This window comes from Primulina eburnea, chromosome 9 (assembly GCF_022965805.1).
Source record: "Primulina eburnea isolate SZY01 chromosome 9, ASM2296580v1, whole genome shotgun sequence".
NCBI lineage: Eukaryota > Viridiplantae > Streptophyta > Magnoliopsida > Lamiales > Gesneriaceae > Primulina > Primulina eburnea.
In genome coordinates this window covers 1,127,719-1,199,807 of record NC_133109.1, presented here as the reverse complement: position 1 = coordinate 1,199,807, position 72,089 = coordinate 1,127,719, and the positions used below count along the sequence as shown (strand labels likewise).

At 33.8% G+C, this 72,089-nt stretch overlaps 7 protein-coding genes and 1 pseudogene across 8 annotated transcripts; 5 read left to right on the top strand and 3 right to left on the bottom strand.

The window, feature by feature from the left end:
• Positions 1-8,417: 8,417 nt before the first annotated feature.
• LOC140842145 (probable polygalacturonase) lies at positions 8,418-10,439 on the top strand (annotated as a pseudogene).
• A 2,415-nt stretch (positions 10,440-12,854) lies between these two features.
• Positions 12,855-15,432, bottom strand: LOC140841029 (small ribosomal subunit protein eS10z-like). Its single transcript, XM_073208189.1, has 5 exons — positions 15,334-15,432; positions 15,183-15,231; positions 14,790-15,069; positions 13,918-14,053; positions 12,855-13,113 (listed from the first exon to the last, which is right to left on the bottom strand). The coding sequence occupies exons 1-5, from the start codon at positions 15,334-15,336 to the stop codon at positions 13,048-13,050; spliced, it is 534 nt and encodes a 177-aa protein (XP_073064290.1). The 5' UTR covers positions 15,337-15,432; the 3' UTR covers positions 12,855-13,047.
• A 1,640-nt stretch (positions 15,433-17,072) lies between these two features.
• Positions 17,073-20,214, top strand: LOC140841027 (receptor-like protein EIX2). The gene is given in 3 exon segments (XM_073208188.1): positions 17,073-17,415; positions 17,462-18,926; positions 18,929-20,214. Coding segments are annotated over 3 exon segments (2,961 nt in total). The 5' UTR covers positions 17,073-17,131; the 3' UTR covers positions 20,141-20,214.
• A 2,781-nt stretch (positions 20,215-22,995) lies between these two features.
• Positions 22,996-29,201, bottom strand: LOC140841026 (dnaJ protein ERDJ2A-like). 2 transcript variants are annotated; one of them, XM_073208186.1, is made up of 12 exons: positions 29,077-29,201; positions 28,962-29,001; positions 27,968-28,192; positions 27,779-27,874; positions 27,232-27,352; positions 27,024-27,130; positions 26,719-26,936; positions 26,321-26,498; positions 26,083-26,202; positions 24,441-24,527; positions 24,212-24,322; positions 22,996-24,009 (listed from the first exon to the last, which is right to left on the bottom strand). In XM_073208186.1, exons 3-12 carry the CDS (start codon positions 28,151-28,153, stop codon positions 23,179-23,181), a joined length of 2,055 nt encoding a protein of 684 aa, XP_073064287.1. In that variant the 5' UTR covers positions 28,154-28,192; positions 28,962-29,001; positions 29,077-29,201; the 3' UTR covers positions 22,996-23,178. The 2 variants fall into 2 exon arrangements, with proteins under 2 accessions (XP_073064287.1, XP_073064288.1); XM_073208187.1 differs by lacking the exon at positions 28,962-29,001 and having other exon boundaries at positions 29,023-29,178.
• Positions 29,202-33,526: 4,325 nt separating this feature from the next.
• LOC140842107 (protein FAR1-RELATED SEQUENCE 5-like) lies at positions 33,527-37,564 on the bottom strand. Its single transcript, XM_073209919.1, has 3 exons — positions 37,219-37,564; positions 33,964-35,653; positions 33,527-33,581 (listed from the first exon to the last, which is right to left on the bottom strand). Exons 1-3 carry the CDS (start codon positions 37,562-37,564, stop codon positions 33,527-33,529), a joined length of 2,091 nt encoding a protein of 696 aa, XP_073066020.1.
• Positions 37,565-55,544: 17,980 nt separating this feature from the next.
• LOC140842143 (WRKY transcription factor 22-like) lies at positions 55,545-57,536 on the top strand. The gene is made up of 3 exons (XM_073209953.1): positions 55,545-56,053; positions 56,141-56,254; positions 56,859-57,536. Exons 1-3 carry the CDS (start codon positions 55,668-55,670, stop codon positions 57,271-57,273), a joined length of 915 nt encoding a protein of 304 aa, XP_073066054.1. The 5' UTR covers positions 55,545-55,667; the 3' UTR covers positions 57,274-57,536.
• A 1,586-nt stretch (positions 57,537-59,122) lies between these two features.
• On the top strand, positions 59,123-61,519 carry LOC140841025 (uncharacterized). Its single transcript, XM_073208185.1, has 4 exons — positions 59,123-59,531; positions 59,681-59,795; positions 60,384-60,502; positions 61,244-61,519. The coding sequence occupies exons 1-4, from the start codon at positions 59,308-59,310 to the stop codon at positions 61,293-61,295; spliced, it is 510 nt and encodes a 169-aa protein (XP_073064286.1). The 5' UTR covers positions 59,123-59,307; the 3' UTR covers positions 61,296-61,519.
• A 3,331-nt stretch (positions 61,520-64,850) lies between these two features.
• On the top strand, positions 64,851-66,484 carry LOC140841024 (baicalein 7-O-glucuronosyltransferase-like). Its single transcript, XM_073208184.1, has one exon. The coding sequence runs from the start codon at positions 64,947-64,949 to the stop codon at positions 66,318-66,320; it is 1,374 nt and encodes a 457-aa protein (XP_073064285.1). The 5' UTR covers positions 64,851-64,946; the 3' UTR covers positions 66,321-66,484.
• The last annotated feature ends 5,605 nt before the right edge of the window (positions 66,485-72,089 follow it).

Below are 72,089 nucleotides of genomic sequence, written 5' to 3'. Positions count from 1 at the left end.
CATGGTATGCTTCCCTTGTAACCATGCCTTTCAATACTTAGGCAAGAATCTAGTAAGAATTTCGAAAATAGGGAATGTTTATGCCTTAATCTTCTAGGTTTAGCATAAAATCTCCAATCTTTGGCTCAATCTTGCATGATATCAAATATCTAGGCACCATCATATTTAAGCAAATTAATATAGGGGGATTTTCGAATTTATCTAGTAATATTCATGCTTTAATTCTCCAAAAATTATATGATATCTAAATCTTCTTCCCAAATTTCGAATTTAAGCATGCCTCCAGTAAAATATTGTTGACTTGGTCAAAAAAATATATCTAACAATTAATCTCCAAGGTGCACAACTTATTATCTTATTTACACAAAAATCAACCCTACAATTTCCTTACAATTGCTAATTTTATCTTTGAAGAAAATTTCGGTTCTCACATTAAGAGTTCTATTGTTGAAGATTCTAAAAGCTCTTCTTACAGCAGAGTAACCAAGAAATATTTCAGCATCTGATTTTGAGTCAAACGTCGTCAAATGGTTTTTGCCATTATTTAGTACAAAACATTTGCAAGCAAACACATGAAAATAAGATACGTTAGGCTTCTTCCCTTTCCATATTTCATTCGGAGTCTGGTTGTGTCTCTTGTTGACTATAGATCTGTTTTGCGTGTAACAAGCAGTATTGATAGCTTCAGCCCAGAAGCGCTGAGAAATGTATGCATCTGCTAGCATTGTTCTAGCTGCTTCTTTTAGAGTTCTATTTCTCCTCTCAGCTACTCCGTTTTGTTGAGGAGTTCTGGCAGCTGAATATTCATGATGAATCCCCTGCTCATTCAAATATAATTCAAGATACTTGTTAGTGAACTCAGTGCCCCGATCACTTCTGATTTTGATGATGGTAGTAGATTTTTCATTTTGAATCCTTTTCAGAAGCTTGATCAAGAGACTACTGGTTTGATCTTTTCCTGCGAGAAAGATTACCCAAGTGAATCTAGAAAAATCATCAATAACAACAAGAGTATATTTCATTCCCCCTAAGCTCATGATGGGGATAGGACCAAATAGATCCATATGCAGTAGTTCCAGACATCTTGAAGTTGATTTGCTATCTTTGGTCTTGAAACTGGATCTTATCTGTTTCCCGAGCTGACAAGCAGAACAAACATGATTTTTAACGAAATTAAAGTCAGGTAATCCATCAACTATATTCTGCTTCTTGAGATAATTGATTGACTTGAAATTCAGATGATTCAATTTCTTGTGCCATAGCCAGTGTTTATTGCTAAGAGAAGCAACTAAGCATATAGGAGTATTGACATGATTTGAGTTCCAAGAGACTCTGTAAGTATTGCCTTCTCTCTTTCCGGTTAACACAGTAGTTTCAGCAGAATCTCTAACTATACATGAATGCTTCTGAAAAGCTACAGAATAACCATTATCATATAGTTGACTAATGCTGATTAGATTGTAACAAAGATTGTCAACTAATAACACATCATTAATAGTTATGTTACCATGGATAATCTTACCCTTACCCATGGTTTTACCTTTTGAGTTGTCTCCAAAAGTTATCTTTGGTCCAGTACAGCTCACTATCTCGGAAAGTAGGTTTCTTTGTCCAGTCATGTGTTTGGAACATCCATTGTCCAGATACCATGTAGAGTTACTGATTTCTGCTTCCTTCTGCTGTTCCTGCAAACACAAATTTTAGTAACTGGTACCCAAATCTATTTGGGTCCAAGCCTTATCAGTCCTTTGGGAACCCACATTTGTACAATTCTTGGTGACTTTGTACTTCGGGTATCCAAAGATGTGTGTGCAACAGAAGGTCTGTTATTTCTAACAGTATGCATACCAAAATGTTGTTCTTCCCTTCTGTTTCTGCTTTCCAGTCTGTATCTCTTCTGAACAGGTTTAGAGTTGTAGTACTGGTAGTTTTTAACCTTCATAGGACGTTGTCTTCCAAAGTTGAATTCTTTTCTGAATCTAGAACTCTGGTCAACTTTTTCCTTAGGTTTAACGTAACCCAGACCATAGTGCATTCTTCTGTTCGTCAGATTTACATTCCTTTCAACTGAAGCAGTAGGTACTTCTGGTTCCTGTACCACACTGGATTTCACAAAGTGAATGTATTTCCCTTTGCACATATCCAGTGTTGGCTTAGTATTCGTTTCAGAAGTGCCTTCATTATTACAAAAACCGAGACCACTCCTATCTCCTGACTGTTTTTGTAATTCTTGCATCTTTTCCAATGAAACAGAAGACTTGTTCCAAGCATTTACTAGTAGCGACAACTTCTGGTTTTCAGAAAGCACCTTCTGGTAATCTGCTTTGGCTCTTTCATTCTCAGTTATTACTTTACTCATCTTAACTTGTAAATCATTGCAGCTGTCTACTTGCAAGCAAGTTAACTTACTGTTCTGATTCTTTAAGTTCTGATTTTCAATCTTAACTTCTTCAAATGATTGAGAAAGTCTGGAATACTCTTTTACCATTTCATGCAGTGCATCAATCAAGTCATTTCGTGTAAATTCATTAGAGTCAAAATCAAATACCTCTCCAGATGTCGAGGTTGAGTCATTGTCTGCCATTAGACATTTGACTTCTTCTGCATCACTATCACTGGAATGACTTTCTGAGTCAGATGACTCAGAACTAGAGTCCGCCCACTTAGATTTGCTTTCTTCGGCAATCATCGCTTTTCGATCTCTTCTGAACTTTTTGTCATTCCTCTTGTGATCCTTTCTATTTTGGTCATCCTTCTTTGGTTTAGGACAATCAGCAATGAAGTGACCTATCTTTCCACAGTTGAAGCATCCCATATCACCAGTTGGTGAATCTTTCTTGAAGTTGCGATTGGGACCCTGATAGGTTCGATGGTTTTTCTTCATGAACCTGGAGAATTTCTTTACAAATAAGGACATAACATCACTACTGATTTGTTCAGGAGTCTTCTCCATTGTATTATCAATGATCACAGTCGGTAATGCCTGAGGTACAACTGCAGCAGCAGTAGAAGAGGTAGAGGCAGTAGCAGTAAAAGCAGTAGCAGTAGCAGCAAGAGCCTTGGTGGGTAGGCTTGAAGGCTCTTCTCCAGTTCTCACTTCCAATTCAAACTCGTAGGCCTTCAGATATGCAAATAAGTCGCGCAGTTCCAACTTGTTTAAGTCTTTGGATACTCTCATAGCCATTGTTTTAACATCCCATTCTCTGGGTAAGGCTCTCATCACCTTGAGGGCTATTTCTCTGTTGCTATGCTCTTTACCCAGAGCAGCTAGCTCATTGACCAAGCTACTGAATCTTTCATCAAACTCATTTAGAGTTTCACCAGCTCTCATTTTCAGATTTTCAAACTTCTGCAGTGCTACAGACAGTTTGTTTTCTTTCGTTTGCTCATTTCCTTCACATATTTGGATGAGCTTCTTCCAAATATCCTTTGCAGTAGAACACATTTTGATCTTGCTGAAGGTGTTCTTGTCGAGAGTTTTATACAATATGTCCTTCGCCACATTATCAAGATTGGCTTTCTTCTTATCTTCACTGGTCTATTCACTTCTTGATTTCTCGACCATCTGTGGTGCACCGTCAGTAACAGCAACAGCTGTGTTAGGCTTTAATATTTTCAGTGGACCATCTGTGATGACATACCACATGTCATCATCTTGTGCTGCAAGATGAGCTTGCATCCTTATTTTCCAGTCGTCAAAATCTTCCTTAGAGAACATAGGGATTTTGCTGAAGTGTGCCATTTGTTGTAGTTTTTCACAAACAAGAATAACCTGCTCTGATACCAATTGTTGAGGATCGAAGTTGAGTTTAGAGGGGGGGTGTATAAACTCTACTCGTTTTTCGTTCTGATGAGGTACTAAAATCCTGTTAAGGATAGTAGTTGATCTTGTGCGAATACTTTCACCTGATTACAATAAAAACGTGCGGAAACAATCTGATGAAGTAGTTGAAAAACAATAAAGCAGTAGGCAGCAGTTGTTTATGGAAGTTCGAAGATAAACTCTTCTACGTCTCCCCTTCTTCTGTTTCCAGAAGGTATAACTAAAAGATTTTGGATTTTACAGTACAACTCTTGTTCACACCCACTTCAGAAGGACTTACACCTCAGCCTACTGAAACTCTTAGTTTCTCAACTCACAAAAATGCGAAACACAAAGTTCTGAAAAGACTCTTTTCAGATTACAGACTCTTCTTGATAAAGTATAAGTGATGTAAAGATCGTGACGAGTGTAAGAATTAGTAGCACAAGATGATCTTTTAAAAGATCAGATACAAGCTATGAAGCGTGTGCTACTTTTCTTTGTGTTGAACTTTTTAAATGCTCAAGGAATTTTTGATATTCGTCTGATAAGAGAGTAGTTTTGTTCCTTGAAAACGATATTATGCGAAGTGTCGTGTCGAACAAGGATTTGATCCAAGTATATATAATCGACTGAGTTCAACGTTCACAAACAGAGAAGTCTTCAGATAACTGATACAATCAGCTTTATTACCGAAACAAGTTCATGCAGAAAAGCTATAAAACAATCAGTCTTGTTTTATACTTAATTGGGTAATATGCATTAAATGACTCCGTGTAGTATTTAATGCTGCAATTAATACTAGTACTAGGAACTCTTTAACGGTAACAATTAAGATAGCAGCGTTAGAAAACGTTCTCTACTGGTTTTGTATTGTTATCCCTTTTCTACTGGTTTAGTTTTACTAGAACAGCAGCTACTGATAAGTTATTCTGTTGTTCTGGTCTGCTGGTCTACTGGTTTTAGTTATCATCGCCACAATAAAATTCATGTCTAACAAGACGCTTTTACCGGTCGTATTTTGTGAGACAGATCTTTTATTTGGGTACTCCATAAAAAAATATTACTTTTTGAGCAGGTCTCTTGTGAGACGGTCTCACGAATCTTTATCTGTGACACAAGTCAACTCTATCGATATTCACAATAAAAAGTAATACTCTTACGCTGCGTTTGGTTGGGGGATTAGGTGGCTTTATGAAATTTTAACCTACATAATCTCATGTTTGATATGATTTTTATTTAACCAAGTCAATCCCTCCTATAAATAATTATGTTATATGAACTGAAATAAAATAATAACTCATCACTCTTAGGATTATTTACACAACTCTTAATTCAACCTATTTTTTCAACTTTACCCTTCTTCTATATCCAAACTAGGGATGGTCATAAAACTCGAAAAACCGAAAAAACCGACCGAACCGAATAATTCGGTTTAAATGGTTCGGTTTTATCGGTTTTTCGGTCGGTTATGATTTTAAAATTTATGAAATTCGATTTTTTGGTTCGGTTATCGTTTTAATCTCTCAAAAAAACCGAATAACCGAACCGACCATATTATTGTTAAGTATATGGTTTTTATGTATAATGGGGCATATTATTGTTAAGTATAAGACTTTTTATATATAATGAGCCTATTAAGATTTAGAAACTTTGTATTATTGACCATCAATTTTCAATTCGATCGTTTTTTCTTCTTTCTCACCACTCACAAGTCGACGTTTTCTTTTCTTTTATGTATTTATTTCTTTAATTTTTTCGTAAGATGATTGGTGTCCTATTCGAGCTGATGGACACCTTGTTATCATTCATATTACTGAATATTTCATTGGATTCATGCATTTTCCGTGTTTACATGGTTAATTAGTTATATATTGTTATTATATTCGTATGACATGTTTGTACACAACACAATTTACACACACGCACACGCACACACACACACACACAGATATATATATATATATAAAATATTAAGTCTCATAAATTAAATGTTTGAAAAATACTATGATTTAGATTTTAAAGACATAAAGTGGCGTATAATTTTATTTCTTAACAAATTTTAGCTAACCGTATATAACCGGCCGTATAAACCGAACCGTATTACAAAAACCGATCCGAACCGTAATAAAATGGTTTGGTTTTGTATTAGAGGTATTCAAAACCGAAAATCGAAAAAACCGAACCGTTGTAGAGTAAAACCGGACCAAACCGACCGTTGCCCACCCCTAATCCAAACTCATCAACACTTCCCGCCACCAACCGCCGCCGCCGCAGTCGCCCGCCGACTGCCAGCCGATCTCCAAAATTGCCGCCGTCGCCCCCGCCGAAGTGGAGGGCAATTTTGTCAATTTATCAAAATATTCTTAATTATCTCATTCTTAACAATCATACCAAACATAATATTATTTTATCATTATCTACTTCACTCATTCTTTTTATCATTTATCTCTTAATCATTTCATAATTTTATCCTCCAACCAAAAGCTACCCTTAGCATAAAGAGTGAGTCTCATGTGAGACCGTCTCACGGATCTTATTCTGTGAGACGGATCAACTCTACCCATATTCACAATAAAAAGTAATACTCTTAGCATAAAAAGTAATACTTTTTCATGGATGACCCAAATAAGAGATCCGTCTCACAAATACGACCCGTGAGACCGTCTCACACAAGTTTTTGCCTAGCATAAAAAGTAATGATTTTTCATTGATGACCCAAATAAGATATATGTCTCACAAATTACGATCCGTGAAACTATCTCACACAAGTTTTTGTTTTACTTTTTATGGTAAGAGTATTACTTTTTATTGTGAATATCGGTAGGTTTGACATGTCACACAGATAAAGATTCGTGAGATCGTCTCACATGATATCTATTATTTGATAAGATGGTTTTATTTATAATATTATTTTATTTGAAATCCGCAACTGCTATTTCGTGACGTGCATTTAGTAAATTTTAGACTGTTACAATAACAACGTATATTGTTATTATAAAATACCAAATTAATTGGTTCAAAGCATAACTTATAGAGATTATATTTGATCTTTTACGTGTACGTACATATACATGGCACAAAATAAAATTATGATTTCGATCCTAAAAGGCGATAATGAATTTCATGAAATGAATTTAATCGTAATGGAATAAGATTTATATTTTGGACCGAAGAACAAGCCAAACTTAAATATCAATTTCATTAATTCACAATCGAGTCATCGAGATTGGACAAATAAAATGGGTCGGGTCGAACAAATGTCTCAAAATTACGCCATGAATTGCATGAAACGAGCCGTGTCGAAACCAAATTTAGCTTGGGTATTTGACTCAGTTCTCCGGTCTATAATTTTGTAATTTTTTAAAATCTATAAATTCACATGAACTGGAAATTACGACATTTTTATGTATACATAACCCATAAATTATTATTTTTATTAAAAAATGCAGAATTTTAAAAATAGAATTAAAAGATTTTAAAAATAGAATTAAAAAGATTGAAAGTAATTTAGCCATATGAATGACCATTGACTTTGAGATGTTTGCGAATAAAGATTATGTGTTTTTGGAGATTTTTCAAAATGTTAAATTTTATTTATATATGTGTTTTTAAGAGCTTTAAATGAAATTCATAAAATTCAAACTTATATTTTATTAAAAAAATTTATATTTTAATTAATTTTTTATAATTTTTCATTTTCAGATTTATTATTTTTTTCATATTTTTGTGCATTTATACATATTTTTTCATTTGTTTTTTTGCATTTTTTATTAAATCTTTTATAAATTTTCAATATAATAAGATTAAAAAAATTTGATGCAAAATATTCAAAATTTAATAATAATTATATAAATACATTGTTGATGGAATTTATATAATTAAAAATGACAAATATTGCAAAAAAAAAATTTAAAATAAGTTTGGAAGCAATTTTTCTCCAAACACTCGAACTTTAGCTTACATTAGTTTTACGATTTTATTTCCAAACATTCATATTTTTGCTTCTCACCTACTTTCAAAATATTTCTAGAAGAATCATACTTTTATATGAAGATTTTGGGAAAAAATAACTTAATTCTCCATCCATAAAAAAATCCCATAAAATTTGTCACGAAATGGTCAAAGGATCACGTAGTAAATAATTATTTAAATAACCCAAAATTCATTATTAGATTTCAAAAACGAAAAAATCTAAATTTAGAAATTATCCGTTTTCAAAGAATGGGCATTAAAAATCGAGGAATGATGCATACAATTAGTTTTCTTAGACGCAATTAAATTCGAATTTTCCATTATATTATGTGATTGGCTGTTAAAGGTAATGCATTGTATGCATAAAATTTGCCAATTAATTGTAAACATATCAAGATTTCAAAATTTTCTAAGATTTTCTTGGATTCACATTTATTGCATATTACATGCAAAGTTTGCTATATATAAATCAATGATGCCCTCCACCTTACAATAGAAACTCATCCTTTTTTCCACATAAATCTCATTGTAAGTATATGCAATGGCTTGATTATATATATACATATATATATATGTGTGTGTGTGTGTGTGTGTGTGTTCTTGATATTTTTTTATCCTCTGATATGGTTTTTTGCAGGTCATGGAGAGATCTTTGATCTGTTTCATTCTAGGGTTGCTGTGTATCAATGCAGCATCTGCAAAATCCAGTGGCATCACAAAGCATAAAGGCACAGTTGATTATCAGGCCATAAACTGTCGAAAACACACCGCAAGTTTGGCGGATTTTGGAGGTAAAGGAGATGGGAAGACGTCGAACACGGCGGTCTTTAAAGCTGCCATTGCTAATCTCAGCAAGGTTGCGTCTGATGGCGGCGCTCAGCTGGTCGTGCCGCCGGGGAAATGGCTGACCTGGGTCGTTCAGCCTCATTAGTCATTTCACTCTTTATTTGCACAAAGACGCAGTCCTTCTTGCATCTCAGGTTTTACTCTACTCTCTTGCATACATTTTATTAGTCCATGTAACTTGTGATGCAAAAATCGATTTCTACGTACCTTGAAATTTAAATTTTTTATACCGTTTCCGATTTGATGACGGATTCTATACATTTCTTGAATATTAGGAAGAGTCGGACTACCCGTTGATCGATCCATTGCCTTCGTATGGACGAGGAAGAGATGCGGTGGGGAAGAGGTTTCAAAGTCTTATATTCGGAACTAATCTTACCGATGTCGTTGTTACAGGTCTGTATTATTTCATAATCTAAAGCTGCCTTTGGATATAATGATTTCAAATCCAGCATCCAATAAAGGATGTAATTGGATTGACTATTTAAACAAAATTCTCCATTATTTAAAAGGGAAAAATACGTGGTTGCAGGAGGGAATGGAACAATAGACGGGCAAGGAGCAATATGGTGGAAAAAATTCAAGAGCATGGAACTTAATAACACAAGGCCATACCTCATTGAAATCCTTTACTCGAACAAAGTCCAAATCTCAGATTTAACATTGATCAATTCTCCATCATGGAATGTTCATCCTACATACTGCAGGTACACATGACTTCTTTCCTTGATTGATCTAATTCTCAAAATGTCATAAAATCGCGTTTTCTAACTCGCATGTTCGACATCAAAACAATTTGTAGGGATGTCATCATCGAGAGGCTAACGATCCTTGCACCAATTGATTCTCCAAACACCGATGGGATCAATCCAGGTTGATTAATTCAAACCCGGCCATTTGAGAATTCTGAGTTATAACATCTCATCTGTAATGATCCGCATGGCTAATATTAAGCTATTTTTGTTTCAGATTCTTGCACCAACACTCGTATAAGAGAGAGCTATGTCGTGTCTGGAGACGACTGCATAGCTGTCAAGAGTGGTTGGGACCAATACGGTATAAAATTCGGGATGCCAACAAAACACTTGAGCATAAGAAAATTTACGTGCATTTCACCGGATAGTGCTGTCATCGCACTTGGGAGCGAAATGTCTGGTGGGATCCAGGACGTTCGGGCAGAAGATATCTACGCCATTAACTCGCAGTCCGGGGTTAGGATCAAAACTGCCCCTGGAAGGGGAGCCTATGTGAAAGATATCTATGTCAGGAACATGAACATGAAAACAATGAAGTATGTTTTCTGGATGACTGGTTCATATGGTTCGCACCCTGACGAAGGATACGATCCTAAGGCGATTCCGGTGATAAAGAACATAAATTACATCAATATGGTAGGAAAGAACGTAACTATAGCTGGAAATCTTGCCGGGATCGAGGGGCATCCATTTACGGACATCTGCATTTCAAATGTGACAATTGAGATGGCTAAGAAGAAGAACTCCACTTCTTTTGATGAGAAACCGAAGAAATTGCCCTGGAACTGCACAGATATCAGCGGGACGTCTAATCGTGTGAGCCCGAAGCCCTGTGATTTGTTGGAAGATAAGAAGGTTGAGTGTAGTTTCCCTGCAGATACGCTGGATATCGATAATGTTGAGTTGAAGACATGTTATTTTAGCGTATGATCGAATCCAATACTTAGCAGAGTTTCTGTGTTTCGACAGATAGTATTTCTTGGCTTCTTCTTTTACATCTCCTGAAAGAATATGATTTTTTTTACAATTATATTCAAATAATAAAATCATTTTATATATAACTTATATATCCGAGTTGTCCCATACTTCAATCTCTTATAATTTTCACATCAAGACAATGCGATATTAGGTTCGTTGCACGTGTGGAACATACAGAAGTGAAATGAGGAGAACAATTCTCACTTTACTTTCATTATCTTTTATTTTTGAACTGCTAATTCGTATTGTATTTAAATAACGAGAAAATTAGTTATAATAATAATATATTTTTACACGAGTACATAAAAATATCTGTGTTGTTGAGTATACTTTTGGTCTATAAGTTTAACACTTAAATTTTGGTGGTCCTCAATATTTTTTGTCTCTAATCTTTGAAATTAATACACAATTAGTCATTGTTATTAATTTGATGTTTAAAATTAACAATTTAATTTATTTTTTGGGTTTCCTTAAAAGGTTTGAATAGCTCATGTGAGACCGTTCACGAATTATAATCTGTGAGACGGGTCAACCTATTCATATTCACAATAAAAATAATACTCTTACAAAAAAGTATCTTTTCATGGTGACGAAATAAAATATCAGTCGTCCAATGAAACGACCCGTGGAAAACGTTCACACAAGTTTTTTGCCAATTTTAATCAAACATAAGCTAAAAAATTATGGAGATATGGTGGAATAAGTCAAAAATAGATTAATTTTTATTATTTTTATAATCACATATTAATTTAATACATTTTTAAATTTAGATAATATATTTGTATATCAAATATAAAAACATGTCTATACATAATTTTTACTTAACAAAACATATTGAACAAGCAAAGGAATAATCATATGACAATTATAAATAAAATGGTTAGATAAAATGTATGTAAGTTACTTGACAAAGATAATATGGCCAAGAGATACAAGAAATTATATATTCAAAGTTTATGTGACAAACAACCAAAAAAATTAAAATAGTAAGCCGAAAATAAATACATGCAATATAACTTTATTACATAAACATTTGAGGAAGATTTTGGTTTTAATTTTGGATGAACAAAAATTATCTTTTCAGTAAACAAAATATGTGAATCCGAGGCTGAAAAGACAGAGGGAAGTGATCGTCAGTGTCAAGAGGTTGCACGGACAAAGAGCGACTCATGTCATACTTCTAAGCAAAAGAGAACATGAATTAACCGATTTCACACTAGAATGAGAGGGATTATGAGAATACGGAGGTTTGGACTGTACATTTGAGGGGGACATAAAAGATTTGATATGTATTACTCATCGACAAAATACATCTTCTATTCGGAAAGATCGTCACATAAGAACTTCAAAATTAAGTGTGCTTGAGTTGAGACAATTATGAGATTGGTGAACCTTTGAGAAGTTCCTCAAGTGAGGACATAAATACGCTGAAAAGATCTGTGTGTTGGTAAAGTGGGGACATTCATCAAATATGAGGCATTATAAAATCTTTAAAAAGAGATATCTATTTAAATAATGAGATTGATATTTACACTCAATTTTATGTTATATATACTTTCGCCAAATATGGGGCGTTACAAATATTTAAAAATCGATATGTATTGGAATTGATATTTATACTCTATTTTATATTATCTACACTCTATTTCTTATGTAAAATATGTGTCAATTTTTTTACAAATGAAGTGTAAACATGAAGTCCCTTAATTAATTTATTCATTTATTATAAAGTTTTATTTGATTGATTATATTTCAAAATTTTTGTATCAGAATAAAAGAATCGATTATAAAAGTTAATTCGATAAATATTTCAAAATGTTATTCGTCATAAGAATAATGAAATCTATTATAAAATTATACATGTTTGGATCGCTGATGAGACATTGGTTCCTTTGCTTGCGCAATGGCACCAGTGTTGTCGCAGTACGACGGGACTTGATCAACTCCATTAGGAATACGCCCCACACTTGGACAAAATTCCTCATCCAAACTGCCTCCTTTGCTGCAGCTGATGCAGCAATGTATTCTGTCTCAATGGTAGAATCCTCAGTACTATTCGATTATGAATTTGTTAGAAATTTGATACGACGGAGTTATAGTTTTATGAATTCATTACTAATTATAACAATATTATAAGATAAAACATTAAAGAGTTGACTAAAATTATAATTATTGACTATATAAAAAAATTGTTTATTCAATTTTATATGTTTTGGTTATAATGTAAATTATAATGACTATTATGTAATGTATTTTTAGTATTTTATTTTATGATTTAATGAATTAATAATGATTGTCTTATCTATTTTTGATTTGATAGCTACATTTTGTTTTTCTTCAATTAATTTGTAAATTTTATTTCAAAAAATAAAGTTTTATTTTTACAAATAAAGAGACATATATTTATTATTATTATTTAATTAAGATAATTTCATATATATAAACTCACAATTCAAAATTTTATATATATATAAATATAACATACACAGGGCTAATCATAGGTAAAATTCGCAATCTTCGAAAAAACACAACTTGATAGTGTTACTGATCCAAAGTAAACAAAATTGTAGACAACACCGCAGTACATTAAGGTTTTCTTAATGAAAAAAATTCGCTCAAGTCCTAATGGATAGTGACATCTGAATTCCAACGAGCAAAAACTATGAAACAATGGAAAACCTAGCAGACAAGTTAACTGGGAGGCGCCCCGCCAAAGCCACCGGAACCTCGGCCAAAACCAGGACGACTACCGGCACCCTGCATTGTGATAGAAACTCAATTTTTAAACTGTTGATATTCAGAAACTTATGTCGCGTTTCTTATTTTGTGTATTCATACAAGACATGCTGAAGGATCCAAGAACAAAGATGAAATGCTAAAACTTGTACATTGAAGAAATAAGGGAACCCAAAATAGAGATGTTATGATACAAAGGAAGAAAGTTTCAAGGGAAAATCAACCAGAAATCTAATAGGAACAGAGCCCCTTTCCAAAGGAAGAATATTTGACGCATTCTAAAGAAATCTAAATCGGTTGAACTAGAAAAAAATGCTGAAAAAATAGATTTTCACATAAATCTACAACCCTGAACAGCTCACAAACATTACAAAAATCAAAGTTTTTAAACAACATAGCACACAGTCAACAAAGGCTTGACCAATACTCTAATGGTTTCACCACATCAAGCTTTGTTTTTAACCAAACATGATCAATGCTATTTCTCATTGTAGAATGTTGCTTAATTCTCAAGGCCTTGGAAAATAAAAATTAAAATCAGTTTCTCGTGTGTCGATTCATTCATAGTTTGCACAAGGGCTGTATCAAAATGATGATAATACAAGAATATTTTTTAGACACGTCATTTTATAATCTCACGAACAAACGTGCTAAACTCAAAAGGCATGGTCATGAATTCATGAATCTCTAAAGAGTACATCATGCTCTCAAACAGATAGTACAACACAGATTACACACTCTTATCAAAAAAATGGTAAGGGAAAATGCAAATGAAACTCGATCCTGATTGAGAAATAAATTTAGCAACAGAAAAATTGAAATTACCCTGAAGGCAGGTTGGTAATCAGCTGGTGCACCACCCTTATCACCACCAAATTCACCTGGTGGCCCCCTTGGACCGCCACGGTAGCCATCTCTATCACCATACCTAGGTCTGTCACCCTCAAATCTTGGAGGTCCACTATGCCATTAAAGACAAACAGCACATAATCACTATATATAATAGGATGAATAACGAAAGATGTGCTGATCATAACTTAACAAAGCGCATCAAAAGTAAAAACAAAATGACTCGCAATTCCTTTAACATCCTTGAGACAAAAAGAGCTTAACAATTTTTGACAGCCCAAATCATACCAAAGTTACAATAAAAGCCAAAACACACACACCAGATACAGGTTTTTATCATTGATGTAAAAACTAGATCTCATTGAAAAGCAGACACAAATATACAGCAAAATTCTATTTCAGTATCATTAATTTACAACACGATCAATCCTCACGAAAAAAAAAAAACACATATCCCAGTAACATAGACATGCAGAATCTATAGCCGACAAACTATCGGATGCATGAAAACAATTACCAATTGGATGTCATAGAGTAAGGCAAGTACCTGAATTCTAAACAGGCTTTCACAAAGGATTCAGGGTGGAGATTGAACTAGAGTGGCTGATTCAATATATTAAGGTGGCGAAAACTTAAATTGTATGAAAAACACATGTAAAAGTTGAACTTTTTTCGAGAGGTGCGACCACCTCTCTTCCCCCGTTCTATAAAAACAATTTACAATTAACTATTCAAACTGATATTCTATTATCAACCCTAACATGGTCGGAATTACCTAACTAAGCAAAACATATAGATCCACTAACCCATTAATAAACAAGTACATGATCAACTTTGTATATCCTTACCGAGGTCGATCTCCTGGGGGACCACCCGTCGGACGGCCGAGTGGCTTGGCAGACTTCTTCAGCGTAGCAGGCACAATCTCTAATGGCAGGTTGAGGTATGTGCGCAAGAACTCAATTCCATCATTTGTAAGATACCAATAATAATGCATCCATGCGAAAGTCTCGCGCACATATTCCTTCGACTTGAAGCTCTGCATAAGCTTAATCACCTGGAGATTGGGAACATCGATTTCTGGATGCTTCGCCAGATTAAAATCCTTCTTCGCATAGCACACACCCTCTGTAAACATACCAAAAAAGCATCACAAACTGTACGAACAAAGAAATTAATAATTGCATTCATGAATCTCTATACACATGCAAGAACCCAGAACAGCACAACAATAATCCGACCTTGAAAAAGATACTTTGAGATCTCTCTCCGGTTCTTCTCTGGGATAATCTGAACAAGGAATTTAATCAAAATAACAAATACATCAAAAGAGATGGAATATTAAACAATTAAAGTAACGTAAAAATAATTTTGAAAGATTAACAGCCTTACCATTGCTACTGAGCAAATCGACAGGAGCAGCTGAATTCTTAGTATGTTCAGTATAATGAAACCCTAGTATACAGATTGTTTTTTGTAGTTGGGCTTTAATGTTGGGCTTGTTATAATACGCATTGGGCTAAGCCCATAATATCTTTATTTAAAGGGTCAATGTATTAAAAATATGACAAAAACTTGTGTGGACGGTCTCACGGATCGTATTTGTGAGACAGATCTCTTATTTGGGTCACCCATGAAAAAGTATTACTTTTTATACTATGATTATTATTTTTTATTGTGAATATGGGGTACGAATGGTTTCTTTTAAATTTTCAGGAAGGACAAAAAACGACTCTCGAAATGCATTCAATCATCAAAAAAAAGGTAGGCTCGACCCGTCTCACAGATTATGACCGTCTTCCGTGAGACGATCTCACATGAGACCACTCTAAAAATATTTATATATTCCTGTTATAAAATGAGAGTTGTTTACACTCTATTATAAAGTGAATAAATTTGACATATGGAGTATAGTGTATATAACGTAAAATTGAGTGTAAATATCAATTCTCGGTAGATATTTAATAAAGGTAAAAAGCTAAATTTAGTCATGTATGTATTGAAGTTTGAAGTTTTTAGTCGTGTATATTTCATTGAATCAAGTATGGTCATGTTACTATGTATAATAATCAATTTTAGTAATTTTTGTTAAAAACATGTAATTAAATGACTAACTTTATTGTTAAATTTTTATAATCACATGGTTAAAACAATTTCTTGAGACATTGAATATATTTAACAATGTAATTATACAAATTTAGCAATGATATTAGTCATTCAATTACATGATTTTGAGGAAAATGACTAAAATTGATTATTAAAATATAGTTACACGATCATAATTGATTCAATAAAAGATACCGATTAAAAACATCACACCTCAATACATCGTTCCTAGCCGCTCTCTCATTTTTATTCAAAATATTCGACTCGAGCGTCGGAGGGGTTACGCCGAGACACCTTGCCGACTCCCTTCTAACGGTCTCCTTTGTGATTTCAGGCCTAGAGTAATTCGAGGTCTGTATTCGAGCTAGTCTCACAAACTGAAACAGAACCTATATTTTTAGTGAGTATCAATATACAATTAACCCTTGCATCCCAAATTTCTTTTATTTTTCTCCTTTCTGTGTTGATATCAAGAATAAAAGTAAAATTTTCTAATGCAAAATCAATTATATGCTTCTGAAATTGAACTAAAATAATTTATCGACTGAATAAACTGGAATAAATCAACAAGAAATCGTTGCAAAATCCCCAAACTAGGAAAAACAACATAAAAATTATGATAAATTGAACATAAATATCAAATCTTGGATAAACTCATTTCTTCGGCTGGTTGCCTCGTCCATTTCCTTCCCATTATTTAAATGTTGACCGGATAGAAAACAAGTCTTCTCTATTATTATTTTTGGGTCCACGGAAAAATAGTAATACAGAAGACTCGTTTTCATAATTAGACTTCGTACAAAATATAATTACTAAAATTCTAAGATTAAAATAATATTTTTTCTTTGTAATTTTATATTTTGTTTAGATAAGATAAAAAACTGATAATTTTTTAAAATTTTGTGGGATTATTTATTTTAAATGAAAAAAAAAAATATTTGGCGTGACCATTTGCGGTTGTAAAGTAAAGTTTTGGGAATTGAAGTTCATTTCCACACGTTTTTGGGAATATATGTATATATATATATATATATATAGCAGGGATTGGCAGTTTGCTGTTCTTGAGTTTTAACCCAAACCAACTATGGAAAACATGATGGCCACAACGAACAAAATCTTCAATCTTCATGTTTTCTCAAGTATTCTTATAGCGAGCTTAGTAGCTGTTCTTGGGCAGCAGAATTCAAGTAACATCAGGTGTCTTGAGAGGGAGAGACAAGCTCTTCTTAAGTTCAAAGACGAGCTTGTCGATGAACATGGCCGACTCTCCTCTTGGGGATCTGAAAATAGTCAAAGAGAGTGCTGCAAATGGAGAGGTGTTCGTTGCCATAACCGAACTAATCACGTCACACAAGTTGAATTTGAGGGGTCCATCAGAGTTTCATTATGATTTACCCAGTTTTGTTCCTCGGAGTATTGCTCCTCTGGAAGGTAAGATTAGCTCTTCATTGCTTGAATTGAAGCACTTGACTTACCTAGACCTCAGTCACAATTATTTTGGTTCTTCAAATATCCCAGAGTTCATTGGTTCATTTGAGGAATTACTTTATCTCAATCTTTCCAATGCTCATTTTAGTAAATCAATACCGCCAAGTCTTGGAAACCTTTCCAAGTTGATATATCTTGATTTTAGTCAGAACTATGATCTCTACAGTGACAATCTTGATTGGGTCTCTCATCTAGATTCATTGAAATATCTTGACCTTAGTTATGTTGTACTCCGCAATGCATCCAATTGGTTGGAAGCAATTGGCAAGTTAACTACCATCGAAGAATTACACTTTAGATACTGTGTACTTCAAGAAATCCACCTTTCTTCCCTCCCCTTGATCAATTCTTCTGCTCCTCTTGCTATCCTCGACCTGTCAGGGAATGATATCTCATCTTCCATGTTTCAATGGTTCTTAAACTTTAGCAAAAGCCTGACTTTCATTGATATCTCAGGTAACAATATAACAGATCCCATTTCTGCTTATACTTTTGATGACCAGATCTTTCTTGCACATCTTGACCTCTCTTATAATAACCATGAGGGCGGGATTCCTAAATCCTTGGGAAATATGAGTAGTTTGATATACTTGAATTTGCAAAGGAACCATTTAACTGCTCAACTTTCGGAATTAACGATGAACTTGTCTGAGAAATTGCAGTATCTAGATTTAAGTGGTAATAGGATAAGTGGTTTGTTACCTAATTTTTCAAGGTTTTCATTCTTGAACCATCTAGGCCTTGGTAGGAATAAACTCGATGGCTCCATTGCAAATGGTTTTCTGAATATTCCATATCTGATTCATCTAGATTTGTCATCTAATAATTTCACTGGTGCAATACCAGATCTTACAACTTCTCCGTTCCTTAAGAGATTGTATCTCAACAACAATACGTTCAATGGATATCTCAGAGAAAGCATTGGATGCATGTCAATGATGGAATCTTTGGTTCTAGCTTCAAATAACTTAGAAGGCATAGTTACAGAGTCACATTTGTTCAATCTATCTTGTCTGCAAATACTTGACTTGTCCTCTAACTCACTGTTAACAGTAAATTGTAGCCCACATTGGGTTCCTCCGTTTCAACTAAAAGTCATAAATCTCTCCGGGTGTAAAATAGGACAGCGTTTTCCGCAATGGCTTCAATTCCAAAGAAAGTTAGAATTTCTTGATATCTCGAGTTCTCAAATTGCAGACACCGTTCCCCATTGGTTTGGTAAATTAACTTCTAGACCAATGTATCTGAATGCATCAAATAACAATATACATGGCATCCTTCCTGAATCTTTTTTCAAGCTTACAAGATCTGTAGGCACAATAGTGTTGGAACTATCAAGAAACAAAATTAGAGGTCAAGTGACTTTTTTGTGCCATAACGAGAATGTGGGAACTTGTTGATCCTCTCGGATAACCTATTTTTCGGGCATCTTCCGAATTGTGTCGCCAACTCTACCCTGTTGAGATTTCTCAATTTGGCCAACAATCATTTCGTTGGGGAGATCCCGAACTCATTTGGCTCGTTAGAATCGCTGGTTTCATTGAATTTAAGGAACAATAGTTTATCAGGTGGATTCCCTACTTCTGTGAGGAACTGCAAGAGGTTGGAATCAATTGAACTCGGAGACAATAAGCTAACTGGAAATATACCAACCTGGATAGGAGATACGTTATCAGGGTTGATTGTTCTAAGCCTAAATTTGAATGATTTGTATGGGACAATACCTTCGAGCATGTGTAGTCTACAAAACATCCAAGTCTTAGACCTGTCTTCAAACATAATTTCAGGACCAATACCAAAATGTTTGTATAATCTTAGTGCAATGACTAGAGAAGCAGCTGCTGCTTCTACATCGTATGGATACCGCATCTCATTTTCTACAAGAAATAATTTTGTGTATGTACCGTATAATAGCTTACGCGATGGTGCATACATTATGTGGAAAGGAAAAAAAGTAGAATATGTAAAAGGTTTGCAACTTATGAAACTTATTGATCTGTCCAACAATCTTTTAGATGGTGATATTCCTTCAGAAATCACAAAACTTGATGGCCTAGTAACGTTAAATCTTTCAAGAAACCATTTATATGGACAAATTCCTCAAAACATCGGTCACTTGAAAGGCTTGAATTCCCTCGATCTTTCCAGAAACCACCTCTCTGGGAGCATTCCAATTGGAATTTTTGAATTAAGTTCTCTAGGCGTCTTGGACTTGTCCTACAACAACTTGTCAGGTAGAATCCTGCCTCAATATACACGTTTCGATAAATCTGCCTACGCGGGAAATTCTGGGCTTTGTGCACGTCTTATACTGAATAAATCTTGCCCCGGAGAAGATGAAATCAATCATCGAGATCCAAACTTCTATAACGACAAGAATGCAATGAACAATTGGGAACATGAAGATGACAAGTTGATTACTAAAGGATTTTATCTCTGCCTGGCATTTGGTTTTCTCATTGGATTTTGGGGGATCTTCGGGACAATACTACTCAACAATTCTGCAAGATTCGCATACTTCAAATTGTTGAACACCATGGAGGACTTTGTATACGTGACAGTAGAGCTGAGCAAAGCCCGTTTTAGGAGTCGCTTTCGAAACTAACAAGTATTGCTTGTAATTGTTTTTCTAATGATAATTTTTGTTTTTTTATAATTAATGTAAGACTAATTTGTGTAGCTTCTTTGCATGTGTCTTCTAGGCTTAGATTGGAGATTGTCTTAAGGTACTCGTCCCAAATTGGAGTTCAGCATATATGGTTTTTATGCTTGGCTTTTTTGCTCCAGTCTAGCTCTTTTTCTGAAGTGAATAATTAATAGTCTGGAATCTGTTAAAACTTAATGTACATCTATAAAGTAGTGAATAAAAAATACATGTAAAAAACAACATAAACAATGATTAATTTATTATAATTCAGTTAGTAATAAAATATAGATATAAAATCAATATATTTATTAAATTTTTAATCATTTTAAATTGTCGTCGACATTTGGACAATCAATTTTTCAATATAATTAAATATTTTCATCAGATGGAAATTCAAAATCGTGTCCCAGAGACAACAAAAAAAAAAAAACAGAAATGTTGTTAATATATCTCTTACATTATAATTTTTCTCAATTAATTCAATTCACGCACTCTTTCATTCCAATCATAACATAAAGTCTAATGTTATATTGTTACACACGTACGGCTGCAAGAAGGAAAATTATTATTAAAGACTTTAGCTAATGGATGGAGTTCTTGCATTTTATCTAACTGTATTATCTTCCGATATAGCACAGATATCATGTTTTTGGGTAAATATAGTAGCAACCTGAGGACACAGACAACACACAATTTTTGTATATTTGTTTTCTTAAAAATTATGACTAATCGTAGCGTTCTGTTTCAAACAGAGTAATCGTTGCTGCAAACGTGTAGTACGTGAATATTTGACCAAGGCACACGTAATTATATGACAGGCAGCAGTGTCATGTAGTTATTCTGGAGCTGTTGCTATTGCAACTATCTTATATCAAGATAGTTGCACTCCTAGTTTCTTAGCCAATCATGCTGCAAATATGGTATAGTAAACAAAACAGTATTTGAGCTTTGAGAGTCCTTGAAAAATTCAAAAAGGTTAGTTGATTACGTTGATAAGAAAAGTCAACAAAGGAGGTGGCAGCATTCAATGGGCAGTTAAAATTTTTAAAAGAAAAAACGCGGGCTGCACCTGTTGAACAAAATGAAAGTTCTAGAAAATTTATCAGACGCGTTTTTAATACGTATTCACACTGACAGAGGCTCTGTAAATAGAGTTTCCCGTTCATTCTGAAATAATATCTTCTTCGAGTTTTCTCTCATTCTATAGCATTTGAGTGCTTAGTTCTATAATATTTGTGAGGTGTTTGTTTTCATGTATTAAGAGAGTGTATGTTCTCATTGGAAACACAGTGAGTAAGTTGTATACCACAAAATATTATAGTGGAATTCTTTTCATGTTGCCCGTGGTCTTTTACCCTAATAATTTTTAGGGATTTTCCACGTAAATCTCGGTGTCCAGTTTATTCTTTATTTTCGGATTCATTATCTCAAATTACCGCACGTGAGACCAACATTTTAGATCCATCAGACAAAACAACAAAGGTAGGAAACCAAGCATTAGCATGTCGAAGATGCCTCGACTGCACTGTTTCTATCAATTCTTCCCGACCCACAATCAGTCTGCCAAATCCCATTAAGACTCTCTCCTCGTGAACAGTTAGCAAGGCCGCCTGATGAACCTTGACCTTACTTACCTAGATCAAATTAAAAACTCACTCTTTTCCATTATTGAAAGGGATTCTTGATAAATAATTGTTGTTTACAATGAGTTCTATTTTTATGTGTAGATATTTTTGAATTAAATGTGCAGAGTTTGAATGATTATTTGTGACCGTACAAGTAAATTTTTGGGAAACATGATATTCACATGTTGGGTAAGATAATAGTTCCCGACCTGTTTAGATTTAAACATATCCATTTATTTTATCCACTCCACTTTGAAGTTTGTCTTTTATAAAACGCATATTGTTAGCATCCAATAGCATTCCATACTAATGTTAGTTTTGATATTTGATTGTTGTTCCGTACAAGTTACAAATTTAAAATGTCAAAAAATATTGGATACCCTCTTTACTTTCTTTTAGACATGTCAAAACGGGCTGACGACGCGAGTCAGCCCGCCATCCTCCGCAACCCACCATTAGGCTAGGCAGGTGGGGCGGGACTCTAAATGGCCAACCCAGACCAACCGACCTTGGGCCGCGGGTTAGACGGGCCGACCCGCTTGATTTTTTAAGGAAAAAAATGCGACACAGTATCACAATAAACATAGAAGAAAAATATATTTCAGTTAAATATTTTCATAAAATACTTAAAAACATTTAAATAAGAAATTAAGAAAGCATACAACATAATCCATAAAAGGTAAAATGCTTAAACCAAACATGAAGAAATTAAACAAATATTATAAAGTCAATTATCATTAAATCCTATTCAATTTCGATCTTCTACATTATCACAGAGATTCAGGTTTTAACAGGTGAGTGATGGAAGCGAGGCGCATAAGAAAAATAAGATAAGAGATTGATGGAGACGCATGAGACTCATTCCAATTTTTATATAAAACTTAAAAATATAAAATTCTACCATAATTTGACGGGCCACCCTTGGCCCGCAATCCAAACGGGCTCAACCAATTTGACTTCCCTCCAAACGGTATGCTATTTTATCAACTCAATCCGCTCAATTTTTATAACGGGACATGCCGGTCCGACGAACCTGACCCAATTTGACAAGTCTACTTTCTTCAACCAAATAATAGTCGATACACGCTAACTTGAACGTCTTTGTTTGGTGGCATGAAACTTCACAAACTCAAGTTATTCAGACCACCATGTTGATGAATAAAGAAAAGAAAAGAAAAGAAAAGAAAATAAATTCAAGGGTTGTTTTGTTTTATATTTTATACCGAAAATTAAGGCAAATCGGAAAATATGATCTCTTCTCAGGTACAATTAAGCAAAACTTTGTGAAAATATTCAATCATCAACACCTATGTTTAAAGGGAAATCTTTTGTGGATTTCAAAATAAAGATCTAGCATGAAACTATAGCATTTCACTCCTCATCTGAACCTGAAGTCTCCGAACCAGACTCTTTGCCTTTTCCATTTACTTTTCCTTTCGAATAACCTTTACCTTTTGATTTCTGTTTCTCATCTTCGTCTTCGCTATACTCGCTATCGATATCCTCCTCTTCCTCTTCTTCGGACTCCTCTTCCTCTTCAATCCCATCTTCTGGAACAGCCCCTCCATCGATCAGCCCACCCCTCGTCCCAGCTCGTGTCCGTCTCAGAACTTTCAGCTTCAAGGGCACTTTTTTGTCGCATCCAATCCAAGAATCGCACAACAAATAGCACATCAAGTTATAGTTCCCTTCTGCCGTGGCAAGAAACTTACCCATTGCAAGCCGAGACCCACTCTTAACTCGCTGAACCGCTTCCTTTATAGCAGCACTTGTTTCCCTTGGATTCGCCGCAAGAACCTCCATTCTTTCTTCGATTGCCGTTGAAGCAGTGCTAACAGCAGCAACTTCATCCATAAAACTGACCTTCTGGGAGAACCACACGGTATTTGTATTGGGATCAGCGAGTAAAAACCAGAAATTTTCTTCTTTGTGGAATGGATAACGGGGGCTGTGTGGAAGGGCACCGATCAAGCCATTCGAACGTTTCAGGGTGATCCAAGCTTGAACAGTAACTATGTCACCCTCTTGTACGCCTTCCTCTCCTTCAGTGCAGCAGGTAACGTCTACTGTAACCGAAGGAATCAGTTCCATTACCTTTTCAACATCTTGCACTTCGGGAAGCGACATTTCGGCCACTTGAGTCAGAAGTTCAGCTCGTTCTTGAACATTCATTTCTTGGAAATCTTGAAAATTACGCACCTTCTGCGAACAAGTGGAAGGGAAAGAACAAGATTTACAAAAATGTAGTAGGTAAAAGAACTAAAAAATTACACTCGCAACGAAATGACAGGGAGTATTTATAGAAGATATTATGTCTGTGCCGTCTATAATGGCCCCTAATTTAAGAATATACAACATGGAATTCTTCTGTGGGGAAGAAAAGGGGTGAGGGAGACATATTAACCTTTCGGGTGATTTTCTTGATTATATCCTCATTAAAATGTGGAAGCTGTAAAAAAGGTGCAATTCCATCAGCTGACCCTCCTGCAGCCTTTCTTGCACTAAGAGGAATAGCCTACATCATAGACCCATCAACTAGTTGATATTATTTGAGGTAGAATGTTAGTCGAATTGAATGGACTCGTTTAAACGGCAAAATTTCATATTTTTGGAAATAATATTTCAGCCCTTACCTGAACGATACACTGGGAAAGTTCAACAACTCCAATGGTAGGCCTGAGCCAGCCTTGCCCTTTGGAAGTTCGTGGGATGATCGCCATCTGCATGACCAAAATTATGACAATAGTCAAGAGGCTGTTCATACACATGATGAAGAAATATGACCAAATTGAATCATCATCATCATAGCACATTCTCTCTGGTTGTGGGTCATTTATATGGATATTAATTCTCCAAACCAAGCAATTTTCAAACATGTCATTTTTAAACAAGATCTAAGGTATCTTTCTTAACCACATTTATCCAATTTTTTGATAGACTACCCTTCCTTTTGCTCATACTGTAAACTACCAATCTTAGATATGTCGGATCAGGCCCGTCTTTCGTCTCCTCTTCACATGACCAAACCACGTTAGACGTCTCTCCCTAATCTTATCTTGTATAGGAGCTACACTTAAATAGCTCATGATCCTTTCAATCCTAATTTTGCGCGTTTTGTCACATATCCATCTTAACATATGCATCTCTGCTACCTCCACCTTATGCATATGTAGTCTTGTACTCAGGCTTCCGTCTAAGAAAAGGAGGTGGGTTCCTAATACGCCGAGCCATAAAGCAGAGTTGGTTGAACAATAGTCTTGTAACATTTTCTTTTCAATCTCGCAGGCATCCTTTTATCGCATAAGACTCCTGATGTCATCCTCATTTTATCAACACTGCTTCAATCTTATGGTCTATCCTTTCTAAGGTTCTGAGTCTTTTGGAAAATAAGGCCAAATGGAATAATACAACAAAATAAAAAAAAACAAAATGTTCAATATCCCAAAGGAAACAAAGCTCAATTTTCCAGTAGTTAGGCTAATGATTTCGTAAATGATAACGATAGTACAATAGAGGACCGGCACTTTCATAGAATTTTCAAGGAGAGTTAGGATACCAAAACACCAAACTTAAATCAGTACTTTGTAAGTTTTTTTTCTGACCCAAAAAAAACTTAAATAATTTCGTATTTGAATATAATAGTAAAAAAAACATAGGTTTTTATCAAAGAAGTTGAAGTACAGGCCCTAAAACCGACATATATAAGCTTCTTAATTTCAGCTGTTTTAGGCATTAATTTTCGAATTAGAAGTCCTACCAACTAGCATTTATCTTAAAAAAAACATTTCTCAAATGGTTAATTTGTCCAAATGCCCTATCAATTTTGAAGACAATTCTGACACCACAGACGAACTGTGGGAGAAAATAAAGTTCAGGGTCGCCAGCTGGACAATCTTTATTAAAGAATTTCAACATTTGACGATTTCTGAATTAATTAGGGATTGGAATTATGTATGGGCATGATATTACTATGATAGTGCTTAATACGTTGTCCTCTTAGTCTTCGTGCGGATTACTCATCCGCTTTCCTTGTAACAAATTCAATTATTATATTCAATTATTAATAATATCTATTTTCTTATCAAAAACAAATTGAAGTATTAATTGCAAATCTGTTAATTTTTAACGAGTTCCACTTTTTAAGCAAACAACAAGAATGGAAAATTGTCAGGAACCCAATATAATGCAAGATGTCTTCTTTTGTAAACGGTACAAAAACGTTAAAACTGCAGGGATAACCAAATATTATAATAAAAATATTTTTAAAGTGGTGACCTTGATCAGCTCCTCAAGAAGACGAGGTGCGAATTCCAGAATCTTTTTGCAATCACGTTCCAAATCTGGGGATAAAGATGTCGTTTCACGAGTCAAGTGTGCTTGAATCAACAGTTCTGTCTGAAGAATAGTGAAGGAAAAGGTAAATCCCATAGTTCAAAGACATATTTCTTTGGTTGAATTATAAGCCAAAACAAAATTCTCCCCGTTAGGACATTTGCTTTAGGTTCTCGTTCACCTTAACAAGTGACGGATGCTGCTTCAAGAACTTTGCTTGTTCCTTCTTTATATTTTTGAGATCTAAGTTCAACTCGCTTCTTACAGTCATAAAGAGTTTGTGAAGAGGTTCATCATCGGTTCTTCGCACCGGGATCTCAAAAAATTCAGCAGCTTTAATGAAGACTTCCATGATTTTGCTGAAAATTACAATCATCATATCCCACGACTGAGATTTTATTTATAGATATGTATTTATAAGTCAAATCAAGTATAATTAAACACAATAGCTATAAGTGAAATTCTTTACCTATGAATAGGGATATGTTAATTATGATATATTAAAAACTACCCTTCCAAATTTTCACATGCAATAAGAATCGTAGTTCGAGAAATTAATGCAACAGAGAAAATATATACCTAGGGGCCAATGAAGGCTTCATCAAGTGAAAATAGGCACCCAGTGTGTCATTCTTGACATAATTTCCGGTATATTTTGAAGATCTCGAAAGATATATAACAGCCATCACAAGTGGCAACAATATACAGACTCCAACTATCCCTATCAATAGTACACCACTTGATGCACTGTCAATATTAAGAAGAAACTGAGGAAGAGCGATTCCCATTTGAAATCCCTGCCTCATAAATAATATAGTGTCAGGTTTGTTTCATTCAGTTTTATTAATATGAGTGAGATAAGCTTTTCTTTCTCGCTACAATACCTGCCTACCATCAGGATGTCCATATTTTTCGAAATTCTCGCGGGAAATGGGATCTGTCAGAGCCTGGTAAGCTTTGGAAATGGACTCAATAAAATATTTGTGAGCAGCTGCAAAATTGAAAATTGTTAGTATTAACATGTCAAAGAAGGTCTCATTTTGTCATCAATTAAGCTCTAGATAGCACGCTAAATTACAAATTTTAAATAACCTGGATCAGGGTTCTTATCAGGGTGGTACTGAATGGAGAGTTTCCTATATGCTTTCTTAATCTCAGATTCTTTAGCTCCGGGCTCTAATCCAAGGATACTGAATGGTTCAAATACTTGAACCTAAGTTGCCACATGGTGGCATTGTTACCCAGAGAACATTAACCTCATGTGAACATAAACTAAAAACACATACGAAAAAGAAGTTTATAATAATAGAAAAATAAGAGCAGTTTAAATATTATTTATAGGACTAACCGTTTGCAGTTAAGCCATAAATTATAGCAGTTAATGATTGTGCACTATAAAACTTCCAATTATACAATGATCCAAATACTACGTTCGGTTATTGCAAATAGGCGACCAGACAGGGCAATAGTGGCAATTGGTACAATCCAACAATTGCTCCAACTTGCAATTCATGAAACATGAATACATTATCTTGGCTTTGTAAAAAATGTAAAATCAAGTGATTGGTACTTCCAGGAATAATGGTACAATAGTTGCAACTCAACAACTATGTAAAATCACTTTTACGTAATGGGATACCTCACGACTAATGTTCTTTATGTAATAAACGAGAATTCCCACAACGATCCATAGCAGCACGAGAGTGAAGTTACTGCATGTTGATGCATTTGCAATCTGGGGAAAGAAAAAGGTGAATCTGATGGAAAAATACTATTAAATACAACAATAGTTAAAATAGAGATACAGGTTGAGTAACAAACCACAGACCCGTTTAAATATTGATTTGTGATATTTCCCTGATCGAGCGCAGTCAGAACAATCACAGTGGATGCTCTTCGTTTTCTTTGAGGCAGCACGGAATAACTTCAGTACCGTATAAGGCACCAAAGGTATAGCGATCATTGACAAAATAAAAATTGGAAATAGAGCATTATTTTCTTCTGAATCAGCCATGAGAATGCTCAATGATTGTGTTGTATACCAAAACTACACCTACAAATGAAATTTTAGAGTGAATGCTCCAAGTTAAGATGCCAAGAACAAGAAACATCAAGTCAAACCTCAAAAGGAGATTAAAAGTTTTTGGAACAAATGTTATATGATGACCCGAATTTTATTACGTCTGGCTTGAAAAGACTACGTCACTCTGAAAAGACTACGTCACCACAGGCCGACCAATGAAGTGAAAAGATAATAATCGAATTTTCTAGATGTTTGTGGTGGTATCGGAGGGATTGAGCCGGCAGTACCTATTCAAGTCTGCCCTTTGTTAATTCTCTAGTATGGCTATTACCTTAATGTTCTTTTAGCAGTTATTCTGTTTCTGTTGTTATTTCTCAACATGCATGGCATAGCACTTCGTTCATCAATTTCAGACAATATCATACAAAATTCGTACAAAATATTACAAACAAAATAAAAAGAAAACCTCGATCCAGAAATATAATTGCATTAACAATTCTCGAAACATATCAAAACCAACACTAAAAAACCTTCAAAAAGACAGGATCTTTTAGCATTAGAATCCAAAATCAAACCCAAACAAACAAAATATATTAAACTTCACACAGCACCCCCCACCCAACCCAGAAAAAGGAAAAACAAAACCCTCCGTAAAACCCATAAAAGTAAAGACCAATCTCAAACCCAACTCAAAATCACGAATAAAATTCAAAACCCACAAAAAAATCCGCAAGCAAAATCAGTCATAAATACCCATAAAAAACAGTGAGCAGGGCACGCAATTTAAGATGTAAATTACCTCGAATTGGAAATCTAATCAGAGATCCGATCGTTTCAGCCTGCAGCAAGCAAAAAAAAACCCGTACTCTGTTAGATGGGTCGAAGATTTAAGAGAGGTCTGGAGTCACTGCTACCTCAATTCTTCATTCTTGGTGGAAAAGCCGAAATCGTTCGTTTAATGTCTCTGAATTTGTAACGGAAATCTTATTGGAAATTTTCCCAATTTAGCCTTTTTATTATTTTTATTTTTATTAGGACACTACAGAGTGCATAGAATTTAAAACAAAATCTGAGCTACAATTTTAGTCAAAGATGAATAATATAAAATCTTGTTTATTAAAAATATGGTTTTTTTTTTATTTGTTTCAATTTAATAACATAATTGAGATTATTATATAATAATGATGAAATGAAATTTTAAATTAGTGAGCTTAAAAAAATCAATTTCGCCATGATAAAATAAATCAATTTATTACGTATAACTTTTAATATATATATATATATATATATATATATATATATATATTAATTTTAATTTTAGAAGTCAATACTTTTAGTTGAATTATTTTGCTAGCACCGGTTTCTAAATTAATGCACCTTGAGGCCTTTAGCTAAACGCTATTAATTTTTCAATACAAAAATAACTTTATACTATATATTAAAGTTAAACTCTTATTAATTTTTCTATATTTCTCTCTTTATCATTTATTTATATCTATGAATGTAAATGAATCGAATCGAGTCGAACATTAGTAAAAATTTATGGTCTGAATCCGGCTCAAATTAGGTATATTTGAGTTTTAGTTTGATTCGAAGCTCGAAATTTTTAAATATTTTGTTTGAGTTCGAGTTCGCTCGAAATATTCAAAACTCATTCTTGAGCTATTCGAACTATTGTTCTGATAATAAAGTTCGAGAATGAAAGTTTGAAATCTCGAAGCGTTCGAATGCTCAAAATGTATATATATTTATTATATTAATAAAATATTAATGTTTGCGACTGTCTCAAGAACTATCAAATAAAATCATTTGGCCTCGAGTTCGGCTCGAAAACAATTTAAACATATTCGAGTTCGATAAATTCGAATACAAATCAAATATTTATCGAGTCGTCTCAAAAATTTGTGAATCGCTTGATTCATTTACAACCCTATTTCTATCTCTAGTTTTTCAATTAACAAAACATAATGCAAAAATAACTTTATAATATCTATTAAAGTTTTAAAAAAAAATCATGTGAGACGGTCTCACGTGTCAATTTTGTTAGACAAATATTTTATTTGAGTTATCCATGCAAAAGTATTACATTTTATGAAAAAATATATTATTTTTTATTGTAAATACATGCATGATTGACTCGTTTCACGAATAAAGATCCGTGAAATCATTTATAAGAGACAACGTTAAAGTTAAACCTTTATTAATTTCTCCATATTTCTCTCTTTAACATTATATTTCTATTAAGATATTGTTATTACCCTTAAGTTTTTTTATCAATAAAATCAAAACAGCACCTAACTATTTCAGGATACAGCCGCAATTTCTATTGTACAACAGAAATGCTTCAACCACTTGCAGCATCTCAGCAACTTGAAGAGTTTCAACCATTAGATGTTTTCGAACCGGCTGTTTAAAAACTTCAACCTTTTCATTTAAAGAGCTATTTATTGAACACTTAATGAAAAACATTATCTGACCGGCTCAGGACATTCAATGAATTGCACCGCTACAAGTAAACCGTGTCTTGCTCCAGTCCCGATAAAGATTTCTATCCTTACTATCCCAAAAATGAAAAGTTATTCAAATATCCTACTAGTTCTGATAGAGCTAACAGTTACCATAAACATGACATTAGCAGCAACTTTTCAGAGGTACGAGACTCAAAATTGCACAAGCAAAAAGACATCAAATGTTTGTACATCAGCTGATAATGACATATCATTTTAACGTTACAAAGTTTACGTTACATGTCCTATGTCGACCGTTGGTATGTTAGCTTATATTAATGAAGAGTTGAAGAATTCAAGAACAGAGCTCGCTGACTTTTATACTATCTGACATACAAGCTGTTCAACCGTTTGATTGCTATATCACTAAGATTGCGCATCTGAAGATTTTGAGCGCACTTAAAGTATCATCTTTCATCACGCATTCAAGCACGTACTCATCAGAAATTTATCTGATCATTCAAAGATCAACCTCGTGTTACCGAAGTCTATTGTTTCTCTGTATCAGTGACATTTGGGTTATTTGACTTATTGTGTGGTGTGGGAACTTAGGGCTCTTAAATATCAAAAAACGTAAAGTGATCACTAAGAGTTCTAACACAGACAGTGTGATAAGTCCTGGTTTTAGTGACGTGTTGCAAAAGTTCGTAAAGGCAAAGTCTTTAGTAGAATCCTTCTTGAAAAGAAAGAAAGGATGACATAGGAGTTTTATCTTTGAACATTCGTAAAACCTTTTGTTTTTACCTTCTGCAACCTCTTATATTTTGAACCGTTTCTTGTTAACCAACTAGCCAACCGGTTGTAGCTATCATTAGAAATTTTGAACCGTCTACTGCGCTTTTTAAGTTGTTCACATTTCTAACCGTTCGAGAAAAGTTTCAACCGCCTAAAAACGGTTTAAACAATATTAAAAAAAATCATTTTTAAAAGAGTTTATTCAGCTCTCTATATTCTTTTCTGATCCCAACGATTTCTCTCTCTAGTTTTTAGATTAACCAACCAAATAATATAAATTATCTTATGATTAACGTAGTTATAAATATTTATATATTTACAAACTTTTCTTCCATTCAAATTAAATTAATTACTTATAATATAAAAATTATAATAATAATAATAATAATAATAATAATATATATATACATACATATATATATATATATATATATATATATATATATATATATATATATATATACGAAATTGATACGCTGCTCACCCTTTGGTGAGCAACCCGTGAGCGACAGCCCATGTGGCATTTCAACCTGGATTTTTTATTTTTTTATTTTAGTTTTTAACTTTTTTGTGGATATTTATATTAATATTCGTGTATCCCCCTTCTCAGAAAAAGCCCTTCTCAGAAAAAGCCTTTCCCAACCCAAACACATCGCCGCCTTAATCTTTGTGGCCGATTCACCAACCCTGTTCGGGTCACTCCACCGGAAATCCGAGGCCAACGCCGAACGTGAGAGCTCCACCATTTGCCGACGCCAGAAAAGGGGAACGCCGAACGCGACAGCCCATGGTATTCTGCATTTTTTCGAATTCTTTTTTCAAACATTATACAACTATTGAAATTTGGAATGAGTTTGTTAGTTTGTAATTGATGTTCGGATGGCAACAATTTGAATGTAATTCTGTGGTTTCATATTTCTGTTATGAGTTTGAATGTAATTCTGTGATTTCAACAATTTGCAGCAGAAGTAAAATCGAGATTTCTCTTAAAATCGAGTTTGTATAATCGAGATTTCTCTTAAAGCTTGAATATTGGGATTTGTACTAACCTAACTATTTCATTCATTGAAGCAACATTGCTCTTGTCGAGACTATGCAGGGATTCTTGAGCATTTTTCCACTGTTGGGCACCCAATTTTGCTTGTTCTATATTGTGTATTTTTTTAGTTGTTCAGAATGAGCAACCCCCAGTGGTGGAGGACCATGAAAAAATCCAACTAGTCTTTATTGTCATTGTCTACTTTGATTCTTGGTCAAGAATTGAATAATATAATTTTTGGTTTAGTTTATTTGTATTCACATTCTCCGTTTTTGAAACATTTTGCGTTACAATGTAGGGCAAAACATACGTCGTATTTGTTGGGCGTAAATCTGGCATTTATGACACGTGGGCAGAAGCAAGCTCTAATGTTATCGGGTATAAGGGTGCTGTCCACCAATCATTCAGAACCAGAGAGGAGGCCGAGAAAGCTTACAATGCCGCATCGGTGAAACAATCTACGTCGACGTCCTCCCAAAATACAATAAACGAAAGTTCAAGTGCAGGTTCAAGTTCAAGAGGCGAAGTATCCCAGACTGAAAAATTAGATGAAATATTGAAGTGCTTGGAGGTGATACAAGAAAATTTGAAAGCACTAAAATTGAATAAAGATGATTAGATAAATAATTGTAATTTATTGACAGTAGTTGCAACCGTTGTAATGTTTTGGTGAAGATATTATATGACAGATGATTGTTTTGCAATTCAAAAACTTTATTGTGTCAAGCTTTATGAGATTGTATTTCTACGACATTCTCTTGTTTTATTGTGTCAAGCTTTATGAGATTGTATTTCAAAAACGTTCTCTTTATTGCAATTTACTCTTTTCAATATACACAAGGGAAAACCAATTTTAAAAACAAAGCACAATGAAATCAGGCAATGCTTGTGGGCAGAGTATATACATAGCCTCCTCCATCTAGTTCATAATGCTTCTGCTGATTCACATTAAACCAATATGGCAGCAGGAAAATTAAAACATCAAGATTTCTTGACAGAGAATGGTTATCATATTGAATTTGAAAATTCTACAATGCAAATTCTTGAATTAAGCAGAGGATCTTTCTCATGGTGACAGAGACCTCAAAGCTCGAATCCACGACAGAGGTTTGACGTGTTCTTAGAAGTCTCATGAATCCTGCCAAGAACAAGAACAAATTTCAGGTGTTTTGTTACATTAACACTATCAACATAAATATTTGATAAAGCACTATAAAATGGTTACCCCATCGCACATATTCAACTTGATAAAATAATAACCTTTATCAAATCCAGTTGTTAGAACCTATAAAATTCGAAACAGTTATTAATAAAAAAAAATGTTGATGATTAACAACATATATTTAGAGATTTAAATTACCATGTATCGATCCAAAATCTTCGTCATCTGAGCTTTCTTCTTCGTTTTTATTATTAATGTTTGACCTGAAGAACGTTGAGTATGCCACCATATATTAATTTTGATGATTAACCACATATATACAAAAATAATAAAATATACATTGGTGATAAACACATACCCGTCTTGCAAATTTGGACAGTTACGCTTGTCATGCTGCACACCTCGGCGTCCACACCCACGACATTTTCTTCCCTGTGTGGTTGCCTTCTCCTTTGATGACTTTAATCTCTTCCCACATCCCTTTGTTCTAATTTTTTTAGGATCAACGATACCAATAGCCCTATCTGTGGCTCTTCTACATTGACTTCCACCGCTTACTGTTGTAGTCATATTCAAATCTTTCATTTTGTTGCCAATATAATCAAACTGTGCATTCAAGAAATTTGTTCCCCCAACAGTCAATGATGCAATATCAACTAATGCAGAAGCTTTATAGGATAACCTCAAATGTCTTGACATCATACATCTTTCTGGAGCTTCAACCACATTTTGCTCATCTGTAGGAAAAAATTCTACATTCTTTGCAGCTTGCGTCCAACGTTTCAGTATATATTTATCAGGCAAATGAAAGACTTGGTTTATACGAAAATATGCTAACATATGCCTGCATGGAATGCCCTCAAACTGAAATTTCATACAACTGCACAATATATCATCCCCTTGTATGACATGTGTAAGCACTCTTGGTTTCGAAGACGAAGAAGCTTGAAAATTCATCACCTTGTAAATCCCAAACTCATTTCCCACAGATTCTGTTTGCACGTAATAACCATGACTCTGACTCATTTCTTCTTGAAACTCTAACCATTTCTTTTTCGTGTAAACCGTCACCATCTGAGATTCCATTGGCCATTTGGACTGTAGATTGGGACGCTCATTCATATCGATATGATCTGCAACTAACTCATTGTGTCTTTGTTGCCGAAGTGCCTTATTGAAACGAATGATAAAATCCATCAATGAGTTCTTGCTAGATATATATCTCTTGAAAAGAGCATGTGAACTTTCGGACCGCTGGCTACTTGACATACCCGCAGAAAATACATGATTAAAATATGCTGGTACCCATTTATGTCGCAACTCAAACATCAACGACAGCCAATCATGTTGTTCCAAGTTAGCATTATACATAGCAGCTTCCCAGGAACTCTCAAATTCCTCATCTGTGGAGGAATGTAGAATGGCTTTCCTTATGCTTTCGTAGTGATCACGGAAAGTCACTGGGTTTAATTTCTCAGAGAATTTGTTCAGTATATGCCACAAACAATATCGGTGTGTTGTTTGAGGAAAAACTTGTGATATGGCTTTCGTCAGAGCAGGATCTTGGTCAGTGATAATCAAGTTTGGGGCACCTTGACACATGGCTTCTAGGAATTTATTAAGCAACCAAACAAAAGAATCTGTTTTTTCGTCACTCAACAATCCACAACCAAAAAGAATGGTCTGATGATGATGATTAACTCCAACAAATGGTGCGAAAATCATCCCATATTTGTTGGTGTTGTATGTAGTATCAAACACAACTACGTCACCAAAAGCAGTGTATGCCCTTCTTGACACATGATCAGTCCAAAAACACCTGGTAAATCTGTTGTCCGAGTCAGTCTCATAAACAAAAAAGAACAATGAATTCTCCGCTTTCTCAGATTCGAAGAAATCGACCAATGTTTCTGCATCAATACCCTTATGCTCATCCCTAACACTTTGCTCGTAGTTTCTCATATCTCTTTCTATGAAACCTACATTTTCAGGCCCTCCAGACTCTATCTCAAATAATCTCATTTGTTGACAAGTTGGCACATTGGCTTCTGCAAATTGTTGACTCAACATTTTTTTTGATGCAGAAATACCACGATGCGAGCGTAACAAATGCACCTTTGACGGAGTCGATAATGGATGATTATGACTTTCAATGAAGGTACTGACAACCTGTAGTGACCCGTTCCAGAATCACCTACTAATCAAGAACTAAGCATGCAATTAACTTAATTAATAATAATCAGAGATAACAGCGGAAATATGGCCAACGACAAAAGTTATACAACCCAATCGAAATCAGAACAACTCAAAATATATTCGGTACAACCAAATCGAATAGAATAGTACTGAAAACTAAACCAACCAGCTACTCACTGTCCTCCTCCTGCTCTTCCTGAGCCATCCAACCTGAGGCCTGCCCCGTGGGAAATGGGGTGTCCAAGATAAACAAAACCGAGGACGTGAGCGATAAGAACGCCCAGTACAAAAGCATGAGTATACAAGCCTATATGAAATGCACATGCTATGATATGATACCAGGGTAGTCAAGAAACAGGAGTAACAAAGGATCTCAAAATGCTCAGTCTAGAGGCGCCAAGTGGATAGTGCCGCGCGGTACTCCTCTGGGTCACTGCATCCACTACAAGAACAGACGTGGACCTAAAATGTCCCGGATCACCGAAGCCCTCCGGACCCGTCGGCCACTGTGTACTCTCGGTGTCCATGCGTCCACAAGACAAGACAGGGCTGAGCGGCCCCACAAGATATAGCTTATCTCGAAAGAGATACAGCTCAACAGTAAAGGCTATCTCGAAGGAGATACGGCTCAACATGAAATGCAACATGCATCATAAAACGTGACATAATAGCATGCATTATATGACATATATCAATGCACCACATAATCATGCAACACATATAAGGATGTATACTCGACCAGGATATCTCGGATAGTACTTTCGTACCTCTATCACGGCAAGCCTAGCCTTACGCAACACCGCTAATCAGGTCTAGAACAAGCCTACGCATCAAAAGCATACTCAATGAACAATACTACCATGCTCGACTAGCAAAACCAGTACTACCAAAGGTTTAGGGTTTACCTTCGTCCGTCGACAGCCCTTTGATGTCGATTGACTCGTAACTCAGGCGTCGCTACGCTACCAATCCTGGCAGCTCTTGGCTATCGCTCGACCGACAACTAACCCTAGAAACCTTCCAAACCTCTCAAATATGAGACACAACTCAAGAATTTGCAATGCAAAATGAGGAAATCCGAGCACTATTTATAGGCTATGTTCGGATCCACCGAACCCGCTTCGGAACGTCCGAACTCCTACGTGTCCATCTGCTCTTGACACCTCATGATCGGATCCACCGAACCTACACTTCGGATCATCCGAACTTGCATGTAAACTGACGTGTCGATCAACTCTTGACACCTCATGATCGGATCCACCGAACCCACTTCGGATCGTCCGAACTCTTCGGTGCTACCGAACCATCTTCGGTCCGTCCGATCATGACCACAGTCAAAATTACACATTAAACCTTCTTAATCACCCTTAATCCGTTAATTACCCAATTTGGAATTCGGGCTACTACACAACCCAACCTGGATCTGTTTGTTCCTTGACAACTGAAATCTTGGACAAACATCCGGTTCTAGTCTCACCACGGGCTCTTTCTTTTCTTGGTTGATCATTTTTTGTCTGTTTGCTCCATCGAATATCATCTGTATGCCCTTCTTTAAAGCATACAAATTTCTTCCATATAATTTCGTTCGTTTTCTTACTTTTCTTGCTATTACTCATTCTCGCGCTAAAACCGGATTCTCGGGCATATTGGTTGTAGAATGAGAATGCATCCTCTAACGAATCGAATCTCATACCAATCTGGGGTTTCTGATCATCACCGACTTGGGGGATGTACGATTGTTCATCTCCACTATATTGATCCATTTCCAAAAGGACTTAGTTAAATTTTCCAACTCTAAAGCCTAAACGGGGCGTCTCAAATATACAATGCTATCTCAACAGCAGCTTTGCAAACAAGACCATGCGCTTCAAAATAACCTGCAAAGATAAGCAAAAATAATATCAATATACCGGAAACCTTAAAACAGTGGCACAATTGTATTAATAGGTGGGTTATGTTTGGGCGTAGGTGGGTTATGTGAATGTAGCTACTCTTTACAGTAGCTTGCAATTGGTAAACACAAAAGTTTACAGAGTAGATACTCTCATTCACACATTACACATTTACTCAATTAGCACAAGTAGATGGGCTCATTCACACATTACAAAATGATAACAAAGTAGCTAATGTCATTCACACAATTCCAGCAATGTTATTTATCAAAAATTCATAATATCACAAAATTCCAGCAATCCAGCTATACTTGGGTTTCAAAATTCCAGAGAAACCCAAATAACAGAAACCAATGGACCGTCGCTATAGCTGTTCAGGCAGAAAATAGTTTCTTAAAAAGCATCGAATCAATTAATTCAAGCTCAAAATAAATCAAGAAAAAAGACAACACGTTGGAGAACAAACCGAAACATCATCCCAGAAAGAAAATGTACATCATAAGGTAAATAAACAGGAGGCTTAAACCCTGACAAAATTCAACTACGATTGATCTTAGTAAATAAACAGTAGGATATTAATCATACAATCACCTCAAACTTTCACCGAAAAGCTAATTCATCTTGTAAGCGACCAAATCACCTCATTCCGTAAATTAACCGAAAAATAGAAGAGATCTCCAATTTTGCGCTCAATTGAAGCTTCCGAGCGTGAGTTGTGATTCTGAGCGTGGATAATGGCTTCTGAGCCTGGTTGTGATTCTATTAATTAAATAAATTATTTAATTTTTTTTTAAAAAAATTAAAATTAAAAGAGTGCACAGGTGGGCACTTTTTTAAAAAAAAAAATTAAAAGCTAGTACAGGTGGCCGCCAGCTGTGCAGGCGCCCAAGAAGACCCTGCACCCCTTGGGTGCAGGCTATCAACTCTCTCTCTCTCTCTATATATATATATATATATATATATATATATATATATATATATATATATATATATATATATATATATATATATATATGCTTGCTTATTGCGTATACGTTGAAGATTAGAACAATAAAGATTGACATAGCTTGTACCAATGGCGTAACGGAATTGACGACGAATAGAAGTCGTTTGGCTATAAACATAAGTTGTACCAGCTACATAACGGAATTGATGACGAGTAGAAGTTGTTTGGCTATAAACATATATAAGTTGTACCAGCGGCATAACGGAATTGATGACGAGTAGAAGTTGTTTGGCTATAAACATAAGTTGTACCAACGGAGTAACGGAATTGATAACGAATAGAAGTTGTTTGGCTACAAAAAATAAAAATAAAATAAAACAAAAAAAACAAAATTAATTTTATACTTCTTGTGAAATCTCGTAGAAAAATAGTGTTTTATATGTCATCGTAAAAATGCAACAACAACAACAAAAACAACAATAATGATGATGATGATGATGATGATGATGTGATTTTATATATAAAATTAATAGGGCAGTGTCACACTCCCACTTTTTCAAAATCATACACTTTTAACGTATTTGTTTCTTAAATTCAAGCATATTTATCTCATTCACAATGAGTTTTACGCTTAATTTTTTTTTTTAAAAAAGGAAAACACACCGCAATGTCTTTTGCTACAACTTTAGATAATTGCTACAACTTCAGACAACCAAATAGGTAAATTATCACTAGACCATACAAAACTCAACTTCGATAAGAGAGCTTTGCAAGCTATAAGAGCAACTCCAATCCTTGCTCCACAATGGAGTTGTGGAGCAAGGATTTTCACTCCAATCCAGCACCAAAAATGGTGCTGGACTAGAGTTGCTCTAAAAGCAACTCTACATGTGGCGCATCACTTTATTTTTTTTTAATTTTTTTTGTTTTTTAATAATTATAAATATTTAATATTCTATTATATATTAATTATATAATTAATATTTTTATTTTTAAATTTTTAAAATAATTTATTCTTGAAACATAAATAATAATTTAAATTTTTTTAAAATTTTTTTAAAAATTAAATAGATTGTATAATTCTATTTTTTTTAATCGATTTTCTAATAAATAATGAAATAATATAATTACATTTATTATGTATAATTGTGTAATGAAATTATAAATAGTTATTATTGAATTAAAATTAATATTATAAGAATATTCTGAGAATATTCTTTTTTAGTGTAGAATGTAGTGTAGATAGGTTGGAGATGAATTTAGTGTTACACTATTGTAGTGCAGAATATAGTGCAGAATGTAGTGCAGTGGGTTGGAGATGGTCTAAGATGTGCAACATTATTTACAAATCTTCGCATATGATATAAGAATCGATGTATGTAGTTGTTTATTTTTAGGCGTGAATTTGAACAATCTTTCCTCTTGAGCAGTCGAAAGCTTGCCTTCTTCAAATGTTGGTTTTGAGTTCCCTATTAAAGTTCGAATTTTAGCTGGATGAGGCGGCATACCTGCTTTCGTTGGGCAAGTTTCAGCATGTGTGACTGATAAGCCCAAATCTTATAGACATTTAGGGATTTTATTTGTCCTTATCTATAATTTTTATCCTTAATTATGTGTTTTTTTGAATTAATAATTGTAGATTTGAACAAAAGAGGAAAAATACTTAATTGGGAGATAAAATAAATTTACAAGAATTCAAAGGAAACAAAATACCAAAATAAAGGAAATAAAATATTCTTATATATTATTGCTTGATAATATTAAAGTTTTGGAAGAAAATCTTTGTAGATATTTTGATAGCGATGAAACATCACAAATTTGAAAATAAAATCTTTACATCTCTACAATCTTATCTAGAAGTAGATAAAAGGAGAAGTGAGAGACGGAGAAGAGAGGAGATGAGAGGAGAAAGATAAAAGGAGGCAGAGGAAGGAAGTAAAGACACCAACATTGCAGAACAGAAGGCTACAGTGAAGCAGAAACATAGCGGAAGAAGAATTGAAAGGAGGAAGATAGAAAGCAGAAGCAGGAGGAATTCCTCAACACAAATCACTGGGAATTCATTTAATTCTTTCTTAATTGTGTTTTCTCATCGGATATAAACATGAGTTTCCGTTTTTGTTTTGAATTTATGGAGTATATTTTTATACTAAGGCAACGATAGGGCCGATAAAAATTATTTTTGATTTTTTGAATTTGATTCAATTTTATTCATTGATTAATGTTGTTTATCATGTATTCTTTTAATCTGGCCAATTAAATTGAATATTTTTTGGTTAATCTAAAATCGGAAGGCGATAGATTAATATTTACTTTACTACATCAATCAACACCTGTTAAATTGACTAGAAATAGTATTCGGTTTTAGTTTGCAACTTTAGGTTGAAAAACTAAAATTTCACAGCGATTTAATGCGGTTGAATCTAATTAAATTCAGTTAGAAATAATTAGACTGTTAGATTTAATCAGGTTTATTAAATCGATAAATCGTTTAATACATAATTTTGAAAATTTCGTCCTTAATTAAATAATTAATTTATTGAATATGAATTTGACACGTGGATTATAAGTTTGTCTCGATACCATTGTTTGCCTTAATCGTTTTAAATAGTTTGAATTTTCGTCTAAATTAATAGTTAGGATTATTTGTTTTAGTTAATTTATTTAAATTTTTTAATTTAATTTTAGCCTAAATTAGGAGAAAAGAATTCATAATCTAGTATTTAAACATCGATCTATTTGGGTACTATAACTAGACTCATCATCCAATTACTATTAATTGACTTAGTCCGCTTGCTAGATTTATTCCTAGCCAAAATCGTCGATAAGTGGCATTTCCGACACCGGTTTTAATTGTTGTCTCCACTAATTTTGACATCTCTTTTATCCAGGAGGTGTAAGTTTGGACTTATCATAATTTACAAAGCCTTAAAAATCTTTTTTTTTAAAAAATTTCATTATGAATTCATGTGCATTCAAGGAAATTGTTTCTGAAGTTTCTGTAGAAGAAAATTGCTTCGAAAGCTCACAGATGAGCCTTTTCCTTTTTTTGCTTTAGTAGTTACCGAGTCTAGTCTGTGCAGAACAAGAGTGTTTCTCCCATATTCCAATATCATCAAATCATGCAAGTCCTATAAAAAACATATAAGTTGATGATTCAAAGAATAAAATATTCGTATTTACCTGTGTGACCATAGTTCGCTCTCACGGTCGGAGAGAACGTCAAGTTCCATTGTCATTTCACGAAACTCTCGTACATTGTTTTTATAATAAAAGTAGAAATAATTATATAATTTGGAAAAATTTTAATGGAAAAAGGTTAGGAAAAATTAGATCTTTTTTACAGAAAACGTGCTTGTAACACTGCGAAATCGTCGTTCCGTCCCGCCACGACGACGAAATCACCAAAATTCAAAAGAAAAAAAAAACAGCTTTCAGTTACACAACCCATTTAGCTGCCTGGAATTTTATCGCGACAGCTGCCGTTCTCGTTTCACGACCCCGATGGCGAACCATGTTCAGACAATGTCAGAATGCTTTCGTTCTCCCTTCAAATTATCGCGAGTTTTTTGGGTTTGACGTCTAATTTGTATTCGGAATTCCAGTTCTCCACGGTGCTTTAATTTGGAAATAACGAGATTACAATCTGTCTTCTAGGAAAGTTTTGAGTTAGCATGTTGGTTTGAATAAAGCTTTTTTTTCTTTCAATTTTTTTTGAGATTTATGTGACCCGGGCAATATTGACTCTTGTTTGTTCTCATGTAGCTGCGACAATCACAAATCAGCACCCTAATTCGTCAGAACTGGTTGATTCTTTAACTTTGTTTGTCACCTACATTGCTATCTTGGCCTGATTTCCCATCATTCGCTTCCTTCAGGTCAACGAAGCAAGTCAGCTGCTAAATTTTGATTTCTATTTGAAGATTGAATTTTGTTATTGCATATTATTGAATTAGTTTTGTAAGGATTATTTTGTCCGACAGATGATCGAAATAATGAAAATATCAGTATAGGATTAAAAATAGTAAATTCGTGTTTGTCAGAATTAAATGTTGTGCCAAATGTTACAACATCTCGGACAACATCTAATGCAGCGGAAAATTAACTTTTATAACACAAATTGACTTGAAATAAATAGATGGACAAGATTAAATATGCACTTTATACTTGTGCGGTGCCTTATGGCAAAAATTAATCACTAGAAAAACCAAATCGTTTACACAAAAACCTATCACTAGTGATTGTAACTAAAATCAATTTCCTCAACAAGTTGAGAAACAAATGTTTTCTAAAACAAATAACCAGAATAAAACTAAAACAAGAAAGCCAAAAATGTGTTGCCAAACAGTAGATCCAAGAGAAGCAATATTCGGCCAACTTCTTCCCAGATGTTGTCTGAAGATTCTTCCAACATTCACGGCAACACTTGCTATCGACAGTCTTTAATGCAGCAGCAACGTTGACAGTGATTTTCTCTGAAATTCTGGACGTGCAAAGTGCGTGTGTTATGTTGAATTAAAACCGGCGAACCCTACAAAGTTCTTAACCTTCCTTTTATAGATGAGAGTCTTATCACATAAGGAAACATATTAAACAAGGGAAGATAAGAGTTTAATTAGAAATAAACTCTATTTTACACATTGATATCATATCTCATCAACATAAATATCGATCCTAGAAAACTCTAATTATTCTAAATTATTGTGTTAGAAAAAATTCGTCCTACTACCATGAGCTATCATTTAATGTTCAAAACTCCTTTTGGGAAATGTATGAATTCTACGTGGTTAAATCAATTAGACGCTTTGGCAAGTAGTACTTTTCGTAATGTAGCATCTTTACAACCGTTGGTTCTCCTATTTGGATACGTGGAAGTCATAGTTGCGACTTGAAGTACCATAATTGTGTTGCTCAACACCATTTAACATATGGCAAAAACTTGCGTGAGATGGTCTGACGGGCCGTATTTTGTGAGACAGATATCTTTGAGTCATTCATGAAAAACTATTATTTTTTATGCTAATATATTACTTTTTATTGTGAATATCGGTAGGGTAAACCCATCTCACAAATAAAAATTTTTGAAACCATCTCACAAGAGACTTACTCTTAATCTACTTGGTGGGGGCAATCTTTTCCCTTCAAAACAAAAGGGAATTAAGGTTGCAGTTTAATAGATTTTATGTAAATGATGTCGAATATCTGAAACAACTAGACTCAACTAATCTAGTAGTTCTTGAATATATGAATTGTGTTGAAATGCAATAGTTATCTTTGTTATGAGAGCGATCGACATACATCGCTTGGGTTGTTGTGCAGTTTATAATATCGAAGTTGAACAATTGATAGAAACCATAACTTTTGAAAAGAACAACCGATCAACTCTGCAAAATACAATTTGTTATTGTTATCTTCAATTATTTATTATACTCTAGTAATTAATATCAAATTTTTTTTAATTTCCCTTCAAGAATCAAAATTCAATGTAACAAATTTACTACTAAAATCAAATCATACCATCTCAACAAATCTTTCAATTCAAGAATGCCCACGATCGAGTCACTAACTAATTGGTCTCCTCCTACAAGTTGATTCATGTCTCATCAGCTACAACAACAACAACAAAAAAACAACCAATGCACTATTTCTCAGCGTCCAATTAAAGGACAACCTAGAATTTTCACATAATTTGCTGTATTAAATTTCAAAATCTTTGAATAAATCCAACGTAAGCATCACCTTTTTTTAGTTTCGCAAAAATTGAGTCTCGAATATGAGATATCGTCTCAAACTTCAGATATTAGTATGATATGTCATATGTGTTATAAGTCATCGATAGTGTAATCATCATTTTTAATCAAACAATTAATTAATTTTCGAAACCATCTTTATATCATGTTCTAACCCAAAATAAACTTTTAAAACTATTTTATCTAACCATTTTCATATTATTTAAATACAAAATTCATTTTCCACTACAAAATAAAAAAAAAATCATTTTATCTAACTATTGAGACATGACATATATTTGTCACTAAAAAAAACTCATCGTGTGAAGTCCAACAACCTAAGTAGTGCATGCCTACCGTCCTTAATCCACACAATACTTTCTGATTCTAATCATTGCATACATTTTTTTTTTCATTTCATTATTAATTAAAATTATGGTCACTTAATGGAGAAGATCATATGTTAATAGAGCCTCGATCTATCGTCGATCGATGAAGAGAGTGCGTTAAGTCAAGACAACATAAAAAGTGTATGTATATATATATATAAATTTTGGGTACGATAATTAATCATGATAGGTGAACAAGTCAACGAGGGAATCGTGAACATTTGAAATGTTTGTATGATTTAAAATATAGAGTTCCACCTTAACTACCTGCTAAAAATTTTGGTACAACGGAAAAAAATATTTGATCATACAATTGATATTAAAGTTAATGTCATATATTCGTTCGGTCATCATATATTGCAAATAGTGCAATATTGCAAGATGAGTGGTTGGGTGCAATAATAGTTTATGATTAAAGAGCGATCAACATGTAATGGTTGGCCAATATATGGTTTAAAATATCAAAGTTGTATCATTATCATCGATTGTAACTTTCGATACATGATTTAATAATACATTATTATTATTATTATTATTATTATTATTATTATTAAATATTGAATTCGTCGGACAAAATCCTCTGAATATATCTTTTTTTTTAATTAGATTTCCACCCATAAAGATGCCTTAGACCATAGTGATTATTGTACGCTCCATATTAAGTGGTGGATCGATTCTTACACTCCTTAACTTTATTCTTAATTCATACACGTCTATTTATGCTACAATTGCTCCAACTCCTACATGAAATTAGAACCCCTTCTCTGTTTAAATTTTTGCGTCATAGCCACAAAAATTACAATATTTTCGATACGGAATAATCGTTGTAACGTCTTGAATACATCAAGAAACGACTCGAATACAAGTCTTGAAATAATGTGGCATTCTTGTTAAAATATTTGAATATAAAGAAATATATATATATATATATATATATATATATATATGATAAAGATATTTAAGAATGGAACTAAATTTAACCATCAAAACTGGGCATCCAAATCGAGTTCAGTTGGCCAAAATGAATTGTGTCACGTTGTGAAAAGATGGGCACCTTCCACAGAAAAGAAAGGACATATTATTGCCAGGAAAAATATTCCGTTGACTTTGACTTTTTTTTCCTTCCACAAAGTCAATGTTAAAGGTGCAACCAAACCAATTAACATAGAACCTAACTGCTTTTCACCATGGAGAGTGTTGGTTGATATGGTCCACCCAAATAGTCCCCACTAGCAAGATTTTATTGAAAATATGTTTTTGAAAAAATTATCTTCAAAATTTAATTTCTGTAAATTTTTGTGATGAGATTCAAAAAGTTATTATCTTATCACATACGTGAGACACTCAGTCCCAAATCGAATAAAAAAATTTGTTTCGGCCAAATTATAGGGATACTCGGGGAATAACTTTAGTCAAATTTCATTTTAAAAAAAGAGTGAGTCTCATGTGAGACCGTTTCACGGATCTTAATATGTGATACGGGTCAACCGTACTGATATTCACAATAAAAAGTAATACTATTAGTAAAAAAAATAATATTTTTTCATGGATGATCCAAATAAGAGATCCGTCTCACAAATACGACCCGTGAGACCGTCTCATACAAGTTTTTTGTCTTAAAAAAATGACAATCTTAAAGTGTATTTGAGGATTTTCAAATACACATGAAAATGTCATTTTTGTTTAAAAACGTTTGACCAATGTTATTTTGCTAAATTTATCCAAATTATATATGAGATAAGGTCGATTAAAATACTATACACTTCCCATACAATTCAAGAATTTTCACAATTGGACGACATCCAGACTCAGCCGTTTTATATATATATATATATATATATATATATATATATATATATATATATATATATATATATATATATATATATATATATCTGTGTGTGTGTGTGTTAAAATTCAATTAATTATTTACAATCACGGTAAATCTTCAATTTATTTATTAAACGATTCATCGAGTTAATAAACCTATTAAAATCTAATATTCAATCAGTCTTAATTGATTTTAATTAGATCTAAATGCATTAAATCTTTATGGAAATTAAGTTTTCACCAAAACCGCACACTGAAACCGAATACTATTTCTAATATGTTTAACCATGTATTGGTGACGTTTTTGTTGCTATATTTAACCAATCATCTTTCGATTCGTGATTAATCAACAAACATGTAAATCGTTGATCAAACTATTAACAAGAAATATTAAATCAACTTCAATCAATAATTAAAATTAAGAAAAATAATAAATAAAACCAAATATCAAACAAATTATTATTTGACCATATCGTGGTCTTAGCCTAAAAAAAATTATTTCTTAAAATCAAAATAAAAAAAAAACACACAATGTTTGAATTCATAAGAATAAAATATAAGACAAAATAAGAATATTTTCGACGTGGTTGGCGTAATTCTCTCTTTGAAGTTGTCTCTCTCATCTCTCTAAAACCCCAACCTTCTTCCTCCAAGTTCTTAAGAGAAGGTTGTTGTGTTCCTTCAAAGTCTTTTTATGCTCGCTATTGTTGTTCATGTGATGTTGTGTTCTATCTTCTTTCTCTCTTTCAAACTGTAGCAACTTCCTTCTTCCTCCAAGTCATGTCTTCTTCTTTCTCTATCTTGTCCTTTGTTCAAGTGTAGTGTTATACGTTCTCCTTTACTGTTATGTGATATCTTCTACAGCTTTAATCTTTTTTAATGAGCCGAGTTTTTAAAAAGCTCAAAACTCTCTTTTGGAAATGTGCCTTAGTTACGTTTAGTTAAAGATTTGCTAAATAATTGGTCAATTGACCAAGTCTTTAGGAAATAATTTTTGAATTATTTTGAATTGATATTAGGAAGATATTTTGGTTTCTGTTTTGTTTTTTTAACTCTATATAAAGAGTATTGCAATGAATAATAAAATATGCATTACAAATACATTCTTTTGTTGCTTTCTACCATAAACTTTTATACACCTTTTTTGTTGCTATAAAACAACAAAATGATATCAGAGCTTTCTTCTTGAGGGACCTTTGAGTGGAGTGAATCCAAACACATAACCCAGATTCAAGAATGGAAACCGAAACAAGTTTCTCCCATATAGCACCACCAATTTTTTATGGCGATAACTATCAAGTCTGGGCTATTAAGATGACAACATATCTGGAAGCATTAGATCTTTGGGAAGCTATAGAGGAAGACTATGATGTACAACCACTGCCAAAAAATCCTACGATGATTCAGCTTAGGATCCACAAAGAGAGGAAGACTAAGAAGTCCAAAGCTAAAGCCTGCTTATTTTCTGCTATTTCGAGCACTATCTTTACAAGAATAATGAGCTTGGAGTCAGCAAAGAATATTTGGGATTACCTCAAAAAAGAATACCAAGGAAATGAAAGAACCAAAAATATGCAAGTACTCAATCTAATCAGGGAGTTTGAAATGTTGAAAATGAAGGAGACAGATACCATCAAAGAATACTCCAACAAGTTGCTGGGTATAGTAAATAAGGTGAGGCTGCTTGGTAAGGATTTTTCTGATGAACGAATTGTGCAAAAAATTCTCGTATCTCTGCCTGAAAAATACAAGTCCAAAATTTCTTCGCTAGAAGAATATAAAGATCTGTCAAGCATTTCCTTGGTAGAATTGGTGAATGCATTACAAGCTCAAGAGCAAAGGAGAATGATGAGAAGAGAAGAATTAATGGAGGGTGATCATCAAGCAAAGGCAGAAAGTTTATGAGGAGGTAAAGATGGCAAAAACAAAAATTGGACCTATCCAACATGCCCATATTGCAAAAGAACAAACCATCCTCAAAGGAGTTGTTGGTGGAGGCCTGATGTCAAGTGCAGAAAATGTGGTATTATGAGACAAATGGAGAGGGTTTGCAAGTCCCAACAATCTGAAGAGGCAAAGGCTTCTATTGAGCAACATGAAGATGAGCAACTCTTTGTTGCAACATGCTTCTCATCAAGTAGCTATTCTAACGATTCATGGTTGATCGACAGTGGTTGCACAAATCACATGACTAGTGACCGAGAGCTCTTCAAAGAGCTTGATAAAACAATTACCTCCAAAGTAAAAATTGGAAATGGTGAATTTCTTCCAGTCAAAGGGAAAGGAACTGTGGCTATAGAAAGTCTAACAGGTTTGAAATAAATTACTTCCAGTCAAAGGGAAAGGAACTGTGGCTATAGAAAGTCTAACAGGTTTGAAATAAATTACTGATGTTTTATATATGCCTAATATTGATCAAAATTTGCTTAGTGTTGGTCAGTTAATCGAAAAAGGCTTCAAAGTTATATTTGAAGACAAATGGTGTTTGATTAAAGATACAAAAGGTAGAAATGTGTTAAAGATGAAAATGAAAGCAAAAAGTTTTGCTTTAAATCTCTTGGAGGAGGAGCAAATATCATTTTCAATTACATAAAAGCAATGCAGAATTATGGTACAAAAGGCTTGGACATTTCCACCACGATGGACTTCTATATATGCAGAAACATAACTTGGTGAAAGGTGTTCCTTTGCTGGAAGACAAGCTATCTGATTGTGTGTCATGCCAATATGGCAAGCAAGTCAGAAAACCATTTCCTCAAACAACATGGAAATCAACACACAAGCTGCAACTTGTACACACAGATGTTGGAGGACCTCTTAAAATGCCATCTTTAAATGGTAGTAAGTATTACATTATATTTATTGATGATCATACCAGATTTTGCTGGATTTACTTCCTCAAAATCAAATCTGAAGTTGCTAGGATATTTTGGAAATATAAAGCATTGGTGGAAAATCAAAGTGGTTGCAGGATGCAAAAAATATGGTCCGATAATGGGAAAAAATATACAAATAACGTATTTGAAAAGTTCTGCGAGGAAGATGGCATTGTACACCAACTCACAACTCCTTACACCCCACAACAGAATGGTGTAAGTGAGAGAAAAAATCGAAGTATAATGGAAATGACAAGGTGTTTGCTGCATGAGAAAGAATTGCCAAAAAGGTTGTGGGCAGAAGCTGCAAACACTGCTGTTTTTTTGCTGAATAGGCTGCCTACAAGATTTTTGCAAGAAAAAACTCCATTTGAAGCTTGGTTTGGTTATAAGCAAAAGTTACAAAATCTAAAGGTTTTTGGTAGTCTTTGTTTTTCTTATGTGCCACAGGTAAAAAGAGACAAACTTGATTAAAAGACCGAACCATGAGTTTTTATTGGATACAGTGATTCTTCAAAGGCTTATAAAATTTTCCAACCACAAAATGGAAAAATTCTTGTGAGCAGAGATGTCAAATTTATGGGGGATAAACAATGGAACTGGGAGGAGTCTGTGAAGAAGCCATTGGAAGAACCATCACAGTATTTTGATGATGACATAGATGATGTTCCAGTTCGAGGTACAAGATCCTTATCTGATGTTTATGAACGAAGTAATGTTGCTACTTTTGAGCCTGCAGAATATAAAGAAGCAAAGAAGGATGACAAGTGGATTGAAGCAATGAAAGAGGAGCTCAAAATGATTGAAAAAAATGACACATGGGAGTTGGTGGATAAGCCTCAACACAGAAAGATCATTGGAGTCAAATGGGTCTACAGGACCAAACTTAATCCAGATGGTTCTGTGAATAAATACAAAGCCAGACTTGTGGTCAAGGGGTATAGTCAAGTGTTTGGAGTAGATTTCTCAGAAACTTTTGCACCAGTGACATGCTTAGATACAATTAGAATGTTTCTTGCTTTGGCTGCACAAAAAAGATGGAAGATTTATCAGTTGGATGTAAAATCTGCATTCTTAAATGGTTATCTTCAAGAGGAGATTTACGTAGAGCAACCTGAAGGATTCCAAGTCAAGGGACAGGAGGAGAAGGTCTACTTGTTAAAAAAGGCCTTATATGGTCTTAAGCAGGCACCCAGGGCCTGGTATAATAGGATTGATGAATATCTTCAAAGTTTTGGATTTGTTAAAAGTCCAAGTGAAGCTACATTATATGTAAAAGGGACAAATGCTGACTTAATTATAGTTTCTGTTTATGTTGATGATCTTCTTGTTACAGGAAACAACGAGGAAGTAATAAAAGAATCTAAAGTTGAAATGCTCAAAGTATTCGAGATGACAAATCTTGGTCTAATGTCCTATTTTTTGAGTATGGAGGTGAAGCAAGATCATGATGGAGTCTTCATAAATCAAAAGAAGTATGCAAGGGAAATACTCAAAAAATTTCACATGGAATATTGCAAAAGCACCAGCACACCAATGAATGAGAGGAAAGATTTAGCAAAGATGATGGAGCAGAAAAAGTTGATGAAAGCAAATATAGAAGCTTGATCGGTTGCTTGATGTATCTTACATCCACTAGATCAAAAATAATGTTTGTTGTAAGCTTACTTTCGAGGTTCATGAATTGTGCTAATGAAGTGCATTTTCAAGCTACGAAAAGGATTGTAAGATATATCAAGGGCACAACAAATTATGGCATCAAATATTCTTACTGTCAGTTTTTTAAGCTTCATGGTTTTTCTGATAGTGATTGGGCAGGTTCTCTTGATGATATGAGAAGTACAACAGGTTTTTGTTTCAGCTTTGGATCAGGGTTTTTTTCGTGGTGTTCAAGGAAGCAAGATGTGATAGCTCAAAGTACAGCAGAGGCAGAATATGTAGCAGCCAATGCTACAGTAAATCAAGGAATTTGGATAAGAAAAATACTTGCAGACTTACACATGGAACAAAATGAAGCAACACATATTCATGTAGATAACCAAGCTGCAATTGCAATTTCAAAAGATCCTGTTTTTCATGGCAAAACCAAGCACTTCAAGATCAAGTTGTTTTATTTAAGAGAAGTACAAAATAATGGTGTTAAACTGTGTGATTGCAAGAATGAAGATCAAGTTGCAGATATATTAACCAAAGCTCTACCAAAAGCTAGATTTGAAATGTTGAGAAACAAATTAGGTCTATGCAGCTACTAAGGCAAGGAGGAGTGTTGTAAATGTGCCTTAGTTACGTTTAGTTAAAGATTTGCTAAATAATTGGTCAATTGACCAAGTCTTTAGGAAATAATTTTTGAATTATTTTGAATTGATATTAGGAAGATATTTTGGTTTTTGTTTTGTTTTTTTAACTCTATATAAAGAGTATTGCAATGAATAATAAAATATGCATTCCAAATACATTCTTTTGTTGCCTTCTACCATAAACTTTTATACTCCTTTTTTGTTGCTATAAAACAACACTCTCCACGTGAAGCCCAAAGATATTTGCCACAAAATCTCTTTTAATAATGTAGATTCCCACGTGAATGAGTCCATAATTTTCAAAATTACTACTTCCTTATCCTTGTTCCTATTGTGTCTTACGAGAAAGTTTATTTTTATTCTTTTATTTCCTTATTTATAATATTTTGTTTCCCTTGAAATTTTTGTAAAATCATATTATTTCTAAAATTAAGCTTTTTTCATATTTTGTTCAAATATATAAATATTATAAAATTAATTCAAATAAACACAAGATAGAGATAATGACTCCAGATAAGCGCAAAATAATGGATAACAATATCATATAAGCACAAATATGATAAAATAAAATCCTTACAATCTCTATAAGATTCAGGCTTATCAATTCAACCACTCTCAGCTTTTGTTCATCCTCGAACAAATCAGAGAATAAAAATATAAACGGGGTATTCAATGATATCTGTAAAAATGACACAATCAACACCTTTTAACTAACGAAATTCCGTCACACTCAAAGGATCACATTTTGAAAATCATAAAATTCATTTTTGTTGCAACTTCAAAACACAAGCATTCACTATAAAAGATCAAGACAACGGACATGTGTAGTGTGAAAGTCAAAACTCATATTCTTCAATGGTGTTTTAGTTCAATGATTGCTCTTCTTTTTTCTTCATGAAACGCTCTATAAGCTCATCTTTTATACTTTTCTCTACTAAATGTTGGAGGAATATGACTTGGTCAATAAGTTTTATCAAGCTTATAATGTTATGCCACAACTCATGGCTATAATAAAGGTATGTAGATTCAAAATTAGTGAAAATAAACAATTTAATCATACATCATACTCCTTCATCTTATATCTTCTTCCCTTTATTGAATTTCATAATCCTTCATCTAATTTTTCATCTTCATTCTTATTATTATATATCATCCTTCATCTTTTTTATCTTCCTCAACTTTCGTTCATCTCCCCTCATCTTTTTTCCTTCCTTCAGCTTGTTATTTTCACAATACTTCAGCTTTGATCATCTTCTAACTTTCTCTTCTTTTTGTCATTTTCCTTTAGTTTTTTTTTTCTTCTTCATTTTTTTTCCAATCCTCAACAACATTCTTTTTTTTTATTTCTTTTCACTCACCACACTATTAACATTCCTTCCTCGTCTTTTTTTATCATAATATTTTTTTCATCAATCTCATTCACTTTCTTCATTTTTTTTTTCAAACTCCTCAAATTCTTCTCATATATTGTCAACACATGAGAGTTATAAAAAATTCCAAAGCATTAAAGGGTTTATTTATCTCAAAATTAAGGTAGAGAAATAATGTATGAGCTAAAATTGGAATTTGATGTTTTATTTTGAAGGGATGCAAATGGGGGCTAATTTTATGCCTTTGACACACTCCATCCAATTTATTATTCTCAAAAGAGAATACTAGGGATATAAATGATATATTGGGTAGACTCGAAAGGCTCAAATAATCCAAATATCACCTAAATCATCTCTAAGTCATACTCTTCCGTATTTTCTTCTCGAAAGATAATCAAAAAAGTTCTAAATTGTTTATTTTTTTTTTTCATGAGCTCACCTCTTGCTAATTCACAATTAATTTATATAAGTATGACTTAACGTACATAGATGATGTCTCAAAATTCGATACAAAACTAGTTTATGCTCAAATCTTTCAACTACAACTACAGCTCATCTCAATCAACTCTAGGTGTAATTCAATTTCTTGAGTGATAAAAAAAATCCAGCAAGTCAATTATTGTGTAATGTAATCACAAGTGTAGTTTCTCAAAAAAAATATCATAAAAAAATTCGTGCTAAATTATTAAACATTAAACAACATGCTAAGTGTTGTGATGTGAAACGAAACAACCAATTCCCCCACACTTTAAAGATCGACAATGTCCTCAGTGTCATTCTATGATAAAATAAAAACAAAAATAATAAGTAGTAAACACTTCCCAGACATTGTCATAACTTTGAATAAGCATTGGGGAAAATGCTGCTAGAAATACTCAAGTGACAAGCATTTATCTTAAAAACGCATCAAAGTGCTAATCAAGTCATTGTTGAGAATTTAACATATATAAAATAAAATAAAACACTAGAATAAAAAATACTTGGAACATTAGGTTGCCTCTCAATAAGCTCTAAATTTAGATTTATAGCTCGACTATGATGAATCAGCCATCAAAGAGCGACTTCTGCCCATAGTAAGTATCATATAATATTACATATGAGTCTTGATTATGTGTGCCTTCAAGCTTGGTATGATATTGACATTGTAAGCTCGTCGCTCCAACACTAGACATAAACTGATTATTAGGGGAAAAACAATATAATCCAGGATGAAGCTCGTAGATGATGTAATATTCTGGGTTTGAGTTGATGGAAATAAAATATCTACTGGTGGAATATATGTTAAGACCATATATGAGATCATTCACCTTGTGTTCTTCTACATCCTTCAACTTCCCTTTTGGCTCATATTTGCATAGAGATTCTTCGAAGAATTCTTCTTTCTCCAATTCAAATACTTGTGGAAGATCAGATTTTGGTGAAGTTTCTACATAATTTGAATCATTCTCCAAACATTAGTTGTTTGAGTTGTCATCATTCACCCATACCTGATTGTTCATTAATTGATCGGCAAAATCGTTCCATTCTGTTGGCAGATTTCAGAAATTGGTTGCGCTAGAAGATGAATTTTATCATCTATGAAACACATAGAGTCATTGGTGCGAATTTCAAAAAACTTCTTACTTATCTCGATTGAATTATTGATCATCTCCAATTGGGTCATGATTCCATCTAAATACGCGCTAAGCTCTTCTTGTTGCTCAAATGGCTGGTTCACAAAATTAGGGAAGAATTGTGGAGGATATTGGTGACTCTGACCCTGCAGTGGATGATCTCAATGCCAGTGGTAGTCAAAATTTTCCATATCATTTAACAAGCGCATCGCACTGTTGTAAACTCTTTTAAAAAATTAACTACTAGTTGCCAAATCTCCGTAATTTATCCAACTTCTTGTTGCCTCATCCAAAACAATATTGAAAATGTGAATGATTGTAGTTTGACAAATCATGATACTATCATAAAAACATAAATTATACTCTTCTACACATTGAAGGTCTGCAACCTATTAGATACATTAAAGCAGCCTAACATACAAAACTCGATTACTTTAATTTTGGACTTAACTTAATAAAAAAACGCATCAACTTTCACATATAAACCCATATAAATAAAATTGATACAACAATTAGCATGTTTAATGCATATCATTAATCTTTCTCAACATTTCTCAAAACTAATCTCTAGGCAAATCACATTTTGAAGTATTTATCCATCATCTAAACTTAGAAAATTCTATTTAAAACAATTATTTGAAAAATTAAAATATATTATAAGCACGTAAACAATAAATCATATTTATAAATTCTATTAAATACACGCAACGCGTACGTCGTCTGGTCGCTTATATAAATAATATCAGAAAAATATAACAGAGTATTACAACCATATTTATGATATATAATAATTACTTCAAAAGTCAGCGCCAACCCTTAATCCAGTTTCAGTGCCTTCTATAATATGCTCAAAAAGGTTATCAAATCAACAATGAGTTATAGAGATAGAAATCACAGAAAATCTTTTTGATTGTATTGATTCCGATGGATGATGACTGGGATTTGCATGCGGTGGTGCGAGGCTGCGCCGGCCCCAGCAACGCCACCAACAACCACTCTCCTATTACTTCTCCCCCGCTCTTGCATGACGATGAAAACCCATATCTTATAGATGACCACATGGTCAACCCGTTTCAGGGTTTGCATGAAATATACCGGGAGTTCTGCGTTGATCAATTACCGCCCGCCGCCACCGCCGCTAATACAGTTTCTTTTCCCGCGGGAAATGCTTTCCAGGGCCTTCAACAGCCACCTGATCAGATGAATCACGTGCAAATGCAAGAAAACATGCAGTTCAAGAATCCTGTTTTTGGTTCTTCTTCCCTCAGTTTTCCGGCTGCAAGTTCTCAGTCTGATCGACCTCGGAGAAGGTATACTTTTGCCTCGGATTTCTGCATTTTTTAACTCATGTATTTTTATATGAACATTCAATCCAATATTATTCGAAAATGGGGCAGAAAAAACCAGGAAATAAAAATGGTTCGTGAAATGAGAGAGGAGGAGCTCTCCGCTGATTCGTGGGCGTGGCGAAAATACGGCCAAAAGCCAATAAAGGGCTCCCCATATCCCAGGTTTCGTCTTTTTGCCTTCTTTTCTTGCTTTTCCAAATCTGGAAAAATGAAATTTTTGAAAATATTGTTTTATAAAATTTTGAAGTGCCTCTTTGATTATATTTTCGAAAAAGACAAAATTAATTTTTGTTGTCTATACATTTTAAAATATATTGATATTAATGATTCATATTGATATTAATATATTCCAATATAGTAATAGGATGTACATAAATTTAAATTATAAATATATATTAATTATTGAGACAAATCTAGAAAAATTTGATAATATATCATTCGGGAAAAGAGAATTGGAGAATAGTATTATTTTTTTCCTGGTGAAAGAATAATGATTTAAAATATTAAATTAGGAAACGTAAAAGTATATAATCGAAAATGACATAATCTGATTATTTTTGTTTGAATTGGAAATAATTGTTAAATTTAGATATTTTGACAATAAATAGTGAAAAAATAAAATTTGAGATAATACTATTATATTTCCTTTCAAATATAAAAATAATTCTTCAAATCTAAAAGTAAAATAAGCATGGCTACAATTTCCTAATTATATATCTAATAATAAATTTATAAAAATAAAATTAATTTTTAGATTTCCAAACAGAAATTACTATAGGTGTAGCACATCAAAAGGTTGTGCGGCAAGAAAACAAGTAGAGCGTAGCCCAAATGACCCGACCATTTTCGTGGTATCTTACACCGGCGGGCACACGCATCCACGCCCAACTCACCGGAGCTCCCATTCCGGAAGTACCCGTAACAAGCTCTCTCCAGCCGCCATCGTCGCCACCACCGATAGAACCAAAACACCTTTGATTCCCATGGGTACTACTCCACTAACTTATTCGCCACCTGCCTCTTGTTCTAGTTTCTCTCCTAGTGAATTAATGGAAGAAGAAGCTGCGGCGCAAAACAGATTCGACACAGAGACGATGAGGGCAGAGGAGGAAGAGGAGGAGGAGGTGATGGGCGGTGCTGATGAGGGTGAGGGATATAGTTTATATTATGATTCCGATTGATATCATGGATGATGATGATACTTTCGAAGGGTTTTAAGATTGTGAATTAATCTCGCTTACAAGTGGTCGACGATCTTCGATGCCGGAGAATTCCTCCAGCGCCACCGCGATAACCACCTTCAAAGGCGGAGGAGATGGCTGATCACTTCATTATTTGTCACTCTTGGAGTTCTGTAATTTGAACCAACATTCTTGGCTTTTATTTACTAGCTAGTAATAAGATTTATAATTTTGAACTGATATACATATATATGACATTTATTTAATAATTTATTATAAAAGTACTTTAAACATATATTTAAAAAAGTTAATTATAATAAATTTTCAAATATTTATTTCTTCTATCTCTTAACTTTATTGTTTAGTATATAGTTTATGATTTGTTTAGATGTCAGTCTCACATCGAGCTTATAAAATATATGAATTTGAATAAATTTTTTTTGAGCTAATTTTTGGAGGTAAGATCAAAACTCAATCTTTAAATCTTTAACACAAAAAGTATCCGACTTTGGTTTCTGATCCAGTTGATTATCTGAAATGATTTCGGTTTGACTTAGATTTCTTTTTATTAAAATTTGATTTTAAAAAAGTTAGCTAAAAATAAAACTTCCAAACCTTAAAGTTTAAATGATTCAGAAACTAAGATATGAAATTTATGCATGAAAAAGTTATTGAGATTTTGATTATATCTGCATCTTTTGCGATCATCACAAAATATCAGAAAGAAATGTCCATGCCTAAAAATGTTTTTTGAATTGAATGTTGAAGCAAAGACGTGTAAAACTAATATGTTTGAGATATCGTTTGGTATAAAAGATAAGACATTATGTTTTTGTTTTATTACATCGTTTGACGACGATAAATTTAGAACTTATCGAAGTTAAAAAAAAAACAAAGATATTAAATATATTTATCTATTTAGGCTGCGTTTAGTTGGAAGGATAGGATAAACTAATGATTAGTATGTAAATGATAAAGAAAATGATTGTGATAGAATTGTAATATATGATGTAAAATAATATTATGTTTGGTAAGATTTTTAAGTGTAGGATAATTTTGAATTTTTTGATGAAAAGACGAAATTGTCCTTCCCCTTCGCGACGGCCGGCGGCCGGCGGAAATGGTCGATCGGAAAAGGTCAGCAGGTGAGACGGTCGGAAACGGCTGCCGGAAACTTACCGACGGATTCTCAAAAACCGTCGCCGATCTTGTTTTGAATTATTTTAATTACTAAAAATTAGACATTTAGCGACGTTTTTTAAACACACCGTCGCTAATTACGACGTTTTATAAACAAACTGTCGCTACTAGCAACGGTGTTTTGACAAACCTTTCTACACAAACCGTCGCTAATAGCGACGGTTTTTTGACAAACCGTCGCTAACCGCTGTCGGCCGGTGTTCGGCCGGTGGTCGGCAGTTCGTCGCTGGTCGGCCGGTGCTCGCCGCGGTCGGCGGTCCGTCTGTGGTTGGCCGGCGGCGGTCGGTGGCGGGAAATGGTGGTGAGTTTGAATTTAGGAGAAGGGTAAAATCGGAAAAATAAGAGGTATTAAGAGTGGGATAAATAATCCTAGGTGGTGAGGAGGTATTATTTTAACCTACCTAATATAACCTAATCATACCTAGAGGGATAAGGTAGGTTTATTAAAATTGAACCAAATATTTGATTGGGCCGGATAAATTAGTCTATCACTCCTAATCCCTCGAACCAAACGGGGTGTTATTATTGTTCTCGTGTATTGTTTTTCGTGACATCCCTCGAAGAACCGAATTTTCAAGCAATCTTAGTATGCTTGCTGGAATGATTAGGAAATATCTGGAGTATTTCAGCATATGCTTAAAGCGCATTAGTTTGAAAATGGTCCAAAGTGATAAATCGCATTTCCCTACCATCACGATTTAATCGACCGATGCAGAAATCCATTTTCCACAAAGTAGAAGCTCCTTGAGAGATCACCGGAGATCTCCGATCTTTTGCATTTCTATCTCCGGCAACGTTGTGATTTGCTAGAGGGATTTTGAAATCTCAAGTACAATGCAATTCTTTGGAGGTTCCGAAATCAGTCCATCTCCTCCGGTACCCACGGCATCTGGGAACAATGCCCACATGCTTTACATATTCAATAGAAATGGAGTCTGCTTGCTTTACAGGGAATGGAATCGACCCCTCAAAACCCTGAGTGCACAGCAAGATCACAAGCTCATGTTTGGTCTCCTCTTCTCTCTCAAATCTTTGACTGCGAAGATGGATCCCACCAGGTGTTCGATTTTATTTCCCTTCGAAAATTTCGTTTTTGCACCCGATAGTTCGTTGCTTTTGGTTTTTGTTGTTGTGGGAATATATGATTTCTTAGAAGTAGTTAGTGATTCGTTTTTTGTCTGAAAAAAAATTTCTGCTTGATGGGCAGTGCTGAAAAGGGTAATCTTGGGGTGCCGCAGCTGCCTGGGCAAAGTTGTTCATTTCATAGCTTTCGTACGAATACCTATAAATTAAGCTTTATGGAGAGCCCATCTGGAATTAAGGTCAGTTGAGATGATTGTATTAAGTTTCACTCTTTGGCTTTTGGTATAGTATGTGAGTAAGCTGAAATGTTATTTATTTTGGAAGGATTGACGCTGAAAGTGGTTGATGTGGGAAGTAGTTCATTGTGAGATATGATCCATATTGATGCAAGTGGGAGATATGCGGTGTTCTCTAAATTGTAATTATCAAATCGAATTCCGGCTTATGGGTTGTTAGCGTAAAAAATAATATTTCTGTCTTGCTTATTTTTTAATTTGTTGCAATCTTAAGATATCAGTCACGTGCTTTAAGACACTGCTGAAAGTGGAATTAAGGTATGGAATATTGATTTAGTTCAGACCTTGGTCATACATACATGGTAGTCTAAAATTAAGTTCCTTGGTGAAAACTGACATCTGAGTCTTGAGTTCTTCAGTTTAATTTATTTGTGATGCAAAAACTTAGGATCTAAGTAGCATTGTGTATCCCATTTGTTCATGCATTAGATTAGACAGAAACTCATGTTTATGATGGGCCATGAACAAGTTCAAAGTGGCTATTTGATCGCCACCATTTGTTCTTCATTTCAGCATAGAGTTTTTTTGCAGATCATTCTTGTTACCCACCCAAGGACCAGTGATCTGAGAGAAGCTCTGAAGTACATCTATAACTTGTATGTGGAGTATGTTGTCAAGAATCCGCTTTATTCACCAGGGAATCCCATTAGGTAAAGCAGTCTTGGAATTCATGTGCCTCGATTAGTTGAAATATCAAACTTTTCTGGTACCATTTGAAATATGAAGAGCTCCTTTATGTTTGCAGGAATTTTGATGTGAGGCTATACATCCATTCGAAAGTGTGTTTGAATTGAGCAGCTTCTTAGAAGTTGATGTTTAGTTTGGCTTTTAAAGTTTAACTGTTTTAAAAAAGACAACGTCAAGAAGAAAAAATTAAGGCTTCTGCAGCATATTCTTTATAAAAAAACTAAGTAGGACGTATTTGAACTGTAATGACTGTATTTATAACTGCATCTGCTTTTTTAAACTATGTGCTTATGTACCTAAACTCGCCATTAATATATTATCGGAGACAGAGACGATATACTAGCGTGGACTTATTTGATTGTATGTTTGTATCTCGTTTCATTTGCTTCACATGTTTTACAAAAAAAAAATTTGCATTCGGTGTAGAGAATAACTTTGTCAAGCCAATCAATGAGCTTATCTCCTTACTCTCTGAATAATTTTATGATGCGGAGATGATGCTGTTTTTACAGTTTCCTCATGCAATTTATTGAGTTGCTAGTGAACCTGCGTGCAAAACTTTAAGCTTTAAGCAGAGTCTAAGCACGCGGACAACAAATTGCGAATATTCTTCTATTATTTCATTAGAATAATATTTAACCAAGTTATAGGTTTTTCAATCGTGATGCCTGGGTGCTAATTTGGTTTTCTGTGGTCTGTTTCAGATGTGAGCTATTTAATACAAATGTGGATCAGTATGTTAGAGGCCTTGGCTAGTACTGGTTTCCCTTGGAGAAGAACAGAAGCACATTGCTCCAAAGAAATCGTGATTTAAAGTTTGTTCCTGCAGTGTGTTTTCACTATTAGTTTAAATATCATACCCTGAAACATGTATCGAATATTCGAAATGCATTGACATGTCATGTGTTGCTGAACTATCGGTTAAACTCTGATTGTTTTGTTGGGGCGTTCTTGAAATGGGGCATTCTTCTTTGTTCAAACGACAGTCTTTGAAACTATAATTAAGTGAGTGTCGATAACAGCGCTATTGATAGACTCTGTTCAGATACAATAGTTGAGTGAAACTTGTACTGAATAGGTGGTTCTGAGGGTCGGCTACACAAGCAGCAGACAGGATTGACTATTAACCAAGTAAAACTTTGTTCCATTTCTTTATTCTGCACATGTATGTTAAACAGCATCTGTGTGTGCGTTGATCATCACTTGAGCTGAGAATCTAGAAATCTATAAATAATCGATACACATTTGATACTTGATCAACTCGTTGAAGCAACATAATAAATCGAGAAACCACTAACAGAGGGAATGAAGTTGGCGTTGCGGCTGGACATGGCGCACGAAAATACTGGGAACGAGGTCCTTCAACGTGTGATGTAGATGAAAAATGCCGGCAAAGCTGCGGCGGAGAAGGACGGATCTTCGGTGGTGGATTTGGAAAAGTTTATGTAACGTCCAAAAATCCGGTTACGTAAATCGAATGCATGAAAATTTTTAAATTGTTAAAATTAATTTAATTAAATGATTTTAGATACATGAATGATATATTTGATTGATTAAATGATTAATTGTGTAATTTTGTCCGATTGCATAATTTAAAGTATTTCACTCATATTCTTTATAAAAAAAACTAAGTAGGTTTAGATTATTTTATTCTAATCGGTCACCTATCTCATCAATATTAATTAAATAGTGTGTGTATATGCGTGTCTAATTAATATATGTGAATCCGAGGAATGAATTCCAAAGTAAATGTTTCCACCAAACATTTTCTCGTGCTCCTACTCTCCGATCCGTTTCTTCTACCAAACTTTTGCTATATTTGTCTACATTCTCAACCACTTATAAAGATATATGTCCTGTTGTATACTCTTTGGAAACTTCCATTGATTATACTGTTTCAGTTAAGAGTAGGTCTCATGTGAGATCGTCTCACGGATCTTAATCTGTGAGACGGGTCAACCCTATCCATATTCACAATAAAAAGTAATATTCTTAGCCTAAAAAGTAATACTTTTTCATGGATGACTCAAATAAGAGATCTGTCTCACAAATACGACCCGTGAGACCGTCTTACACAAATTTTTGTTTTCATAAGTTAATTAGCTGCTCACGCGCATACAGGTAAATTATTTTAAAACTAAACCATTTAACCGATTTTTCTAAAGACAAAAACTGAATTTTTGAATTAATTGGTCGGTCTTTCCGGTTTACTCGAAATTTTGCTTATTTAGGAATTTGGACAACCAAATTGTAACCTCTGCTCGACCAATACATGTGCCACTTACTAACTTAGGTAGGTTAGTGGTATTAAAATAACCGATATAATATATAAATATATATTTTTGTTACACTGTTCACCGACTGTCCCAATCTTTATGTCTATCAATGAGATGACATTCTACATATTTCATTGCATTTAATAAGTGAGTGACACATCATTGGTAGACATAATATCAAAAATATACATATATAAACATCTTTAGAAAGTAGTTGGCACACTACATTTTTCATCGCATTCAGTAAGTGAGTGACATATATATATATATATATATATATATATATATATATATATATATATATATATATATATATATGTAGTTGGTACACTATATTTTTTCATCACATTCAATAAGTGAGTAACACATTATTGGTAGACAGAATAAAAAAAATATACATATATAAACATCTTTAGAAAGTAGTTGGGAAGAATGTGTGTGTGTATATATAGTAGGTCTCTCGTGAGACGGTCTCACGAATCTTTATTTTGAGACGGGTCAACTATTTTCATATTTACAATAAAAAAATAATATTTTTGACATAAAAAGTAATGATTTTTTATTGGTGACTCAAATAAAATATATGTCTCATAAAATTGACACTTGAGACCGAGTTAAAAGAGTTTTTGTGATATATGTATATATATAAACATCTTTAGAAAAGTAGTTGGGTCTAGAAAGTAATTGGGTATCACGCTGGTAAACTCTATATAACAAACTCGTTCGAGAAAGAGATAATAAGAAGAATCGAAGTTTTGATCATTAGTCAAGTGCACACATAATCTGCTAACTCAGACTCCATAAGAGACACTGAATTATTTTTCTGATCTATAGACATCAAAACAAATTTATTTAGAGTGTTAGGAAATGTATTTAAATTAATTACTAAAAAATAACAAATTGTTTATGTAAGAGGTGAAATTGGAATCATCCACTGTTTACTTAATAAAATAGAGTTGCATCAACTCACACATCAGCTATTCTAACTCAAAGGTCCGAAACAGGATTCAACTCTAAAAAAAATAAAAATAATTCTATTACGATCAATGTTAAATTATAAACTCAAAATATATATCATTCTAAGAAACTCAATGAATGGTATAATTTGTTTGGACGTATAAATTACTCTTTATTAATTTTATTGTTCGATGTGAGACATTTCATTCTTAGTCAGTAAAAACTTGTGTGAGACGATCTCACGGGTCATATTTGTGAGAGGAGTCTCTTATTTAGGTCATCCATTAAACAGTATTATTTTTTATACTAAGATTATTACTTTTTATTGTTAATATGGGTAGGGTTGACCCGTCTCACATATTAAGATCCGTGAGACAGTATCACATGAGACCCACTCTTCTTAGTTTATTGTTTGCATCTTCCCAGAGGCAGCTGGTCTCTGAATAATTTATATATATTGCATGATATAATCATTTAGTAATTTCAACAACCAAATTGTAACCTCCAATCAAGCAGTCCATAAAGTGACATATTACTGGATATACAGTATCATGTTATATAATAGGAAAATGACATTTTAATTTTTATTAACGTATAACATAACAAAATTATGCATTTTATTAATGGTTATTTTGATACAGTTTATTACCAAGTGGTGTACAACATATTTATTTATTAAAAGATTTGGTGGAAGAATATACTATTAAATCATTTTAAATTATTCGTTTTAATTTTACGAGGATAGACCAGCTGTGGCTACGATGCGACCCTTTTAGTGTTGATCCATGATTATTTAGGTTAGATAAAGGAGTGAATAAGCTCGTGAGCCATGTATATTCGTTAAATAAAGCTCGAGCTCGATTCGATTATAAACGAACCAAGCTCAAACATTCAAGAGTTCGGCTCGACTCGATTACATCCCTATTAATAATAATATATGTATTCCTCAATCCCAGTTTAATAAAAAAAATTATGATTTGATTTTTTAGAACATGGTGTGTCTGATAGATAAGAGCCCATGCTTACTTTATCAATAAATAAATAAATAAAATTTATTAATAAAAACATATATTATTTGAGTACGCGAGAGACTGCACTGCACGCTACCATTATATTAGTCTCACTCAGCGGAAGATAAGTACGTTGGTTCTGAATTTGGCAAGTCTTATCAGCAATGACGGAAACCATTGTTCTTTATGCTACGCCGGAGCACCTGAATTCCATGCTAGTACTTGCAAAATTCATCGCCAAACACCACCGAGAAGTTCACGTCACCATCCTCAGCACTGCCTCCACGTCAGCCGCCGCCTCATTCGCCGGCATCCCCTCGATAAGCTACCACCTCCTCTCCGGAGCCGCTACCCCCCCTCCAAATCATGTCACCAATCCCGTGGAACTATACTTCGAAATCCCACGTCTCAACAACCCTATACTACTCGAAGCCCTCGAAGAAATATCCAAGAAATCAAGAATCAGAGCTTTTGTCATTGATTTCTTTTGTAATTCAGCGTCTGAAGTTTCTAAAAGCTTGAATATACCCACTTACTTCTATGTCAGCAGCGGCGGATATGGCCTTTGCGTGTTTCTTTACTTTCCTACTATTCACGAAACCATTTGTGGAGACATAGGAGTATTCAACGATTTTCTTGAGATTCCTGGGTGTCCGCGAATTCTCTCATCAGATTTTCCCAGTGGAATGCATTTTCGAGAGAGCAACGTCTACAAACATTTTCTGAACACTGCAATTAACATGGGAAGATCGGATGGGATCCTTGTGAACTCGTTTGATGCGCTCGAGCCTGAAGCTAAAGTCGCACTGGTTAAGGATTTGTGTACACCAAAATCTAAAACTCCTCCAGTTTACTTTCTTGGCCCGTTAATTCCTGAAATTAACAGCAAGAACGGTGCTACTGAGCATGAATGCTTGAAATGGCTGGATTTACAGCCAGCAAGAAGCGTGATATTTCTTTGTTTTGGCAGAAGGGGTGTGTTTTCGGCGGATCAGCTGAAGGAAATGGCTGTTGGTTTAGAAAACAGTGGGCATAGGTTTCTCTGGGCTGTGCGCAGTCCGCCAGGAATCCCTAGATCACCGTCGCAGGAGGAGCCAGACTTGGACGCGATTCTTCCGAAGGGATTCTTGGAGAGAACTAAAGATAGAGGATTTGTTTTGAACTCGTGGGCTCCCCAGAAGGAGGTTCTGAGCCACGAATCCGTCTCGGGATTCGTGACACATTGCGGGCGGAGCTCGGCTTTGGAATCGCTGTCGTTCGGCGTGCCGATGATCTGTTGGCCTCTGTATGCTGAGCAGAAGATGCAACGGGAATTCCTGGTGGAGGGAATGAAGGTGGCGCTGCGGCTGGAGATGACGTACGATGGGTTTGTTACGGCCGCAGAGATTGAGAAGCAGGTGATGGAGTTGGTGGAGTCCGAGAAGGGGAATCAGATCCGGCAAAGTGCGGCGGAGATGAAAATTTTCGCTAAAGCAGCGGTGGAGAATGGCGGATCTTCGGTGGTGGATTTGGAGAAGTTTATTAGGTGTTTTAATTAAGAAAAGAAAAAATATATAATAATAATAATAATAATTTATTATTATTAAATAAGTCGCTAAGTGAAAATTAATTATAATGTAATGATCACTCATTACATCTTTGTATTTCAATTATGGTTTTATCAATTTATCTATTGCTATATAATACATGGGTTAAGCATTTACCAATTCTTAAGTTTATTTTTTAACGTATTTAAATTATGACAAAAAATTGTATGGGACGGTATAATTTGTGTTGTATTTTGTGAGACAGATCTTCTATTTGGGTAAAAATATTATTTTTATGTTAAGAGTATTACTTTTTATTGTTAATATCGGTAGGATTGATCTGTTTCACAGATAAAGATTCGTGAAACCATCTCATAAAAGACGTACTCTTCAATTATTTCTATGTTCACATGAAATATCATTTTCATAGTAATGTGATTATCACGTCTCTATTATTTCAGAAGAATATCTACAAAACACGAAATTTCAAATGTCAAAGGAAATTTATTAGCTAAGATTTGAAAATGTCAAAGATATGTTATTTCTATGACTCAAATACAAAAAAATAAAAATAAAATAAAATAAATAACGAGTGGACTGTTGTTTTTAAAAACATCTGTATCTAGAAAAATAATTTAACACAAAAATAGAGTTACATCTGCTTTAACTTCTGGCCTAATTTTATTTATTTTGATTTGAAGCTTCAAAGCATCTCTTACCACTTAAAGAAGTGTAGTGGGTTGTAATTGGATTTATAAATTTATATTAATATAAAATTGGATCAACTTGGATCGACTTGGATGACCTTCCATTGGTTGTGTTCCAAATAGGTTTTGAGTGACTATATGTGTCATGTGTTTTGTATGCAATTGATATCACATGTTATTTATATTTTCCAACTTTATTGATCAGCCTATATTGTTTTCGAACATATTTGCAATTAAAATAATTTTTTGTTTTACTTTCATCGAGTTATGCTTGGCTGAACTAGTTTGAAAAGATTTCCCATTAGATTTAGCATATAATCTCTCAGGTAAGTATCAATACCCATTTTTTTTTTATTCATGTACTCAATAGTTTTTTCGATTTGGTGAATAAGTTCTTAAGGTTCATATTCCATATTGGATTTTATAACGTGAATACATTTATCTTTGCATATGTTCAGTTTTGGTTGAGCACTGGTTTCAGCAAGTTTCAGGAATGCTTTTCTTGTTGCTGAAACTGAGACAAGTTTTGTCTCCAACATGTTTCTTCAACTCTTGTATTTCAATTAACATAACTGAGAACTTATTCCAAGATGAAACTAATTCAGTTAGCTTGAAATTTTCAATTTTTAAATTCTGGTTCTCATCCTGTAACTTTGCATTCTCAATTTTCAGTTTAGCAATATCTTTTCTTAGACTCAACATTTCACTATAATGTTCCCAGTCAGTTTCAGTTATGTCTTCGGATGGATCATTTTGCTTATCTTTAATTTCCTTGAATGATTGAGAAAGTCTTTGATACTAATTGACCATGTCATAAAGTTTATTGACAATGTCCTCTCGTGAAAAATCAGTTGAGTTAAAGTCAAATACATGTTCATTGGAGATTCGAACTCAGCATCTGTTGCCATTAAAACACTTTGCCTTTCATTATCATTGGAGTTGCTTGAGTCTTCTGAATCAGATGATTCAAAATCTGAGTAAGTCGATTTTGATTTGTTTCTTCAGCCATCATTGCATTTTGATAATGTATTTTCTTAGAGAACTTCTTTTCATCCCTGGATCTCTTTTTATCAAAAGTTCTCTTGCCCTTTTCAGATGGTCTTCTGTCATCCTTTTTTTGTTTGGGCAGTATGCCATGAAGTGACCAGTTTTTCCCCAGTTGAAACAGGCAGTGGAGTCATCAGTTGACTCCCTCTTTTGAAAAGATCTTCGATTGGAGTTTTGAAAGATACCTTGATTTTTTCTTAGAAATTTTCCTAACTTCTTTGCGAATAGTGATATAATATCACTACTTAATTGTTCGCCTGACTTTTCATTTGAAACAGATGGTTCTAGTTTCACCGCAGTTGAAGCTTTAGTCAGCTGAGTAGCAGGTTGATCATCTTCCCTTATTTGCAATTCAAATTTATAGGTTTTTAAATCTACAAATAAGTCGTGTAGCTCCATCTTTTTTCGATCTTTTGATTTATGCATAACTACTGTCTTGCTGTCCCATTTTTTTGGTTGTCCTCTCGTTACTTTAAGAATTACTTCTCGGTTGTTGTAAACATTTCCAAGTGCACTGAGTTTATTATAATCTTGCTGACTCTTTCATCAATATCAGACATAAATTCTATAGGCTTCATCTTGAAGTTGTCAATTTTTTGTCTGGCAACAGAGAGCTTATTTTCTTTTGGCATGCTCATTTCTTGCACTACCTGGATCAATTTTTATAAATTCTTTGGGCGTCTTGCACATTTGATTTTGCTGGATTTTTTTTGTCGAGTGTTTTACATAAGATGTCTTTGGCCACATTGTCGATATTTACTTTATTCTTATCATTGGTTTTCCATTCATTTCTTGATTTTTCTAACATTTGAGGAGCACCCTCAGTGATGGCTACAACTGTATTTGCCTTTATGATCTTCATTGGTCCATTTGTGATGATGAACCACATATCATCGTCATGTGCAGCTAAGTGAACATGCATTCTGATCTTCCAATTCAAAATCTTCTTTGGAAAACATTAGAATCTTACTGAATGATGTCATGATGAATTTTTTTGGTTCAGGGACAAGAATGACCTGCTCTATTACCACTTGTCCAGATCGATATATGAAATTTAGAGGGGGAAAAAATATTTTTCAATAGTTTCGATTGTGTTAACAATGCTGAAACTTTCTTCTTGTCAATAGAGTTTTCAGCAAGCCTATCAGCATCAAATGTGCAGAATAAGACTTATTGAAACTGATTTGAACAAAGTCCTATTCATTTGGGTAATTAATATAAGGTAAACTGAATGATAAAGTTAAGTAAAAATATTTATGGATGTTCGGAGAATTCAACACTCCTACGCACCTCTTCTTCCTTAAGGAAGGTTTGTACTAAAAAACTTTGGTAGTTAAATGTTATTTTGAATTACCTACTTCGGTTAGGACTTGACACTGTCTAACTGAAACTCTTAGTGAAACTAAAAACTTAGAGTACTAGAATTTTTTGCTCACAATTTATCTGGTTCACACAGAAGAATGTTTGCACCAATATGATCCTTGAGATGACCAGATAGAGAATCAATAAGTTGTGTGCTTCTTTTTTTATCAGATTATGATATATCAGATAAAGATTTTTGAGCTTCTTTCATTTTACGTTGACCAAAATGGCTTGTTGGCTGTTTCAACTGATCCCATATATAGTCTAATCTATATCGGTAACATGTACGAAGAAATACCTATTCATGACTACAAATGTACTTGTTGGCGATTCATCACCTTTCTAGTATCAGTTGGTTTCCGAAATAGCCCGTCACTCTTATTGTTAACATTATTTGATATAATCAAAAGCTGTATGACTTCAGGTTCTGATCCTTAAACATCGATTGAAAAATGTCTCTGAATCCATCTTGTAACAAGTGATAGCCTGTTGATTTGAATTAAAAGTAAATATATATGACAGCTTATTGTTCCAACATGTAGGACCGAACGCTTACCGCTTTACCAAAAGCTATAGCTAGTAGTAATGGTGCAACTCAAATCTTTTAAACCACACAACAGCTCAAGCACCACGGTTCGATCGTTCTATCAAGCAAGGACATATATTGCACTCAACGATCTCCCTCCCAATAATTGCACTCCTTGCAATCAATGAGAATCGAACCCGTGACCTTGGCTCTGATACCAATTGTAGGACCGAGCGCTTACCGCTTTATCAAAAACTATAGCTAGTAGTAATGGTGCAACTCAAATCTTTTAAACCGCACAGCAGCTCAAGCACCACGGTTCGATCGTTCTACCAAGCAAGGACAATTATTGCACCCAACACAACAGATAATATAGTAAGATATTTTTGGTGATGAATTAAAAGTAAATATATATGACAGCTTATTGTGAAGTTGACCGCTGATGTAAATGTCGTGAGTAAAAATTCACTTGCGTGTAATTTAGGAAATATGGTTTGATAATATATATAGAGTTAGTCAATTACTTATTCATAGTAAGGTCGTCGAATTTTATATAGGCATGTATAAAAATAATTATCAGAGTACGCAACGAAAACATATTAGAGCCAACTTCACTGGCTGCAAAGTCAGTAAATTTAGTGTTGAAACAATTGAGTTTATCCAAATTTATTCAATAAGTCAAATTTCGAGGACTAGACCACATGATTACTGTTTTATTATTTAAAATAATTTATTTATTGAATAAATTTTAAAGTAAAGATTTTAATGTTTTATTTGTGATAGAGTTTTGATGATATGCAGGAGATGACTTCGAGGCGATTTCTGTCGGAGGATACTTCAGAACGGTAAAAGTTTGATTTACGAATTTTATGAAGAAATTTTAAGGAAAGATCGGTCCATTTATTTTAAAATCAATAAATATTAGAGTTGTTTATTGGTGAGTTAAAATTTTCAAACACTCTATTTATTATTTAAACTCACCTTTAATGACTTTTTATAATTTAGTTATTTTTTAAAATACACTTTTAATAAGTTGAGGCACTTTTAATTGTGGGTTAGCACTTTTAATTTCTTAAAGATTAAATAGAGGAAAACCTTAGCTTCCACAATATCAAATGTCATTGGTTGTGAAGCAAAGGTGTATGTGTTAGGTTTGAGTTAGAGTTTACAGGAGATGAATAAACTCTTATAAAATATTCTCCAAAAGATACTACCTATACAAGACATGATCTTCTCAATAATTAAGAAACGGTCGAACCACGGATTGTGTGAAAAATGGTCTGATGGTTTTTATGAAGATTATATACTCAAATCTAGTATGCAAACAATATATGTAATGTTGTAAAGGAATGACACAATAATTTTATGGATGTTCAGAGAATAAAGTTCATGTGCTACCCCTTCTTTCACTTAAAAAAAATTTCACAAAAAGACTTTGTTTTATAATATTTTGTAACAACCAGCTTCAATTTTAAGATTTATTCACCGTCTAAGTCGAAACTCCTTGTTTCGAGTTTTTCGTCATCTCTTTATCCTAAATTCATTTGTTTATACAAAAAAAATTGTATCACCAATAAATAAATAAAAAGAATACATTTACTTTCTACTTGTGCCAAAAACTTTGCTGCATACTTTTTTTAGTGTTTTTTTCTTCTTATATCCAAATATTTTTCTTAGATATGCATCACACGCATTGATGGATCCTACTAAAAGCACACACGTTAGGTATCATTTGATTCGTGATATGAGATACATAATATAGAGATAAGTAATATTTTTTAATAATAAAAAATATAAAAATGATAGTTAATATAATATTTGATTTGATTGATTAATTTAATTAAATTTGAAATAATGTGATATTGTTGTTTTGTTCTTTTGTAAATATTAATAAAATATTTATAATATTATTTATCAAGGTTAATATTGTAATTTTCATTCAATGATTGATGATTTGATTAAAGTGAGATAAATGATTGGTATATGGATAAATAATATGATGCATCGAACATGAGATTAGATTGGATAAAAATATAAATAAATAATAACGTGAACCAAACCATACATTAGTGTTAAAAAAATTGAGAAAAAAACTTATGTGAGACGATCTCACGGGTCTTATTTGTGAGACGGATCCTT

Excerpts from the sequence above, each read along its gene's own strand:
- LOC140841025 (XM_073208185.1), top strand. The coding sequence starts at position 59,308 with ATGCAATTCTTTGGAGGTTCCGAAATCAGTCCATCTCCTCCGGTACCC. Across the intron at positions 59,532-59,680 it reads GCGAAGATGGATCCCACCAG|TGCTGAAAAGGGTAATCTTG; the intron begins GTGTTCGATTTT and ends CTTGATGGGCAG. Across the intron at positions 60,503-61,243 it reads TCACCAGGGAATCCCATTAG|ATGTGAGCTATTTAATACAA; the intron begins GTAAAGCAGTCT and ends GGTCTGTTTCAG.
- LOC140841024 (XM_073208184.1), top strand. The coding sequence starts at position 64,947 with ATGACGGAAACCATTGTTCTTTATGCTACGCCGGAGCACCTGAATTCC.
- LOC140841026 (XM_073208186.1), bottom strand. The coding sequence starts at position 28,153 with ATGGCTGATTCAGAAGAAAATAATGCTCTATTTCCAATTTTTATTTTG. Across the intron at positions 27,875-27,967 it reads ACAAATCAATATTTAAACGG|ATTGCAAATGCATCAACATG; the intron begins GTCTGTGGTTTG and ends TTCTTTCCCCAG. Across the intron at positions 27,353-27,778 it reads TAAAGAACATTAGTCGTGAG|GTTCAAGTATTTGAACCATT; the intron begins GTATCCCATTAC and ends GTGGCAACTTAG.
- LOC140842107 (XM_073209919.1), bottom strand. The coding sequence starts at position 37,564 with ATGGATCAATATAGTGGAGATGAACAATCGTACATCCCCCAAGTCGGT. Across the intron at positions 35,654-37,218 it reads CAAGGAACAAACAGATCCAG|AAGCCAATGTGCCAACTTGT; the intron begins GTTGGGTTGTGT and ends AACAATTTGCAG. Across the intron at positions 33,582-33,963 it reads TGTCCAAATTTGCAAGACGG|GATTCATGAGACTTCTAAGA; the intron begins GTATGTGTTTAT and ends TGTTCTTGGCAG.
- LOC140841029 (XM_073208189.1), bottom strand. Across the intron at positions 15,070-15,182 it reads CTCAAAGTATCTTTTTCAAG|AGGGTGTGTGCTATGCGAAG; the intron begins GTCGGATTATTG and ends GTATGTTTACAG. Across the intron at positions 13,114-13,917 it reads ATTACCAACCTGCCTTCAGG|GGTGCCGGTAGTCGTCCTGG; the intron begins GTAATTTCAATT and ends ATCACAATGCAG.
- LOC140842143 (XM_073209953.1), top strand. The coding sequence starts at position 55,668 with ATGGATGATGACTGGGATTTGCATGCGGTGGTGCGAGGCTGCGCCGGC. Across the intron at positions 56,054-56,140 it reads TCTGATCGACCTCGGAGAAG|AAAAAACCAGGAAATAAAAA; the intron begins GTATACTTTTGC and ends AAAATGGGGCAG. Across the intron at positions 56,255-56,858 it reads AAGGGCTCCCCATATCCCAG|AAATTACTATAGGTGTAGCA; the intron begins GTTTCGTCTTTT and ends ATTTCCAAACAG.